At 35.6% G+C, this 72,089-nt stretch overlaps 1 protein-coding gene across 1 annotated transcript; it reads left to right on the forward strand.

Moving 5' to 3' along the window:
- The first annotated feature begins 12,668 nt into the window (after positions 1 to 12,668).
- LOC123566687 (ubiquitin-conjugating enzyme E2 Q2-like) lies at positions 12,669 to 55,876 on the forward strand. The gene is made up of 12 exons (XM_045360995.2): positions 12,669 to 12,941; positions 15,284 to 15,388; positions 16,864 to 16,965; positions 17,735 to 17,814; positions 19,079 to 19,175; positions 20,555 to 20,639; positions 22,880 to 22,940; positions 23,566 to 23,656; positions 25,900 to 26,007; positions 27,078 to 27,173; positions 40,125 to 40,191; positions 42,194 to 55,876. Exons 1-12 carry the CDS (start codon positions 12,780 to 12,782, stop codon positions 42,223 to 42,225), a joined length of 1,086 nt encoding a protein of 361 aa, XP_045216930.2. The 5' UTR covers positions 12,669 to 12,779; the 3' UTR covers positions 42,226 to 55,876.
- The last annotated feature ends 16,213 nt before the right edge of the window (positions 55,877 to 72,089 follow it).

The raw sequence follows: 72,089 nt of genomic DNA on the forward strand, positions 1-72,089 counted from the left end.
CACTATATAAATCTGGTATAATAATAATAATAATAATAATAATAGTGTGTCTAATGCGGATTATATCTGCAGAATTTAATGTTAATTGATTTTGCCATTAATTCATATCATTATACAACAGAAATATGTACAATTTTACAAAGTCAGCAAATATCCAATATTCTTCCTGCTATTATGTATATTTGACGTGTATTTTCATCAAAGTACAAGATATGATAAGACCTAAAAATGGGCCCCACTAAATATGTATATGAAATATTACCATTTCAAAGGTGACTACCTAAATATTTTCAGAATTCGCTAAGACATAGTGGCCAGACGTCGGTAATGAAACAAATAAATTGATAACTACATCTATCTAAGACTTACGCTGAAAAGATATTTGGCAGCTTAAAATTGGAGTATATTCTTGAAACGAGTTTTTAATTTTTATTCTAGGACAGAATGATCGCGCAAAAAACAAGGGATATTACTCTTTCATGTGAGGACTGCCGAAAATTATTCTAAGAAATAAGACTGTTTTTGTTTTATTCATCTACAAAGGCCTATTCTCGAACTATTATGTCTGTTTCTTTTGAATTTGTATCAAGAAAATTTCTCAAACTTAAATCCGAAACTTTCATTTCATATGCGTTACAATAGCAAATTAGAATCAGTTTTGCTTATTATTATTTGTTATTATTCGTTGTACCTACTTGATGAAAAAATAACTTTTGAAAACATCGTTGCTTCTATGAATTGTAGACGTAGCAAAATTTCCTATGCTGCGCTGGAACGAAAATGCGATATTACGAAAAAAAAAAACGGCCGGTCCCTTGGCTTTTCGTAGGACCGCAATTGTACTGTATCTCCTTACATATTTAATGCGCGGTATGTACTTCTTGTTGTATAACATTCATAGAAAACAATTTTTTTTCTTGGATATTTATAAAGAAACACGAGGAGACAGGACTTTGTCTTACAACTTTCCGTTTCTTATCTTTTCGATGTTTTTTATTTAAATACGTCATGAAATATTTGCGTTAAGTGGTTAAAACGACGGTGGTCAGATTAGTTGATTAAATAATATACGAGTTGAATATTATAAAATCCTTACCACGTACATGCAGAAACGCCGCAAGAAGCCGAATTCGATTGGTATAACTAATGGAAGCAGATCTATATATGTTCATTCAACTTAATTTCTTGGATTAAATCAAAAACGTTTCCTTTGACACGAAGCAATAATATAGATATGAAAATTACGTAATATACATGGGAGTATGTTATATCATAATGAAAGGAGCGACATGAAAGGCCAAAAATCCTATAAATAGAATTAAAGATGAGTTGCCAGATTGTAGCGACGGAAAACAATTTTTAGGAGAACTGTTTAAGAGTTGCTGTTTTGACAAAAGGAAACGTACACATGGAGCAGGTACTTACATATTGGCTTACTTCAGAATGCAATGCAGATACCACAATATTATATGAATATAAAACCAACTTATTTCATAATTTCCTTTTCAATAATTGTTGTACGTCCAAAAGGTCCGCATATTGGCATAAATATCAATATCAAATTTAGCAAAATACAACAACAACACACAATTATGCAATACCAAGAGTTGTGTTGAAAACTGTCGTAATTCATATTCAATGAAGGAGTAACAACAGGTTTCCTTCAACCCTCCCTCGGGATACAAGCATTCGATGAACTATCCTGTTAATATAAAATACAAAAAATAGCGTTTCGTATTTTATATGCAAGAAACATGTGTATGCCTAATCCATTTAAGTCACTATCTTTTCCTAATTTGTACTTTTCCTAATTGGAGATGGTTATAGAATTTCATTTTCTCAGCAATTTAATCTGTAGCTATCGAATGGTTTTCCGATTAGTAGTATATTGAAAATAATTTGAAAATACTATGGAAACAAAGTCGCGTCGCTCATAAACATATGTTTTGGTTTCCCTGTCCTGACTGTCTTATAAAATCATGACTGATAAAATTTAGGTAACTTCCTGTTTGCGTTGATGTTATTACCATAAAGTCTATATCGTCCTTTTCTGGCAACACGCAAAGTAGTTGAGCAGTCTTTAGTAAAACTTTCACACAAAATAGCTGTAAAAACTAAAATACACTGGCTGTGGACGTCAGCCAACCGCAGTTGATGCCGGCCACCGTTTTTCGGAAAAGAATTTACAGAATCAAATGTTGGAGATAAATGTGCCACCACTATTGACAACCATTACAATATATATTATATTCTTCTTGTCACTTAAGTTGTAAAAACTGGTTTTCATTCTTCATATGGAATAAAAAGCTGTTTACATTTTTATAATGGTATCACTTGGAGACGATAATATATTTTATGTTTTCTAAATAGACTGTATGGATTTGTTAAATGATTTAGTTGTTCTTTCCACATTACAGTATTCAAATGGAAAAATGTCTAAAATGTAGAATAACATGAGCGCATGAAAAAAGTATATTAAAAGTTTTAGGTTAGAAACCACCAATTGTTTTCCCATAGACTTACATTGTAACATTATGGCGTGTAGGGCTTTCCATACATCGAAACATATATATCTAATTACAAGTTTTTCAAGAACTATCTTAGTTCTACCAAAATATCGGACGAAAAACATATGAATAGTGATACTTTATTTAAGTAATTTTCGTGTGAATGAGATGACCCCCTGTTTACATCATTGACATGGCGGGAGAAATTCGTTTGATAAAACTTTTTTTCATTTTTTCAATACACATAAAATGTAGCGAATTTTGTCAAAATGTATAATAAAATACTGTAAATGCAGTGAAAAAATATCAATTTTGACAAAATAATCACTTCCTGGGTTTGTTTACATAACTGACCAATCAGAACGCACATACGTTACCTTATTCCAAGGTATACATTTACCTCGTTCCCAGTAAGTTCCCTGTACTTTTTTGAATTGGTGGTCTCTGACCTTTATATCAACACTCTTTTGTATTTTATATGAACTTTTCAAAGGGATGGGCAGTGTTGCATTTTCCATTACTGCTCATGAACAGACTCAATCAAACCGAGTCTGCAATTTTCACTGTTTGCCTTGTTCTCAGTGCTTCCGAGGGATCTACTTTTCAGATTTTATTAACTTCACAAAAGTGGGTGTTAAGTGCTGTTTGGCGGCCGTAAAATGTCGCCCCGACTTCACGTCAGTGTTGTTATATTTTCTGGTCCTTCGGGATCATTGATTTCAACTCATTTCAATTTAAAGATTGGATACTTCTTAAGCCGGTGCTAGGGGGCGTGGACAGTGTTGCATTTTCCATTATTGTTCATGAACAGACTTCAATCAAAAGATAAGAGGTAAAGGTAGTTTTCTCGTTAAAATGTCCATTCAAGGCAATATTTTCAATTTACTCAGGTTAAAAATCGTCATTGAACTTAAAAATAACAGTAGATGCGTTTATTATAAGACTATAAGCTTCGCATTGAAACATGCATTTCTTCTTCTTTTGTCCCGCAAAATCTTCGCTACTGAACTCATGCATGTTTCTCAAGACAAATCCATTAGAGCGCGAGACTGCAATGGTGAACTTTGTATGTACACATACATTGAAAATGGACAGTCTAGACACATTATATTTGATATTCAAATGACCATGACCATGTTATATCCATCAATAACAAATGATTTGCTAATTTTGCAGAGTGAATTAAGACTGCTGTCTATTATTGTAGAGTGTATGATACATTTTGTTAGCTTAATGTGTTAAGGAGACAACTGCATTTGATGAAATAAGTACTTATCTGTTTCATGAATCACACCGACAGTATCTTTATAAAAAGAGACTCATTATGGATCTAGACCGCTTAGACATGTTGTAAATATGTTAGAGAATCATTTAGGGAAATATTTCTTCCAAATATTCTTTAAAAATTGGTCTTATGTTGAGAGGAGAAAGTAAGATTTTCAAAGATGCGGAGTATAAGAAATGCAGCAATGTAAGAAAATCTAGACCATGCTTTTTACAAAGAAAAATGGTTTTAAGAACTTAATGAAATCTGTTAAAAGATCCGTTGGAAGCAAAGAATGCAACCGAGAAAGAATAATAGCAGACTCGGTTAGATTGATTCTGTTCATGAGAGGTAATGGAATGTGTAACACATCTCACGCCCTCTAGCACCGGCTTAAGCGGAACTCTATTACATATATGTTGCATGGACTCCATGATCCCAAAGTAAAGATTAAGCAATGATATATCACTGCAAAATATTTTAAGTTATGATAAGATGGGTTTTAAAACTGTTTATTTTAACTATTCTACACATGTTTCCGACAAATGGAAGCAATTTGAAAAACTCAAGAAACATTTCAGAATTTGTGAAGAATCAGTAAAGAAATTTCAAAATCAGATTAATAGTTAAGGGGGTGGGGGGGGCTGCACATATTTTTTTCTACTTTACGTTTGGCGGCCATTTTCATGCGAATTGGCATTCTCTCTTGAGACGTATTGACTCGTTCAAATGCATTTGCCTTCAACTTATTCCATGATTATGCAGAAATGACAGCATCGATTGTAGATTTTTAAAAGCCGCCTTTGATAGTTTTTTTGCGGATAGGATTTCGGTGAAAATTACTTAAGACTGGCATCAATGGTAACCTTTATTCAGATGGATTTCAAGTGTGTATCCATACTATAAAGAATTGCGTATCTGTCAATGACAATGTTCCCTATTTTCCAAAATCTCTGAGCATGCTGAGAGTTCATGTAAGAAGAAAATGTTATCCAATTTTTCGTTTAGACATATGTCCTGTTTAACAAAATTATAACCTTGATCTTTAATTCTCTCCAAAATATGAAATTATAAAACACAATTATTTCACAGAATAAAATCTGTAAAAAGACCTTTTGGAAGCATAGTAAGAAACCATGCAAAATAATAATATCAGACAGGTAATAAAAAAAGTGCAACATCCTACACATCCCCTAACACCGGCTTAAGCGAAATTCTGTTACACAGATATTGAAAGAACTCTATGATATGAAATTACCGGAGAATATTATAACACTGAATCAAAAGATTGTATCATTTACAAAGGTGTCATTAATTCAATGTTACAACAGATCCAGCTTTTTTCCCTTCACATTCTAACATTAACTGAAAAGTTTTAATGTATGTACTGAAACTGATGTTCTTGAAACACTTACCTTTAATGTCTAAATTTTCCCAACGTGAGCTGTATTATAAAAATGTATGCGACTGAAGCTTCGCTGTACATGTTCATGAATGGTGTATTATGGGACACAATAGAACAGACAGACTGTGTTACACATTTCATAATAATTGTTATAGTTAAAATATAAATATATGTATTTATGTTAACAACATGACTGTCTCCATTTACGTAATAAGCTAAGATGATGTCTAGGATTGACTCTTTATTGTATAAACATTCGTTCAGTCATACTGTTACATTGTGTGACCTGACTTAAACAGAAGTCTTTGTTATTGCTGGTGGTGGTGGTGATGTTGTTACTGCTGTTGCTGTTGTTCTTATTGTGATTAACAAGGAAATTTCAAATGGAACTGCTCAAATCTGAATGACGTACACCTTCTCTGAAATGATATTTTGATTTAGATATAAATGACATTTCTTCAGTGTCCGTTGCGTGAATACAATAAATGAGACTTTACAAAATACATCACTCCCCAATGGTTTCCTGATTCCGAATATTCAAATCCTGAATTACGCTTATTCTATTTTTATTCTCTTGATGATAGAGTAACAAGTCCTCTCTCATACAATAACAAGGCGTTATACACGGTTATTGATGGGGAAATAATTTTACAGTAATATGAGACCGGCATGCAATATTTGGATATGTTTTTGTTTGTTTTGGCAATTTAAGGGACTGTTTCCAAACTGATTTTTCCTAACTGATTTTTATCTATTTTGGTTTTTTCGTCTTTTTGCTTCTTTTTCTTTTCGTTACAGTATGTTTAATATATTGTGCTTTATCTTTTGATCATAGTAGAAAACATTTTAATGTGTCCTCTTCTATCTTATATTAATACGACAAAGGTTAACCTTCATCATGCTGGATACAATTTATTCTTCCTTTGCGACCAGTGCAGATCATGATCAGTCTGCACACCCGTGCAGTCTGATCATGATCTGCACTGTTCGCTATTCAGTCAGTATCGTTTTGGTAGACACCCCTTTTAACAGCTAATGGTACTGTTCAAATTGAAAGATGGACAAGTTCAGAAAATTAGCAGGATGAAGGTTTATGTTTGTCGTTTAAATGTTAAAAATGATCCATTTGAGCATTTGATAATGTTCGATATCAGAAATAATCTGCTTTATCCATTTGTAGGTTATTCAAAAGCCATACTTGTAATATATAAATTTTAATATAATCCTGCAGAACTTTTACCGCATGTAACTCAGTATTTTTAAAGATGTCCAACTCTACCCCCCTGATTCATAGGTAAATTCACTTTGAACAGCAAAAAATCGCTTATAAAATGAAAATTTTCCACTTTTGTACAATACATCCATAATAAGTCTTGAAAGAAGTAAAAACTTACTAGAAAAAAAGGAAAATATGGAAGAAAAATTTGGTCCCAGTGGGGCTGGAACCTACGCCCCCCTGAAAATTACAGTCAATGTAGGTTTATGGTAGGAATTGAATACTCTTCAAAAAGGAGGTACTCTATTACGGGTCAAACGCCTATCTTTTTCTCTTGCTTTCAGAAAAAAAATCATTTACAGTCCTTTTTCCCCAGCAGAGCTTGATATTCTTGTTTACTTGTAAATGGTAGGAGCTGGGAATTTTTAAAACTGAAATAGTTTAAAGAATTTCAAAGAATATACTATTTACACAAACGTATTGTTTCCAAAAACAGAGCGTTTCGCTGTTTAAAAAAAGGGAAAATTCGGTGACTTCATTTATCGCCAGTTTGTGTTTTTGTATAATTGTAAAATGTTAAAACTACTTAAAGGTCCAATACTAAGGAAAGTGAACATTTTAATTTCTTTTAAAAAGCACAGAAACTATTTCATTTTATTGGAAAATGAAAGTTGGTATGTAGAAATTCGAAATAAATCGCAGTATATGTACAATTATTTTTCTATGAAGTATGAAGAAAGTTAAAAAGACCTGGGGGTCATTCTGTCGATTCATTGAAATTTCAACACAATACACATACATTTCTTTGAGTTCCAAAGATCTTCTGTAAATTTTGACCTGCCAATCTTCATTATTTAGTGTCTTGCAGAAGTCTATGCACTGGCTATGAAAAAAGTTGCCAACTCGCTTTCCCTTAGTAATGGACCTTTAAGCAATACACTTATATCAGTGATACAAAATCCTCAGTTTCTTCAAAGGAAATGTACAAAAGCGGTACAAAAAGTTGTTTCAAATTTCACCAGGAGATTTGATTTACTCATTTATTATACTACTATATCTTAGCTTTCTACCATAAACATTTATAATACCATCCCAGAAATCTTTTAATTAGATCATTTATAGTGTTAATTTTAGTTGTCCTGTAACGACACTCGGCAATTTCTGCGTGGTTACGCGTTTTCGTTAGGCAGGATGTAAATATATGGCAACAAACGAAGACTTTCCGTAAAAGCCGGAAAATAACGAAACCGCGTACGGAGTATATGTAAATTGCCGATTGTCATAACGGGTCCCTACTATAAACGTTGTGGAAAACCGTAAAACTATTCGCTCCATAAAAAAAATTGTTTTAGTAATTTTTTGTTCGATTGCGTAATATATGTTCACCTATATCAAATATATTATGCAATGTGTATTACATCATGATTTTATTTTATTTTATTTTATTTTATTCTTTTTTTTATTTATTTATTTATTTATTTATTTTTTGTTAGATTGCGTAACATATATCTCACGAATATTATTTTGCTTGATCGCATTTTATGCTTTACAGATCTACTTATTATTTTTGTTTGATTACGTAATAATATCTGGTTCTGTTGTTGTTTCATTTAATTTTCAGTGACATCTCTGATTATTTTTAGATTTTTGTGCATTATCCTCTCATATTTCGCTGACGCTTACAATTTTACTGAAAATCTTGATTACGAGCAATTTTCAGTAGTATTCATCAAGCTGAAATTAAATCGTTTCAAACACAAATTTTAATGGTTAAATGATTTGTATCAATTGAATCACTATCAAGTTATGTGCCAATATATTGGTCTGCTTTTGCAAGTCTTTTATCAAACTCCTACGCAGTGATCTCCCATGAGAGCGTAGCGGCAAGGGAGATCACTGCGTAGGAGTTTTCGTCTTTTATAGTTCAAGTAAAGGGAAGAAACTCATTCTATTTCACCCTCAGGCCTGCAGGAGTTAACGTCTAACTGTTCTATCATTTGGTCGATTTGCTTGTAAATTATACATATTGATTAACACACCTCTGCATAATTTGTGGTGAGTGGACAGTGTCATCAAACAGCGCGTGCTGAAACGTCAGCCCATTCTCTCATTTAAAACAGCCAAATAGTTGGTCAAGGATGTAGATAATAATCTTTGTTGAAATGATGTATCTCAAACAGTGATTTAATTGCTCTTCAAAAAAATAATTGTTCGTCGTTCAGATGCGCATTATCATACCACGAGTGCCGTCCTCGTGATAATTCCTCGACATCTGAACTCCCAACGATGATTTCATTCAATGACAAAATTAATCTCTGTTTGGGATATATTATTTCTTAAATGTAGAATTTAAATTTTGATAGTGTTCATTATTCTATAGCATATCATATCTAGATCGTAAAACATTGGATATTTTCATACACTTGCGTACCATAAAGACCAAGGTGATCAGGTTATTTGCCCCTCTCAAAACGTTGTTCTCGAACATCACTGGGATTCCTTGGATAATTTCATTAATTCACATGTTGATTCAATCCCCATATTTCGTTAAAATATTTATCTTGAGACAATTACTGCCAATGTTGAAAACCCTTTTCATAACTTTACTAAAATTATGTTTAAAAAGTATGTATGTAGAGCTACATCCATAATTAAATGATATGCAGTAAAAGATAATAGGTAAGGGTAGATTACTCGAAAGCACAGAGCACTAAAAACACAGCCCCCGAGCCACGCATTTGCATAGTAGGCCCACAAGAAAAAGAAGCTGTAATGGAAAAATATTCCAGACGGGTTGCTTCAAACATCCAACAAGAACATATTAATTTATGCTAAATATAGATGGAGGGGAAGGAAATGGTAAGGGGCAAAATTGGGCCGGAGGGAAAGCGGGAAGGTACCCGAAGGAGAACTTGAACAAGGACGAATATACAAAGGGAATGCCACGTTCCATAATAACAGTCACACTACAACGTAAACCACAATCAGTTGTTAAGAAAATCTAGTGTTGCTTAGTAATAGTACACATTTATATTGTGTTTAGCCATACATATATTAAGGGTGTACTATTTTAAACGTAAAGCATATAGTATTGTTAACCAGAGAAATATCAAATACTATAGCTCTTTGTGTTAACACACATAAACATGTTAATTCTATGTTTATATCTATTATCTATCTATTTGCTGTTGACGTCAAACCCCTTGCGGAAACGTAGATGTTTTGCTCGTCAATATCAAGAAGAGAAAGAATATAGTGAAAAAAAAATTTAGAGTGGAAGAAACTAAAAATAAATTTGATGGTATAAAAAGGTTAAAGGTCCAATACTAAGGAAAGTGAACATTTTAATTTCTTGTAAAAAGCACAGAAACTATTTCATTTTATTGGAAAATGAAAGTTGGTATGTAGAAATTCGAAATAAATCGCAGTATATGTACAATTATTTTTCTATGAAGTATGAAGGAAGTTAAAAAGACCTGGGGGTCATTCTGTCGATTCATTGAAATTTCAACATAATACACATACATTTCTTTGAGTTCCAAAGACCTTCTGTAAATTTTGACCTGCCAATCTTCATTATTTAGTGTCTTGCAGAAGTCTATGCACTGGCTATGAAAAAAGTTGCCAACTCACTTTCCCTTAGTAATGGACCTTTAAAACTTGAGTTTGCAGGATAACTAGGGCCAGACATGTTCTAGGCTGCAAACTGCAGCACTGAACTGCTCTGGGATAGGGAGGTGGGCAACACTAGGGGGGGTGTGGGGGTCCAATGGTACACTGTTCTCTGAAAATAAGAAAACTTGTAATAGTCAGTGGGTGCAGTAATTAACCTATAACTTAGGGAATGGCCATAGCGGACACAGCGGGTCATTGGGGTCAGGTAATCTACGATTGGGATAGCAATCAGATCATGATGAATCTTATAGAAGAGTGATAACCTAGCTAGAATCTATACGTCTTAAATCCAGCTGACGAAGGTTTAGGGAGTGTAGCATACCTGTTACACTGGATGTACGGCCGTAGTATAACATATATGTAGACAGTTTTCGTTAATAACACATTTTTCTTTCACTTTCATTTTTCTAAATTTCCTTTTATTCATGCTAACAATCTTTGTGGCTTGACGAGCGCAAATGTCTACTCCTCTGTTAAGGGTTAGACAATATTGGATATTAGATCATAGATAGCACCTGCCTGGTCTATATACTTCAGCGGTTGGCTGATGTACCCTTTATTTAATGTATTTTCTTTTTATTCTTAACCATCTTTATTCTGGCCATAGATTTCTCATTTAACAAAATGGCTTGCAGCGGAGGTTAAGACATAGTTGTTTCAGACTGATCACTGCCAAATAGAATGTAAACCTCCGCTGGTCTATCACAAGTAGTCCAAATATAAATAGTGCTAATTTTTTTTCCTTTCCTAAAGCCTTTTCTCGGCTTACTTTTACCCTACCGCGTTTCAGTATGTATCACTTTGCCTTCTGTTGAAATCGGCATGTTCCTTCAACTTCAACTTCAATGGGGGTACTCGACAACATTCACTACGTAGACATCGACGCCGAGGAAAGGTGACTGTACAACGGTGTAGAGCGAAGTGTTCCGACAATTATTTTAAAACTATGCAAAAGTCCGCAGCTTCAACTGTTCCTTCATACTGATGTTGCGCACTACACCATAAAATAGTCTAATGACCAACATGTATATACACTATATAATAATGCCGTGATGCTTTAAACACTGGATGGCACGAGCGAGACGAGTTGGATGGAGGATTTGAACGCATCCAGACTCGTAGAAGTGACACAGGATTCCGGAATCATGTTCCATATGATAACAGTTCTTGGAAAGAATGAATTTTGATATATATTGATCCTTGATTGATAATGGATAAATTTCATGCTGTGACTCCTTCTAGTAGATCGAAAAGTAGCAGTTGTAGGATGGTAGTTCACTGGTACAGCAATTAAACAGTTAACAACTTTATACATAAGTATGACATCAGCACAAGCTCTGCGTTGTTGAAGGCTTGGCCATTCTAATTTCTTAACCATTTCACTAACGCTGGTCGGATTGTAATGATTGTATGGTTTGTTCATCATCCATCTCGCGGCATTTCTTTGAATCTGTTCAATTTGTTTTACTTGAGTTTTTTGGGGAAGGGTTCCAAATAGGTGACGCATATTCTGACTTTGGCCGAACTAAACTTTTATATGCATTTTCTTTTACTTTTGGTGGACAGTATCTTAGATTCCTTTTCAAAAAACCAAGAACACTTGATGCCTTTTTCATGATGGTGTCAATATGATCTTATATTTCAGAGTGTTACTAAGTTCAACTCCTAAATATGGGTGATGGCCTACAGTTTCCAAAGTATCACCTTTCATTTTGTATTCAAATTTCCTTTTACGAGCAGAAGATGAGAATTGCATAATTGCACATTTTTGACGTTAAAATCCATTTGCCAAATGGTTCCACAGTTTTCAAGTTTAGAGAGATCCTCTTGTAGAGATAAATTATCTGACAAGTTTTCTATAGATCGATACAAAACACAGTCATCGGCAAAAAGACGAATATTTGAAGTGATGTTGTCAGCTATGTCATTAATATATATCAGAAAGAGCATAGGTCCAAGAACTGTGCCTTGTGGCACTCCAGATGTTACCAGTGCTATGTCTGAACTTGCGCCGTCTACGACTACTTGTTGTTTTCTTTCAGTTAGAAAAGAATTTATCCAGTTTCTAGTATTTCCTGTAATACCATAGTATTCAAGTTTGTGAGACAAACGACGATGAGAAACCTTGTCGAATGCTTTAGAAAGGTCCAATATTGCCATGTCCACCTGATTTCCGGAATTTAGAGATTTGGCGATGTCATCTGTAGTCATTAAAAGTTGTGATTCACATGATCTTTTGGAGCGGAAGCCATGTTGGTTTACATGATCGCATGCTAGGTAAAAATGGCGCCGTAAGAATTTAATGTCTCGAAAAGAGAAATTAAAAGAAGCTAAAAGTAGTAAATTCAGCAGGTTGTGTTAATAGAACTGTAGTTTCTTATATAAAAGTTAACACCCCCTTTTCCTTTTGTTTTTCTAAAGTAGCGATCTAGTTCTTTATGGGAATATAAGTCTAGGCTAGAAAATGTCGAAAACCCGTGATGAAGTAAGGGGATTTTATATGAAATAAAGAACAGCTTGATTTAGTGGTGTTCAGCCAGAAAGTAGTAGTCCTTAACCATACAAACTTTACTTCCTGTTGAGCATGCGCAGTTGAGAAAAAGTAGCCATAATGGAAGAATCATAACATGAAAATTTCACAAAAATTAAAACTTTGCAATTTGTACATAAACCTTAACTTAAATGACACACTCATGAGTTGAAACTAATCAAATGGCGTGCCTTCAAGCCCTTAAACAGGACATTAAAATCCTAGAACAAATATTTACTCGTGAAAACGAAAGGTTTAGGATCTTGTCATCGTCTGTTGATGAACTTAGTTGTCAATTTGTCGGCGTAGATGGTGAAAACTATAATATTCATGCAAATATAACGGTTAGAATCATTGTATTTCTTTCAGACTTTAAATCCTTTTATTTTTCTCTACTTCTGTGAAGTTATTTTGATTAATGAAAAATGCAGGAACCGATTATAAGGAAGTTTCCTCACAAATTTTAGTTCAGTAGATAGTCCATAACGTCAAGGAACTGGGAAAACATGGACAATAGTAGGGTCTACCCGGTCAACAGTTAAGGTTGACATGGACAAGTATTCATGAATGATAACTGTTATTATCATTTAATCCTAATTTTATTGTTTGTGATCCCCGCCCGCCTGTATTTCAGTAAAAAAAGACAGCCCGGTTTACCAGGGCATTCAGTAGACCCGAGGTCCCGGGTTTTGACCCACGAAAAACCGAGAAAACTCGTATTTGACCCGCTCATTATATGCCTCGTGCGTCGGTTTGACTCGCGGAAATTTTTTTGATGCGTCTAAGTTCGAAAGTCCTGCCTCTTGTCAATCAAAATCCCAGAGAATTTCAATACTGTTTGCTGGCAGGAGCGGAAGTATAGCAGGAAGCGGAGCGTTGTATGTTAATTAGCTGCTGATAGATGTCAATCACGCCACGCGCCGACTGACACGTGATCATCTCGTGGTTTGTATTTAGCACAATGCCGTGTCATTATCAACGGTGTCTATTGATAAATGTGTAAAAGTTAATTGATAAACAATGCAGCCTTACAGTATTGTGTTTGTACCACTTTTTAATTAGCGGTATACAGCTTATGTTGTATTGTAATATGTGTTGCCAACTTAAAATAACTACAAATTGGATAATTAAAATCATTATTTTGTGTCCTCGATATGATTACGTAAGCCGGTCAACCATTACGGTCTATAGCAATTTTATTATCATTGCCGGCTTTGTTTGGTCCAAAACAAATTATATGCTGTAAATAAGTAGAAATTATAAGTACTGAATAGGTATGGTGAAAAAAAAACACTTGAAACAGGTATTTTATCAAGAATTTAAAATGTTAAATTTCGTTTTACATATTTGTCACCCGTTTTCGCGACCGTAATTTTCAGACATTTCCATCATTTCTTACAAGATTTTTCTAGTACAATCTAAATAAAAAGCCGATACAAAGTCTGCATGTAAGAAAAATATGAACACTGTTGCAAAAGCAGCTCTTATTTTGAAGCATTCAGTATAGGTTGACCCCTGAAATGTTGATATTGACTCTTGAAAATCTGATTTTGACCCTTGAAAATTTAGACTGAAGAGTCAATGACTGTTGAGTTTCAAAACTTATGTTACTCTGTACAGAGGGTCAGACCCCTCTTACAGGGACTCAGACAGCCAACAGTTGACATTTTCAAGAATATGAAAAAAGGGACATTTCACTATAAATCATTCAACCATTCATTATGTTTATTGGATGATGTTTACATGGAATTAAAGGAAGCAGTGTTCTAAATGATGTTATTGACTTATTGCAAAAATTCCCAATTTGAGTAAAAATCCCGCTAAAATTCCCAATTTGGGTTAAAAACACCATCATTTTTCCCAATTCAACCGGTACCGGACCTTTTCCCAAAATGGCAAAAAAAATCACTGCAGTGGGGTTAAAAATATATATATAGGCAGTGGCTAGAGTGATTCTGATATTATTTATTAAATGCTTTATGATGATAGTAACAATAAATATAATTATTTGTTATTATATTAAAGACAGGGTGCTGCTGAGGCCCCGATATCGCAAGAATCTCGCGTAAAAAATACGATTGTCGCACTAAAACTTCTCTAAAAGTGTCAGTTGTCGCGTTAAGAAAATTTGGGGACGAGTCACAAATGTGTGTGTTTGACTACCAGAACTGAGCATGAATTGTTTATATTCTTCCGCATCCAAATAGAACAGTTTCCTGCAATAACGTCACTTTAACTGTCAGCAAAGAAACAATGAACAATTTTAAGCTATGTTTCTGTATCCACTCACTGTCTGCAGGTGAAATTGAAAGCGAGTCTGTTGACTGCCTTTTTGTCTCCAAAGCTGAAAATTCATCACAAAATCAAACCACAAAGGGTGCAGAAAATTCGGATGAAACCAAAAAGAAAAGTGACTCCAAATTACAGGAGTGTTGATTTAAAGAGTACCAATGGTTGGACTACAATAAAGACTTCAATTGTAGTAATGTTACTGATATATTTCAATGACATATGGTCAAAAGTTGTTGTCCCCAAGAATAAGTCCCCACACTTGTCATACCAAGAGGACATTTGTCCCCACCATTTTGGATCCTTGGCAGAACACTGTAACATTATAAAGCAATGTGTGAAACATCATAATTTCAGCAGATGAATAATTATTACAAAAATACTCTTTTATTTTCAGGAGACATACCCACAGTCTGCTCCGATTTGGTTCTGTGATGAAGATGATGTGGTTATTACTGCAGCAATAGAGAAACTCACAAACGTGTCTGCAGATAAAAATAATGTAAGTTTTGTATAAAGATAGTGCTTAGTTTGCAGAGGATCATTAACCTTTACCCTGCTAAATTTCTATAATGGTCTGTTCCATCATTCAATTTGGGCAGTACCACTTATCATTCAAAGGGGTGTTTACTGAAAATTTACTGACTGAATAGCGAACAGTGCAGACCATGATCAGACTGCACGGATGTGCAGGCTGATCTTGGTCTACACTGGTCGCAAAGGCAGACCCACTAGCCGCCAGCAGGCTAAAGGTTAACTAGTTCCTATGTAAAAGAAAGGGTTTCTTGAAGTTTTGAGCAAATTTCACTTAAAATACAGCAGTTTCATTAAGGGCAGGGGTATAAAGGTCTGAATGGCAGGTCGGGTTCCCTGTGTCCATTTCTACTTTGCATTTTAAACCTACTACTAAATAATTAGTGAAACTCCTGCATGCGTGATTTGAACCCTCTACTTTCAATCAGCAGTCAGTCTTTTTGACACGAACGAGATCTAGTCTAAAACAGGTTCTTTACAATGCATGTGAAAATCTAGCATACTAGTGATACCACAGTTCGAAATATACTTTAATAGTCATTAGTGAATCTATAAACATTGTTAAAAATAAGATTACAGACTGTGGACAAATGAACGTTACAAGTTAGATAAGAATTTATAAACGTCGGGAAGTAAATCATAAGAATCAGAAATCAAAAGCGGGTTAAAGAAGCCAGTACCAGCTGGCTTTTATCAACCCTGAAGCTATGGTATTTGATGTTTGAGAGTTTGGGAATAATGAAGAAAGCACAGATTACATGGGCTTTCCAGAAAAAAAAGCAATGGGGGTTTTAACTTCTTATTTTATTCTTCAGTATGGGATACTCTGACATAATGTTCAGTTGCAACAAACAAGAAAAATTCCTGTTCATTATCCTGTTAACTAGTAATCCACAATTTTAATTTTAATATCCCATAGTCATTTTGGGCAAAACTGAGAAATTTTGTAGCCATGAAATTAAATGATTTGAGCAGCGCCATGAGAAAGCCAACATAGTGCGTTTGTGACCAGCATGGATCCAGACCAGCCTGCGTATCCACGCAGTCTGGTCAGGATCCATGCTGTTCGCTTTCAAATCCTAATGCAATTAGAGAAATTGTTAGCGAACAGCATGGATCCTGACCAGACTGCCCTGATGTGCGCAGGCAGGTCTGGATCCGTGCTACTCGCAAAGCCACTATGTTGGTTTTCTCATGGTGCGGCTCAAATGATTTCACATTTATATGATATATATTTTACATAAAATTGTGTGTAAGTCAGCTTTAAACTAAAAACAATTCAAGTTTTCACCCAGAATGTGAACTTGAATGTAGAAGAGCAAAAGTTAATTGTTGAGTACTAATGACATCAGAGTTTCATTTGTTCTGGAAATTGATTGGTTGATTTGGCTTCATTCTTACACATTTTTGTTTCCTTATACAAAATCTGTATAATTATTTCAGATTCTGCAACAAGTAAGAATAATACTGGTAGAGCTTTGTAATTTATCCAATGTGGAAACTCCTGATGAGCTGGTCACCTTAGATGCCAAATTAGATGAGAGGGTATGCTATACATGTATACTTTTTTTTTCATGGAGTTTGAAAAAAGTTCAACAGTTTACTTATGTTAGCTCAGCTTAGTGACTGGGTACTCTAGAATGTACATGTGATAATTTACAATGAAAATCAATTAGCCGTTGCTACAATGACAGATGAAGTTTGCATTGAAAAGGCAACACAGAGAAATGGAGTTTGCATGAAAAAGGTGGCACTTATGTACGAAAGTATTTAAAAGTATTCATGAACTTCTTAGGTATGTCTTTAGGCTCTTGAATGTGTATTTTTAGCTGAACTATGGGAAGAACAAGAAATGCTCAAAAATCAGGGTCACTTGGATTAGATTTTGTTGAAGTGTTAGTTAATTTTTTATGGCATGCTGCTCAGTTTGACATAACTGACAATGTTTCTCCATGCTGGTATCCCTCATAACCTCACGTTTAACTCTTTAAATGGATCATATATCATATTTTGTTTTACTATCCGTCCTCCCACCCCCCACTTTCAGTTTTGAAAAAAAGATTACATCTCTCACACAATACTTAAAAGTTAGTATGGATTCTTGGTAGCCCTGATCCCCCACACTCCAAACACATTTTAATTTTTTTTTCTGTCACACTAATATCTGATACGGATTCTCAGAATCCCTCATTATCCCCCGCTAACATTCCTTCCCCACTCCCCTGATCAAAAGATTTTAAGATGATGAATCACTGATGATGCAACATTATAGTCAGATGCTTGCATAATGCACATATGCAAACTTAATTTTCAGGGCATGCTGTCCGTTGACCAGAGTTCAGAGAGTGAAGATGAAGACGAGCTTCATTACGATATGGAAGAGGATGCTCAAAAGTATGTCAAGCAGTTTTGTAGTATTAAGAATTTTATTTGAGCTGCACCATGAGAAACCAACATAGTGGCTTTGCGACCAGCATGGATCCAGACCAGCCTGGTCAGGATCCATGCAGTTCGCTAACAGTTTCTCTAATTGCAATAGACTTTGAAAGCGAACAGCATGGATCCTGACCAGACTGCGTGGATACGCAGGCTGGTCTGGATCCATGCTGGTCGCAAACCGTATTGGACACGTTTCATCTATCAGGGGGCATCAAGCGTTTATTGAACACAGCGCCTTGTTGTTAACCAGCTAGAAGGCTTCCTCATATTAATGAGTATTACACACCAACTGAGTTATTGAACCCAGTTCAACCCGCAGTGGTGAGGGGCAAGTAACTGGAAGTAAATGACTTTACCACAGAGGCCTTTGTGTTTGTATATGGTTTGGTTGATGGGTTGTGGGTGGGGCTGGCAAAATGTGGACATTCGTGAGTAAATGCCACATTGGTGGCAATACAGGTATTAATGGGTAGAATTTTGGTAAATACTGGTAATTGTTGCTGTACACTTTTAAAAAATCAACCTTTTGTCAATATATAAGTGACCATTTTACTTGTATGTGAAAATGAAGTTCTCTCAAAGTGTATTGAAAATCAAGGGCTCGACATATCAACTCATGCGCTCGTAATTTATACGAGTAGAAATCAGCTCCATATGAGTGGAAGTTGCTATAGTACTCCTCCAGCCAAGTAAATTACAGGACAAGTGCTAGTACAAATTGTAGCCAGACTAGTGAACATTCTAGACAGCTCATTCTGCAGGACAAGTGATTTCTTGTAAACTGAAAGACAAAAACACCTACCAGGACTTTTAAGTATCAAATAATCTCAACACATTTTGAATGGTGTGAAAAAAATTTCTGCTTGGGATATTACAAATTTGTATTTTGTAATTCCTCGGTGTCAGAAAAATGCCCTTTTTCAGCAGTATTTTAGTTATGCAATATTGGTCAGTTAACTGAATCAGTGTTCCTGGTTTCTGTTGCTAGTACTGGCTTGTTCTCTACAAGTTCTATACGTGACTTAGAGGTGAAAGCTGAACTCTTTCATAGCATCACAAACACCTAGAGAGAAGGGTCTAAGTTGATATTCTCTTTATCTTTAGTTGTTTGACTCTTCCTACTTAGCTAACAGAAAAAAAAGCTTCTTGAAAATTGAAATGAATGAAAGCACGTTCTGAACCCTAAACAATGAAACTAAATGAGCATGTATACTTTCAGCGATCAGAAAGCCAAAGAGGAAGTGGATGGTATAGACACAGAGAACCTCGCCGTTCTGGAGAGACTGAAACAGAGTCAACGAGATGAATATCTAAAGGTAGTTAGTTAACAGGTCCTCACATAGTTTCAGAAACTCACTCTGCTCTTATGGGTAAAATATTTTATTTAAAGCTTTTTTTTTTTAAATTGATAAAACCACAAGTCTGTCAATTTGACAGAGATGATGACTGGTGTAGAGATAGATAAAGGTGGTAGTCATTTCTTTGAATTGAGTCATTTGTGGTCCAATTTAACAAATTAAGTTACCCATTTGTGTAATCAGATGTTGAAATTAACACATTTATACTTCTACGAAAAAAAGACCACCCAGAACCATGAAATCTCATATCCACAAATTTAAACGAGGTCACAGGCATGACGTTTCCATTTTCTGTTGCATGCTCTCTTTGAAAAGGTCAGACCACTCCACTTAGCAAACATCTGATATATGATATAATGACCATATTTTTCTTCCTTGTCAGTTTTTCTGAGAAAAGATTTTCAGTATATTATTGGAAATACAGTTAACCTGTATTAATTAGCCAGCTTAGGGATTTATAAAATGTGGCTGCATAAGGCAGGTCCAGAAAGAAAATGGAAAGAATTGCCATGATGGAACATTTTTTGACTGGCTACTTACAGCATGTGGCTGCTTCATACAGGTGACCGTTACGGGACGAGATATGAATTGTATATTGATAAATAAAAAGAAATATCTTATCACAAATTTCGTCTTTTACCTAGCAGCACTGAGAAATTTGTACTTTTATACCAGTATAAAGTGGGAAAATGTGCACTTTGCTATAACATATGTGCATACATGTATTAAGTCATTTATTTTTGCAATATATCTACTTGAGAGAAGGCACTTGAAAAGTTGTGAAGTTATGAATGAATCATTTACAAGAAGCCACAAACTCTGCGGAAATAAGGTCTGTCTGATGAAACTGAGTGAGCAAAACACTTAGACAGATTCAAAGAGGTGTCCCAAGTGGTTCTGGGGAGACAGCTTGTATTTGAACTTGTATGTGAAAAGAATTGAAACCACTACATTACAGTTGCATGATCGTAAGAGGTGGCTTATAGAGTCTGAATACATGGTTTTGCTGAATCATTGTGATTTGGGCAGGTATAAATGTTTTGATTCCATAGGAGATGTTAAACCAAGATTTTTAGTCCTGTTGGTGCAATTTAAACTATATCGTGTTTGTGTGCCATTAAACTCATATCATATTAATCGGGCAGTCATGTGATTACTTACCTTGCAAGGCAAATGTTAAAAACATAACAATGTGCCTGAAGACATTCCGCTTCAGTCATATTCAGATAATATCTTGTCAAGTCTGTGGCAAAAGTTGGTCTGGAGTTTTCCTTTGAAAGCATGTAACATTTTGACCAAACTTTTTATAGCGTTGTATTTTGCTCTTGGTATTTCAGGGTTCAGTGTCTGGCTCTGTACAAGCTACAGACAGACTGATGAAAGAGCTGAGAGAGATTTACAGGTCCGAGAGTTTTAAAAACGGTATGCATGTATTTAGTTTAAACCTATTTTATACATTGATTCTAGGGAAAATTCTATAAGCTTATGTTGAACAGGCTTAACGACGGCTTCCTGGATTTCTGAGCAGTTCTTTGTGCCTTGATGTGGGATTAATTGGGACTGCGGTCAGATTTATCTCTCACAGGGATTCGAACACAGGACCTTGGATTTGGGAGTCATATGCTCTTTCCAAGCACCCTTTTGCCACACAAGTATATAATAGTAGTATATATCAGACTGAAGGAAAATGTAAAAACACTTGACCTTGAATGTATCATAAGCATGAAATGTAACCATTACATTGCCTCAATATATTCCTGCTTATTTTAATTCCAGTGGTCTAAAATTTAAAATAAATTACATTTTTAGGCTGTTTACCTTGGTGCCTTTTGACTTAACAAAATAAAGTCATTTTGTGGTGTTTCTTTAATGCATGTTTAAGCTCAGGTCATGTTGAAACTTCAGATAGTTACGACTGATAAACTATGAATAAGATTTGTCTCCCTTCCTTTAATGAAAAGATTTCCATTTGAAAAAGTGTTGTCTTTGTATTTGAATTTGAACTTTTCATGGTCATCTTAGGTTTATAAAGTTTTAATATGACCCAAATTGTGTCATTGTAACTCTAAGACTCCTCCAAAACACAATGTACTGGTCTAGTCAATCAAGAGATTTGTAAAATATCATGTTTGTGCACTTTTATTTGTCATTTTGATCATTATGACATTGTATGAAGTTGAATAAAGGGTACATTTCTCCAGTACCATATTTGAGTTAATAAATAAAGGCTGTATGCCTCCAGTACCATATTTGAGTTAATAAATAAAGGCTGTATGCCTCCAGTTCGATATTTGAGTTAATAAATAAAGGCCACATGCCACCAGTACCATATTTGAGTTCTGTGAGTCTCAGAGTAAATATTGATATAAGTAGAGGATTCCTTGGCCAAGTGGTTGAGGCTGCTGACTCTCCCTGCCCCCACCCCCCTCATAGCTGTGGAATCAAGCCTTGCTTATATCATCACATGACAAAGCCACTCGGTTGTGTTGTGGAATGTCAATGGTACCTAGGTGCCAGTCTGTGCTTAAAATGATATCTAGAGGGACACACGGGTCCTCCACAGTTAAACGTATGGCATGAACTGGGTTACTGTGAGTGTGACTTAAAACCAAAATGAAAGGAAAAAAGCTATCAGTCCATTGTTTACTAGATAATTGTCTACATGGATTAATAGATAGCTGTATTAATTTTCAGTGCATATTTCATTTTTCACACAGATTATAAGCATGGATATGCAATGTGTCATGTGCAAAAACCATTTCACTAGGTCAAAGGCCAAGGTCACAGTCCTTGGTTCAACTTAGCCAATTTTCACTACATAAGTGGTCTTCGTGTCTGGGCCATAACTTTGACATGCATGGTCTGATTTCAAAATAATTTGACACAACTGATAAGCATGGATAGACGATATGTCATGCACAAAAACCATTTCACTAGCTCAGAGGTCAAGGTCACAGTCCTTGGTTGAACTTAGCCAATTTTCAATACATAAGTGGTCTTCGTGTCTGAGCCATAACTTTGACATGCATGGTCTGATTTCAAAATAATGTGACACAAATGATAAGCATGGATAGACAATGTGTCATGCGCAAAAACCATTTCACTAGCTCAAAGGTCAAGGTCACAGTCCTTGGTTGAACTTAGCCAATTTTCACTACATATACAGATTACTAAATTTTCTGGTTTTCCTACAATATTTTTTTTTGTAAATAAATAGGGCCAAGGGTCCTTCTTTTAGTTTGTGAGCAGTACCATGCCTGTGACCTTTCTCATGAAGCAGTGGCATCCGTGTCTGTGACACATTTCTAGTTTAAAATTTCCTAAACACATTGCATTGAAATTTCCAGTGAACGGTTCATGTGAAGTCTCTGCTAAAAAATGAGATCTAAAAATCAGGTTATGCGGTATAATGTGTTCTTGTTAGAATTCTTTTACATTGAAAAAGTTTCCATTATGCCTGCATTGAATCAGTTGTGTTATTTCAGTTAGTGATCAATATGTATGTGACTCATTGGAGCAAAAAAAAAATTACATGATTAATGTCGGATATGTGATAACTTGTTTAGTTTGTGCTGAGACTCATCATGTTATTACGCAATAATCGGCATTTTCTTTAATATGTCATGAAGAATTTTCACACATTTCTTTTCTCATTATTTCAGGAGTATTTACAGTTGAGCTAGTCAATGACAGTTTATATGAATGGCATATACGGTTAAAAAAGTAAGTATAAGAGGTTAAAAAAAACTACCATTCGTTAGATTTGGGGATTTTTTAGCCAGCCAGTGATTTTTTCAATGCAAGTTCCACGTGATTTTATGGTTAAAAAAGTATAAGAGGTAAAAAAAAGCTACAATGAGAACATTTGGTAAATTTGTGGATTTTTTGGTCAGCAAGTGATGTTTTCAATGCAAGTTTCAGTAGATTTTTGAGATTTTGTAAATATATGATGCATGGTTTTATCAGTGGTTTTAACATTGGTTAGTTTCTTTTAGAGCTAACATTGCTCAGAAATTAATCTGCTAATCTAGCAGTTATTTCAAGGGTGTTTTAGAAACATTTAACATTTACCTTGCTAAATTTCTAAACTGGACTGGTCCATCATTCAATTTGAGCGATACCACTTATTATTCAAAGGGGTGTGCTAGCTGATCTTGGTCTGCACTGGTCGCAGAGGCAGAACCAATTGCTGCCAGCAGGCTAAAGAGTAAAACTAGGGTCTCTTAATATTCCGGGCAACATCGCAAAACTCACGCCTTAGACAGATTGGCTGCACAACAGTTCTATAGCTGTTCCCCCCCTAACGGAGCAGAATCATAGTTAGTTGATGAAATTTTCTTGATTTCAGGGTAGATCCTGATAGTCCACTGTACCAGGACATGGAGACGTACAAGGAGAAGGAGAACAGAGACCATATATTGCTGAGCTGTTCTTTTAAAGTAAGTCAAGGAAGGAGAGCAGTGGTCTAGTGGCTAGAGACTAGAGAGTGGTTTAAATAAGCTTGAAGCTGTCATCACAGTTGAGTTAGGATAGATTTATGTGAACTAAAATAAGTCAATGAATGCAAGTGTTAAAATGATTAAGATGGTTCTGAAATGGTATACTCCTCTGTAGCTGAATGTGTCTGGCCTTAAATCACTTGTAACACAACTGCATGTTTGAAACACCACAAAGCCTGTTGAATTCTTTCTCTAGCTGGTTGTTAGAAGGCAGTGGGTTTACTAAAGTGCAGCATAGTTTTAAGGATGAAACCTTACAGTTTTTCAAAACCTCTAATTGTTTACTACAGTTTGTAATAGTTGTGGATATTTTGCAAATATTTGTGACATTATTATATGTACTCAAAGCTTTGAGATGTCTAGGTAGGTCAGATTTTGATAGATTTGTTACTGTTACAGTATTCCTTAATGCCAATTTGTTATCAGCTAAAATAAAGCAGAGAATACCTGAATTTACATTTTGTTTATTAAAAATGATGTACCACCTGTACAAAATGTAACTTTATAAAATGAAAACAACAAAGAGTTTGCATCTTCACTTTGAAATATTAACATTCATCACCTTCACTTCATAGGTATCACACTTCTAAATAGCGCTATTAATAATTTACTTCTGATCTATAAATTTTGTAACTTTCTGTTTGTGACAAAGCAAATGTAAATGGTCATAAAATCTAAGATAACCTCTAAGAGACCTCACATGAAGTTATCTAATATTCCAGCTGAATAGCATTGATTTAACCATGGGCTGGAATACCTTATCATTGATAGATCTTACATACATGTATATAATCCAAATGGTCAGTCTGAGTGGTGACAGGTTAAATCAGGACTGCTCTTGACCATTGATAATTTATCTGTGATGTTCATGAATGGAACTATTTTAAGTAGTGTATGAACATCATTTTGATATGATTAAAAGATAATATAAAGATTAATATATATGGTTATCAGAAGTACACATAATTTCGGTAGTAGGTAAAACTCACTTTTAACCTGGACTACATGAAGTTATACTTACCCTTATGTTGGCGTCCACATCCAGAAATTTGGTTGAAGTTCTGTTACTTTTTCAAAAAATCTCTGCTGTTACTGAATGGATTGCTTAAAACTTCAAACTTGGCTATTCCTTTTCAACATTCACATCATTGATAAGGTTCTGATACACTCAATCTCTGTTGTTACCTTGTACTCTGTGGATTTGATTGCGTTGACCTCCCAGGACAAGTTACGTAACTGTAGCTTTTATTTCTCAGGATATGCCCCTTTAGAAACTTAGAATCTCAGGTTTAAGTTTTGCATGTAAGCAGGTTTCTCAAAAACTGCTGGGTCAGTTGCCTTCAAGTTTGCACATATCTTCGACATCATGTGTTCACCTCATAGCAAAAAATCAAGCACATGACCCTGATTTTCTATTGACCATATATATATAGTTTTGTCTGAAGTTTTGAAAAAGGTTTAATAAAATGCAACTTTGTAGAAATTGTTTTATTCAAATATGCAAAATTGCATTAATCATAAAAACTTTATGCTAGAAAGTTCAATGGGGTATACTGGGTACACCAGTTACCCTGAGTCTTATATTCAGTGGACTCTATTTATAACAAAATGATTTTATGAAAGGATAAATTTTATTCTGTTTAATCAATTTATATTTTAGCTTTAGACATTTGGCAAACAAATCGTCAAAACACCAGGTAAAAGTTCCACTATTGTCATTCAAAGAACAGAGGTGGGGAATTTTAGCATTTTATGGCATATACCTATTACAGTGAATTTCAACTGCCAGTCTTGTTAAATTGATCTAAGACAAAGAAAGCAGTTCTATTTTACAATGGGCCAAACTGAATATGAAACAGATATGGCAGAAATAAGCAACTTCATTGAAAATTTGCGGAGAAAAATAGCAGATATTAAACATAACAACCAGTCATTTAGTTAAATTCCTTAATTTCTTGTGAAATAAAAAGAAATACACTCCAATTTTCAAAAATAGTTTCGCTAAAAATCTAAGCACATTGAGCATAAATAATGAAGGAGAAGATGTAAAGCAATTTTCATGTTAAGTGTCAAAACAGGACATTCACAGTAATATGTATATCCCGGTAATTGGTATACCCAGTATATGACACTGTTATTTGTCATGTTTTATTTGTGTATGAAAATATTCTGTTTTATTTCAGGAAAACTTTCCATTTGAGCCCCCATTCATCCGAGTGATAATGCCTGTGTTAAAAGGAGGATATGTTTTAGGGGGTGGTGCTATATGTATGGAATTGTTAACGAAACAGGTCAGTGAAAATGCTCTTATATTCATTGTTGTTATGCTTGTAAATATCCTTTAGCCTGCTGGTGGTAAATGATTTTGCCTTCGCGACCAGTGCTGGCTAAGAGCAGCCTGCATGGAAGTGCAGGTTGATCATGGTCTGCACTGTTCACTATTCTGTCAGTCAGTTTTCAGTGAACTACCTTTTGAATAATTAGTGGTACTGCCTAAATTTAATAGTAGACCTAGTCCAGTTTAGAAATTTAGCAGAGCAAAGGTACTTTTTTTAAAAAGATTTCACAAATATTTCCTTTCGTAACCATCTATAGAGTTTCCACTTACCTTGAAAAGTCTGGGGGAAATTTTTTTTTTTTTTCAAAGTCAGTGAATTGTCAGGGAAATCTTGATACTGGTCTGTGAAAAATGAAATTTTAGAAAAGTCAGGGGAAAATGAAATTCTGGGTTGATGTTTAAAATGTTCAGTGGCAATGGCAGTCTTCAAGCAGTATTTATAAGTATTTCCAAACACATTTTGGTGTAATTGTGTATAAACATAATTTAAATGTATTTGAATCAATTTCGTTTTTTATGTTAACTTTGAATTTCGGAAGAATGAAAGGCTTTGCAACCCTTAAAAGGGTGGATTGGATGGCTGTAAGGGAGGAGGAGGCCCTGATCTACCAAAACTGTTTAAACAAGCAGTGTAACTCGATTAGCAATCTAGGGCCATCATGGCCCTCTTGTTATTGGTTTATCCCCAAGAGTTGCCAATCATTTAAAATGTTCTCATTTCAAAAAAGGAACGGTTGTCATGAAAACATTGAAATCATACATGTATATGGTTCGAAAGAGTTTTTCATGTGAACATCCTTTTATTTTCACTCGGTCCTGCCAAGCAATTTGGTACCTATGAAAAATTGTCTTTTATTTTCACTCGGTCCTGCCAAGCAATTTGGTACCTATGAAAAATTGTCTTTTATTTTCACTCGGTCCTGCCAAGCAATTTGGTACTTTTGAAAAAATGTTTTCGAGAGGTGAATGGAAGTCCTTACTGGTCTCTGACATACTACATCATGGAGTCATTCTTATTTTCAGGGTTGGAGCAGTGCCTACAGCATGGAGTCAGTTATATATCAGATTGCTGCCACGTTGGTAAAAGGCAAGGCTCGCATTCAGTTTGGGGCGTCGAAGGTATCTTGTCTTAATGATATAAAAGATAAGATTTTAATCTAGTTCAAGTAACATTTTATTCCCCGTCGAAGGCGGAGGGATATAGTTTTGGCATTGGCTGTTCGTCTTTTCGTCTGTCCTTCTGTCCGGAGCCATATCTAGGAAGTTGTTGGGAATATTTAGATAAAACTTCATATACATGTTTACCACTATGAGGAAATGCAGCCCTTCAAGTTTCAGAGTTATTACCCTTAGAAGTTTCTAGTGTTAACTATATAGGGTATTATAAATATGGCAATTTCTGCTTTATAACTTGTGATGTATTTGACCTAGTACTATGAAACTTAAATTGAATTTAGATCATCATAATGTGGTAGTGCACCACAATGTTGTCAGGCTACCTTTAGTAACTGCAGAGTTATTGCCATATAATTGTTTAAAAATCCACATATTTGTACATAACAAACTAACCAATTGGTAGAACTTCATTAAACTTTCCCCGCAGTTAGATTATATATAATATATGTTTTTGTCAGTTCAGTGAAAAAAGATCTTTGTTTTCACAAGAGTGAAAAACTGTTGAAATGGATTACACATAAGGCTCCATTGCAATGAAATACATATATTTTGAAATGCATGGCAAACACGTACCTTGCCCTGCTTACTAAGATCTTTGAACTCTAAACTTGGTAATGTTCAAGTCTTAATATTCTGTGAACCCGACCTGACATATCCTTTTTTTGTCAGTAAGAAAATGGTTTTAAAAACATCTGTTAAAAATGAGGAAAAATGTATTTAAACATGGAATTAAGATGTAACCATCATATTATTACTTGTTCCTCTATATATAGATTGTCCAGGGGTATTCTCATCTAAAAGTTATGGGTTCAGAAATATTTCAGTTTGAGATCATAGACTGGTGAATGTAGGGCTTTGGACAGGTTAAGCACTATGTTAATGGTTCTTAAGGCATCTTTACAGCTGTTAGGTCCAAGGTACTTGTAATCTTGTTTAGATGGTGTCAGCCACACTGCAGGGAAGTCATTGTTGTACAAGCCCAGTTGGGGTCATGAGTATGAGACCCACTGTGGTCAGGACCATTAAGGTGTCTGCCACTAAACAGGGAAGACATTGGTTCAAATCCTTTTGGGGTCAGGACTGTGAAGGTGTCGGCCGCTTTACAGGGAAGTCATGAGTTTGAAACGTTTTTGGGTCATGACCTGGAAGGTGTCGGTCGCTTTGCAGGGAAGTCATGAGTTCGAGCCGTTTTTGGGTCAGGACTGTGAAGATGACGGTCACTTAATAGGGAAGTTTTTAGGTTTGAACCCTTTTTGGGTCAGGACTGTGAAGGTGTCAGCTGCTCTGCAGGGAAGACATGAGTTCGAACGCTGTTTTGGGTCAGGACTGTGAAAGTTCTGAGGTTTGAACCCTTTTGGGGTCAGGACTTGGATAGTTTCAGTCACTAAGGGGAAGTCATTAGGTTTGGATCCCAAAACATTTTTCGGTCTCAGCTGAGGTTGAGTTTGAAATTTTAATATCAATTTAACTAAATCTTCAAGGTTAAATTCCAGCTTAGACCGACCATCAATACTGAATAGCCATTTGAAAATAGTTGTTAACTTAATATTTAGTTTTAAACATACTATTTAAATATAACTGACAAATAAAGTTTCGTTATCAAACTCAGCAGAGACTAAAAATGTTTTGTGAACACAGGGCCTGGACTGCATACTGCTACATAAAATCATAATACCCCCTTGAAGCTGACTTTGGACTTGAACTCCTTCGGTCTAGCTAATACAAATTAGCATGAAGTAGCTGAGTTATCAAAGTAGGGGAGAAGCTGTTTAGAGTGTGAAAACATATAAACATAATTTACGGGAATTAAAGATGCTAACAGTGTTGTTTAGCATTGATAAAGGTCAAAGGGGAATCATTGTGCTTTGGAAGTTGAAAAATTATAGTTCAGGAAAGTTAATGGTAAAGTATATGATCAGTATCTGGTACATTAGATAATAAATACATTAAAAAGTTTGGGAGGGTAGTGAGGGGTCCTTAAATTTGCAACAATTTTTTCTTAACTTTCCGAATTGTCGTGGAACTAAGACGTTTTTGTGCTGTAAAATATACAGTTTGTACCAAAATAATATCTCGGATTCCAAAAAAGCAAACAAGTGTTATGCAGGGAGGACTTTGGAAATCTTATTCAAAGGTGTTTCTTGGCAGTTCAATGTTATAGGTAGATTTTGCTGTAAATTTGTACAGATATTGGTTGATTTTCTGGTTGGGAACAAGATTTCAGACAGGACTAGTTTCTGTACATGTAATATAACTGTATGATTTGTTTGTTTGTTTTGGGTTTAACGCTGTTTTTGTGGCCCCCCAATGAGTGGTGGGGGCATATAGATTTGCTCTTGTCCATCCGAAGTTCATGACGCGCCTAGCTCAAAAAGTATTCGATATAAATTGATGAAACCTTGCTTGAATCTTTGTCATGATATGACTTGCGCACCTCCTATTTTTGGTCTGGCTCCGCCCCCTATTTTCAGAGTTATGGCCCCTGAAATAGTAAAAAATGCACATTTTGACCTTGTGACACGCGTAGCTCAAGAAGTATTTGATATAGATTCATGAAACCTTGCATGAGTCTTAAACATGATATGAACTTGCGCACCTCCCATTTTTCATCTGGGTCCGCCCCCTATTTTCAGAGTTATGGCCCCTGAAATAGTAAAAAAATGCACATTTTCACCTTTTGACGCGCCTAGCTCAAAAAGTATTTAATATAAATTTATTAAACCTTGTATGAGTCTTTATCATGATATGAACTTGCACACCTCCTATATTTTGTCTGGGCTCCGCCCCCTATTTTCAGAGTTATGGCCCCTGAAATAGTCAAAAATGCACAATTTCACCTTGTGATGCGCCTAACTCAAAAAGTAATACATATAATTTGTTCAAACCTTGCATGAGTCTTTATCATGATATGAACTTGCGCACGTCCTATTTTTTATCTGGGTCCGCCCCCTATTTTTAGAGTTACGGCCCCTGAAATAGTAAAAAATGCACATTTTCACCTTGTGAAGCACCTAACTCAAAAAGTATTACATATAAATTGATTAAATCTTGCATGAGTCTTAATCATGATATGAACTTTAGCACCTCCTATTTTTTGTCAGCCTCCGCCCCCTATTTTCAGAGTTATGGCCCCTGAAATAGACAAAAAATGAACATTTTCACCTAATTATGTGCCTAGTTCAAAAAGTATTTCATGTAAATTCATGAAACGTTGCTGGAGTCTTTATTATGATGTGACCTTGCGCACTTGGCATTTTTCTTTAAAATCTTAGTGCTTATTACAGGGTTAAGGCCCTTGAAATAGCCAAAATAATAGATTTTTTGTTTGTGATCGATGCTCATAGCTCAAAAAGTATATGGCCTAGAATAATGAATCCTTTTCATAAAATGTTTGTTGAGGCTTTACCGTAACCATTAAGACTGCAAACATTTGAATTATTTCCCCTTATTTGTGACAAATGTACCAGTGGGGGGCACACCCAGTGTCCTACAGACATATTCTAGTTACAGCAGTATTTCAGTAATGTAACGGCAGGCTGTTAACCTAACCAGTGTTCCTGGATTCTGTACTAGTACAAACCTGTTCTCTACAAGTAACTGCCAACTTCCCTTTATGAATGATTTCATACATAATGTCCTAAATCAATTCGTCACGGAGAACATACGCCTCGCCTGGGGATTGAACTCGCGACCCCACGATCCGTAGACCAAGGCTCTACCTACTGAGCTAAGCGAATAAATCAACTGTATGAAGTAATTAAATCTTGATCATTCAGATTTTTGCTTTTCTTATCTACTGGGAAAAATATTTTTCATAAGTATTACGTAAAATTTTGAAATCATGTACTATATTCCACACCATGAGAAAACCAACATAGTGGCTTTGTGACCAGCATGGATCCAGACCAGCCTGCGCAGTCTGGTCAGGATCCATGCTGTTCGCTTTCAAAGCCTATTGAAATTAGAGAAACCATTATTGAACAGCATGGATCCTGACTAGACTGCACGGATGCGCAGGCTGGTCTGGATCCATGCTAGTAGCAAACACACTATGTTGGTTTTCTCATGGTGCAGCTCATATTATATCACCAGTGTTTACAACATATTTTTCCATTAACAGGTATAATCTTGATCATTCTGATGTTCTATTTTCTTACCTAAAGGAAGACTTTTTTTATGCCCCCAAAGGGAGGCATATTAGTTTTCAACTGTCCGTCCATTCGTCACAACGTTAACTTTTTGTATGAAGGCACTTTACTTGTGAACCACTGCACCCAGAACCTTCAAACTTCACATGCTGATAGTACTTATTGAGTACACGACCCCTACTGACTTTGGGGTCACCAGGTCAAGGTCACCAGGTCAAAGGTCAAGGCGCTGCGGGGGCATTTGTCACCATTAGTGACAGCTCTTGTTTCAAAAAATAAGTATTTACGTAAAATGTTGAAATCATGTATCCTCACTGTTTACAAGATATTTTTCCATATCATTTGGGTGTGTAGCAAGCATTGGGATGCGCAATTTGAGGTAACAAGTAGGATTGAGAAAAAATCAGTTTATTATACAAATGTATATACAAATCATCTGAACAAATAAAAAAGAAAAGTTTAAAAGTTTATCCAAAAAGTAAATAGTAATCACAATAAAATTAATATGAAAGTATTAAAATCTTTTTTTTTTTTTTAACTAATAGGTGGCCCGGTAGTGTAGTAGTCCGGGGATCGATTTCTAGTCCAGGCACTGGAAATTTCTGAGATGTTCTTGAGTGTCTCAGGGAGAAACTAAGAGGCAGTACTGGTTCTTTCCATGAAGGACGGCTTCGCGTGTATCAATGCTATACACTGGGCATGTTAAAGAACCAGACTGTCTGTTCCAAAAGACCTGGGCTAAGTTAGCCAGACAGGCCTGCATCTAAAAGGATTTCTCACCTGTCTGTTTTTGGGGCTTTGTCTCACTATTTCCCACTATTTCACTCTAAGTCTGTACTAGTAGAGGATGAATTGACGCCCTGTGTGGCTGCCTTTGGGCTATATGAAGCGCCTTTGAACGCGTTTATCATGAAAAGGACGCTATATAAATCTGGTATAATATATATGATATAATACTAATAATGTGTCTCTGGCATTGAAAGTAACAGCAGAGTTAATTAATTACTTATAATTACGTAGACATCTTGATTATTAATACTGCTGAAAACAAGAATTATGCCGTGTTACCATATATTCGTGCCCCTAAGTGGGTAATTACATGCTACTTCTGTAAAAAATGGACGTAAACTTAACAGATTTCTACTTTCAGCAACAACTGAACTTCAATCTATTGTTGTCTGACAACAAAAAACAGAACAATTTTAAACCGTTTCTAAAAATAAACATAACTGTAATAGCCAACCTTGACAGTCTGGATCGCTGAAACGCTTATCATCAAATTCATGTCCTTTGGTTCCCAGCTTTCTACAACAGTTTATATGATCAGGGAAACCAGTTCTATACTTCACAAAAAAAGTTTCTTCATATCACTGGATTAATGTCACTTTCATGAATTTTTGAAAGGCATTGTAGTAATTAATGCAAATAATTAAAGTACACTACCCAAGTATTTACAGCATTTTAAAGGTAAAGTTTTAAATATGAACTGTAAACATTAACATTTTTTTTTTTCTTACATTTTGGTAAACATATTTACTACTTTGAAATTTGGATGTAGTATGACATTACTGCTGGTCACAGTGTGGGCATAAGAACACACTATGCCTTCTAACCACTGTAACTTTAGTGCAAAAGGCCAGATGTACCCAGTGGCTGCACTTTTCACACATTGCCAAATTTACAATAATTGTAAGATATGGAAGCTTATCTAAGTTGGGCGGTGATAATTTTTGGCATACACAGCACAGATCAGCTTCTGAAACATCCTCTTCCTTGTCTTCAGTGTCTGTCAGGCTCTGACGGGTTGGGGATTTGGTCTTGGCATCCAGGTTTAAGCCACTTGTGGAGGGTTTGGGGCTGTCATGCATTTCCAGGTTAAGTTGTGCATTTTTTGTTGTGCCTTTGCTTTTAGTTGATGGCTTCTGTGTTTCTTTTTCTGCTTTTTCTACTTCATAATCATTTAGTTGTTTGTGGCAGTCATCCTATGTTATAGCGACACCACCTGGTTTTGGCTTCATTAATCTCTTGGCTTTGCATGCACCAGATACTATGACATTTGATTCACAGTCTGAGTTATTTTTCTTTTCAAGTTCTTTCCTTTCAGTTTTAAGTTTAAGGAATTCTTCTACTGCTCCCTTGCCAGACTTAATGGCTTTTACCTTTTCTAAAGGGCTCTCTTCTCTGAAGCCTTCTGCTGGGAAAAGCTTCTCTTTATGGACAGCATCTGCACAGAAAGGGTATATCCCTGTTTTCTTTAAACCAGCCTGTATATTGACTGGAGTGAAGGCCTTCAAATATGCTTTACATGCAATATCACAAATGTCATACTTTGTTATAACTGTTCCCATGTTCTGCCTCATAATCAAAGCACATTCAGAATACTAAAAAGACTTGAATGGCCCAAATATAGAAACATCAAGTGGCTGCAAGAGATGGGAAGTATGGGCTGGCAAGACAAATAATATAATGTAGTGCTCCTTGGCCCATTTTATCAAACTGGATTATATGAGCCATGCCATGAGAAAACCAACATAGTGGCTTTGAGACCAGCATGGATCCAGACCAGCCTGCGCATCCGCGCAGTCTGGTCAGGATCCATGCTGTTCGCTAACGGTTTCTTTAATTGCAATAGGTTATGAAAGCGAACATCATGGATCCTGACCAGACTGCGCGGATGTGCAGGCTGGTCTGGATCCATGCTGGTTGCAAAGCCACTATGTTGGTTTTCTCATGGCACGGCTCATGTATAAGATGCATGCCCATGAAACATAACTAGTACTGGCTAGCTGCTGCCTTCACCATTTGATACATAAGGTAAGAAATGTTCCTCAAGATACTGCCAGAATATATGTGAATTAGACCAGCCGGACTCTGACTGCACTTGCTCCAGCACAGGCTCCCTTCAGCAAATCAAGGTTGAAACGTTTACCCCTGAAAACAAAAAAAAAAGGTGGAAGAGAGTTTCCAATTGCATTCACACAACTAATAAGAGTTGTTGTTGTGGATCTGGGTGAAGTTACTGCCTGGGGTTTGGTGTTAATGCTTGCCAGTGTACTTGATGGTCTATGTTCTGGTTGGAGACCTGTTTCATCTATTTTATAAATCAAATGTGGTTTGTCCTGAAGATTATACGTAGTTATTATATCTTGCAAGTTTTTATAATATGAAGATACAGTTTCAGGGGTTGATGACGTGGCCCTCTGACTGTCAGGCTTCCTTGGATTTACACTGGTTAGTCTATGCTCCCAGCGTTTTAAAAATCCACAAATCCAGTTATAACTGAGAGGCTTATTCTTTGCCCTTTTCCCCATATCATATGCCAGTTCTCCAGCCAACTGCTGCAGCTGAACATTTGAAAAGCCATAACCCAGTTCACCAATTGCCTCCACATGATCAACAGGGGTCTCCTCCTCTTCCTTGCTTAATATAGTCTCACCACCAGGCTGAAAGTTATTTGGATCTATACACCCCTTTACCCTATCCCTTAATGTCTGCACAGGTACTGCAAACTGTTTTGCAGCTCTTTTGACTGGAGTCCCTCTCATTACTGCTTCGTAAGCTTGCAGCATAGGTTCAGGCATGTACTTTCTGTATTTGTCCTTTATTTTCTTTGGCTTATCCTACAAAAAATATTTTTTCATACTTGTTTTTGGTAACTTAGAACAATGAAAAAATTATCAAGAATTAAATTTATCATTTTGGCAATCAATAAGCAACGACATAAAATTTACAGATCTGTAGTGAAGCCTAGCCTTTATTTATCATCGTATGGGGTTAGAACAATCAAATTTTTTTTTAAATCTGAGGGCATGCCACTTTGCCTCATAATTTAATGAAAGAAAATCTCAGAGCAGGTAAGAATTTTCATTAAACAGACTTCAATCCATAATTGGATTTTAATTGGCATTTTGTATAATAAAATGCGTAGCGCAACTTTTCCACGTAAGTGTAACTAAATGATTAATATCACGTGACTTGAGTGTGTCAAGCGTCTCCGTGTTGTTACAATGCAGAAGAATGTAAATTTTACGCAAAACTAAGATTTATGGGCTGTTATTAGACAGAATTAAACAGATTAAAGGATTCAGGTACTAGGATATTGTTGTAATAGAAGTATTTTACCTGTTTCTTGTGCATTTTGATGGTTGAAATGACGAGCAAAAAACTTGTTGCGAAACCTGATAAAAACTCGGACACGCGCAGCGGTCTAGCGAGGCACCATTCCTTCCGTTTGTTTTGGCACAAATTTGATGTTAAGGCACGAATCAATGGTAACTGGCCATAGTTACTAAATTACAGAAAATTACTTACTAAATTAGGAAAATGTTACAATGAATTCATTAAAACTCTCAAGTTAAATAAATGGCCAAAAGTACAGTAAACCTCGCTTATAAGGAACAGCTTGGGACCTCTAAAAATTGTTCCTTATAACCGAGGTTCCTTATATTCGTATAGCGAACTAGTTCCTTGTTACCGAGGTTTGTATAACAAACACAATTTGTATAGCGAACACTATTTGACTGACGTTTGATAAGGGCTATGAGTTAACACTCCGGGCCGACCTTGAATCTTTATGCGAGAAAGTTGCATTTCTAGTACCGGTCCTTTCCTGGAGGGATGATAAGGTAAACTGCCTACATGTTTCTGCATGAATGAAATAGTGTTGAAACGCGGCGTTAAACCTAAAACAAGCCAAAATGTTCATCGGTAAGAATGACCGTAATTTATGTTTATAAGTAGGCTGTTTATGACATACAGTGTATTTCGACTAGACAACTACTTTTGCTGTTGTCCATTTTAGCACCTGCTATAATTTTTATAATTGAAAATTTGGTAAACTGGACTGTTTGCCATTGTTAATCACGTGTAATTAGCACTTTTATTTGGGATAGTATGACCTGACCGTGACTAATTTTCATTCACTATTGTTAACATGAAATACCTAATACATGTAGCTCTCAAACATAATCTTGAGTAAATATAAGTCTACTATCGTCTAGTATTTGGTAATTTGATGATATTATATAATTATGTCTCCCCCAGGAGACATATTGTTTTTGCCCTGTCCGTCCGTCCGTAAGTCACACTTCATTTCCGAGCAATAACTGGAGAACCATTTGACCTAGAACCTTCAAACTTCATAGGGTTGTAGGGCTGCTGGAGTAGATGGCCCCTATTGTTTTTCGGGTCACTCCATCAAAGGTCAAGGTCACAGGGGCCTGAACATTGAAAACCATTTCCGATCAATAACTAGAGAACCGCTTGACCCAGAATGTTGAAACTTCATAGGATGATTGATCATGAAGAGTAGATGACCCCTATTGATTTTGGGGTCACTTCATCAAAGGTCAAGGTCACAGGGGCCTGAACATTGAAAACCATTTCCGATCAATAACTAGAGAACCACTTGACCCAGAATGTTGAAACTTCATAGGATGATTGGTCATGAAGAGTAGATGACCCCTATCGATTTTGGGGTCACTCCGTCAAAGGTCAAGGTCACAGGGGCCTGAAAATTGAAAACCATTTTCAGTCAATAACTAGAGAACCACCTGACCCAGAATGTTGAAACTTCATAGGATGATTGGTCATAAAGAGTAGACGACCCCTATTGTTTTTGGGGTCACTCCGTCAAAGGTCAAGGTCACAGGGGCCTGAACATTGAAAACCATTTCTGATCAATAACTAGAGAACCACTTGACCCAGAATGTTGAAACTTCATAGGATGATTGTACATGCAAAGTAGATGACCCCTATCGATTTTGGGGTCACTCTGTGAAAGGTCAAGGTCACAGGGGCCCGAACATTGAAAACCATTTCCGGTCAGTAACTTGAGAACCACTTGACCCAGAATGATGAAACTTCGTAGGGTAATTGGTAATGCAGAGTAGATAAACCCCAACGATTTTAGGGTCAATCTGTTAAAGGTCAAGGCCACAGGGGCCTGAACATGGAAAACCATTTCCAATCAATAACTTGAGAACCTCTCGACCCAGAATGTTGAAACTTCATAGGATGATTGTTCATGCAGAGTAAATGACCCTTATTGTTTTTGGGGTCACTCCGTTAAAGGTCAAGGTCACAGGGGCCTGAACATTGATAACCAGTTCCGATCAATAACTTGAGAACCACTTGACCCAGAATGTTGAAACTTCATAGGATGATTGAACATGAAGAGTAGATGACCCCTATTGATTTTGGAGTCAGTCTATTAAAGGTCAAGGTCACAGTGGCCTGTTCATGTAAAATCATTTTTTGGAAATAACTTGAGAACCACTTGACCTACAATGTTGAAACTTAATAGGATGATTGGACATGCAGAGTAGATGACCCCTATTTATTTTGTGGTCACTTGATCAAAGGTCAAGGTCACAGGAGCCTGAACAGTGACTTGAGAACCACTAGGCCACTAGTGTTGAAATTTAGCAGGATGACTGGACATGCCAAGTAGATGATCCCTATTGCAGCCAACCATCAGTGTCTCTTTGACTTTCGCTCCTGACCCCTATTGACTTCGTGCCTATAGGACTTTGCATTGGGGGAGACATGCGCTTTTTTACAAAAGCATTTTCTAGTTTTATTTTATTTTTATCGTATCCGTGAAATAACAAACTAAAGATCATTGAAATGAAATAATTTGTGTTTATTCATGTGCATGAATTTTAGCGCGTGAAAGTGACGATGTTACTCTGACGTCATCAGCGATTCTCCTGTTTATTTCCGGTTTTCAATAATTTTTATTCTTTACGTCTGTTCGCTTTAACTGAGGGGGTTTCCGTTGAATTTCATACTTTGGGACTGGAAAAAGTGTTCCTTATAACCGAGTGTTCCTTATAACCGAGTTCCCTATAACCGAGGATTTTTACGTTGAATAAAGAAGGAATTAGAATGGGAAATTGAAAATTGTTCCTTATAACAGAGTGTTCCTTATTTCCGAGTTCCTTATAAGTGATGTTTTAAACTGTATATACAAATATGATTTAAGTATTAAATAGTGAACCCAAAGAGAGTTTTTAGACATTGTCAGTCCAAAAGTTCCAGACAGAGTGTTATGGCAAGGTGAACTCTTCCAGAAAGCATACTGTAAAGCTATGACCTTGTCAGTGTTTATGAAACTCTTTGTCTGTAATCTAGGAAAGTTCTTTCATAACAGGCCAGACCTTGTCAGTGTTTTTTTTTTTAACTGTTTTTCTGTAATGTAAGAAAAGCTCAAAGTTCTTTCATAACAGGCCATAATAGGCCTTATTAAAATAAAATGAATTATGCAATGGTATAAATTTCAAAAAAAAGTTTCTACAGTTTTAAGACAAAGCACTAATTTCTTAAAAGAATGGGAGCAAATAAATGAATAAACTGTACTATGTTAACATGATTTAACCCTTATCATGCTGGACATGATATTGATTCTGCCTTTGTGACCAGTGTAGATCATGATCAGCCTGCACATCTGTGCAGTCTGATCATGATCTGCATTGCTCACTATTCAGTCTGTATCTTTTTTGGTTAAGCACCCCTTTTAACAGCTAATGGTACTGTCCAAATTGAAAGATGGACAAGTTCATTATAGAAATTTAGCAGGGTAAGGGTTAAGAATTTGGCTACATAAATAAGCTTTATGTTAGACTAGTTAAAAGCCCTTAATAGACTAGCAGAAAGCCTATTCTTTCTTCAGCCAGCAAATTCCATATGATACGAAAATACAAATATTTATGACAAAAGTATTAAGAGTTTTTGAAACAAAAAAATTGTAATAATAAAATTGTTTATTATATAACCTCAAGTTGCAAACGTCCATCTGAACAACACATGCATTCCTTTTCCTAGCACAAACAAAATGTCTTGTTTATGATTCCTTATATCCACCACTCCTCCTTCTCCCCCCCCCCCCCCCCCCCCCCCCCCCCCCCCCTCCATTACAATCCAGCCTGTGAAAAAGAAGAATTCCTACTCATAAATAAGTTCAGGATTTTAAAAACCTTTCTCTATTAAACTACTGGCCCATTTTTAAATTAAGTTCACACAATCATATGGTCCTTGTGTGACCCTCTACCACAACTGTTCAAATCATTTTGATTCATCAAAAAACATGGGCATGGTTTTTTATCCATATATGTATATAGTTGAAACTTAAAAGTCATGTATGAAACTGCGGACCTGATTTTAAAATAATTTCACTCAGATGGTCCCTGTGTGATTTTGATTTGTCAAATAACATGGCCGCCAAGGGGTGTGGTCACTTATATGTATGTAGTGGAAACTTAAAAAATCTTCTTGTGTGAAACTGCTGGCCAAATTTTGAAATAATTTTACACAAATAGTCCTTGTTTGACCCACTGACAAGATTGTTCAGATGGTCAAAGTGAAATTAAAATTTTTAGTCCTGTTTGGCACCTTATAACTTTAACTGTGTTGAAGCCCAGTAAAACTCAAATCAAGAAATCAACTGGCATTTTTCAGTGTATTTAAATCAGATCTTTACACTAGTTTCATAATCACAAGAGTATAGCTTCTTTCATGATCCTGTCGGATTTTACTGCTCTTAAATTAAACCCTTGTGTTTTAAGCCCAAGGCCATCCATTAAAATAGTTATACAGAAAATAGGTCTGACTCAATCTCTCCAGAAATCAAAATTGAAAAGTTTTGAACAATAGCATAATAAGTATTAAAAATTCAAATTTTAGAGAAATTGCAATTTGAGTCATTGTTTGCAAGGGGAGTAATCAACACTTTTTTGTATCATTTCAGAGCCAGTACAGTTTAGTAAGAGCTCAACAGTCTTTCAAATCTCTTGTACAAATACACGAAAAAAATGGTAAGTACATTGAAGATTTTTCCTTATGGTGTGTTTGTTTGTTGGTATAACACCATTTTTCAACAGTACTTCATTTATGTAATGGCGGCCAGTAAACCTTACAATTGTTTCTAGATTCTGTATCAAGTTAATCTAACAATTGTTTCTGGACTCTGTATCGAGTTAACCTTACAATTGTTTCTGGATTCTGTACCAAGTTAACCTAACAGTTGTTTCTGGATTCTGTACCAAGTTAACCTAACAGTAGTTTCTGGATTCTGTAGCAAGTTAATCTAACAACTGTTTCTGAAACATGTACCAAATTTATTTCTGGATTCTATACCAAGTTAACCTAATGATTGTTTCTAGATTCTGTACCAAGTTAACATAACAATTGTTTCTGTATTCTGTACCAAGTTAACATAACAATTGTTTCTGGATTCTGTACCAAGTTAATCTAACAGTTGTTTCTGGATTCTGTACCAATTTAGCCTAACAGTTGTTTCTGGATTCTGCACCAAGTTAACTTTACAATTGTTTCTGGGTTCTGTAGCAAGATAATCTAACAACTGTTTCTGAATAGGATTCTGTACCAAATTAACCTAATAATTGTTTCTAGATTCTGTACCAAGTTAATCTAACAATTGTTACTGGATTTCTATACCAAGTTAACCTAACAGTTGTTTCTGGATTCTGCACCAAGTTAACTTAACAATTGTTTCTGGATTCTGTACAAAGTTAACCTAACAATGGTTTCTGGATTCAGTACCAAGTTAACATAACAATTGTTTCTGGATTCTGTTCAAAATTAACCTAACAATTGATTCTGGATTCTGTTCAAAATTAACCTAACAATTGTTTCTGAATTCTGTTCAAAATTAATCTAACAATTGTTTCTGTATTCTGCTCAAAATTAACCTAACAGTTGTTTCTGGATTCTGTACCAAGTTAATCTAGCAATTGTTTCTGGATTATGTACCAAGTTAGCCTAACAGTTGTTTCTGGATTATGCACTAAGTTAACCTAACAATTGTTTCTGGGTTCTGTAGCAAGTTAATCTAACAACTGTTTCTAATCAGGATTCTGTACCAAGTTACTGGATTTCTGTACCAAGTTAACCTAACAGTTGTTTCTGGATTCTACACCAAGTTAACCTAACAATTGTTTCTGGATTCTGCATATAGTTAAACTAACAATTGTTTCTGGATTCTGTTCAAAATTAACCTAACAATTTTTTCTGGATTCTGTTCAAAATTAACCTAACAATTGTTTCTGGATACTGTACCATTACTGACTGTTTCTCTTTCTCGTCTTATTAATGAGAAGTGAAGGACACCTTGGGTAACTAAAAAAAACATTGTTCAAACTCGAGAGGCCACATTTACTTTTTGATCTTTTTAAAACTCTTATCAGATTGTCTCTTTGAAATCAAAGTCAAGTTCAAAACTTAGTTGCCTGAGATCTTATCCTAGGTAATTTTGTTAATACTATAGAGGCCACATTTTCTACTTGACTTTCATTCAACTTTATCAGAATGTCTGTCTCTACAAAAACTAGGTCATGTTTGAAACTGGATTATCTAAGTCAAAAGCTAAGTCACTTGGCAAGTCAGAGAAAGACATTGTTAACACTCAAAAGGCCACATTTTCTACCTGATCTTCATGAAACTTAGTGGGAATGTTTGTCTGTTTAAAATCTTGGATAAATTGTAACTGTGTCACTTGGGGAAAAATCTAGGTCTTCAATGAAATCATAGAAAAATCTAGTCAGTCTACATAAATCATGATCAGAATGTTTCCAAAAAAATCTTGGTCATTTGAAATCACATAACCAGATAAGATTTGTAAAAAAAAAAAATTGTATAAAATCAAATTATAAGCTTATTCAAAATGAAAGAAATACATAAAATCAGAATATACATGTTCTTATCCAAAATCATAAACTTTTACAGCAAAAAAAACAAAAAAACAGCGTGTAGTTACAAGATCGTTGACAAGGAATTTCTATTGTATTTTCTTTTCAGGTTGGTTTACACCACCGAAGGAAGATGGATAGCACTGTGCAATTTTCTCTTGTTTAAGTGTTAGTATGGATGTTTGTGTGAGTTTGGAAATTGCAGTTTTTAACTGGAAAAAATGCAAACTGCCAACTATCTGTGCAAACGAATGCAAAAACTTTACATTTCTGGTTCCTGCAAATTCCCTGTGTTACTTGTTCATGAAATGAGTTACGTTAGGATATACTTGTTTCCCATGTAGGAGAACAATGTTCATCTTTATATTACTGCATTAAGAAAGTGTTTACAACTCTTTATTAACAAGTCATGTTTATTTCTAAATAATACATGCTAAAGATGAAATCATAGCGTTTTTTAGCCATTATTTTTTGTGCCAAAATTTGGCTCTATTCTGCTTAAAAAAAAGAAAATCCGCTATCTTTGACAAACAAAATTTCCCCTCAAAAAAAAAATTCTGGTAGTAGATCTACATTGTTATGTGAACAATACTATTTTAAACACGACAATATGCTTGTAATCCTTTTTTTTCCAGTATGACATATTTATGAAAGATTGTTTTTTATTAAGACGCAATTTTCCCCCTGTTTTAGTTACTTTGGTACGATTGTCCCCTCGTAATTGGCCCTGCTAACTCTCCTTAAAAACTGAAAAAACACTGCGTGAAATCGACCTACTTGCAGCAGTGAAGAAAAAGTGCTACCACATTTGACTTACTAATATGTATAAGACAAAAAGAGTGTTCTTTAATTTTCATTTGAACACTGAATTGGTTATAAGGAAAAATATCACAAGGGTCATGTCATGTTTTAATTGATTAAAAGTACACTTTAGCTATATATCATTTGAGGGTATCTTGTGTCATTTTAATTGTATGGGCAAAAATGTTATAGAAAAATGCTGGTGAATGTTACATGCCAATGAAATATGAAAAACAAAAATTATTTAGAAATCTTTTTAATCCCCCGCCACAAGTGGTGGGGGGTTATAGGAATGGTCTCCGTCCGTCCTTCTGTCTGTCCGTAACACTTCCGTGTCCGCTCCATATTTCCTAAACCCCTTGAAGGATTTTCATGAAACTTGGGTCAAATGATCACCTCATCATGACGATGTGCAGAACCCATGAGTCAGCCTTGTCGGCTCAAGGTCAAGGTCACAAGTCAAGGTCAAAGGTTTGAGCCTTCCATTTTGTGTCCACTCTATATCTCCTAAACCCCTTGAAGGAATTTTATAAAACTTAGGTCAAATGATCACCTCATCAAGACAATGTGCAGAACCCATAAGTCAGCCATGCGGGCTCAAGGTCAAGGTCACAACTTTGGGTGAAAGTTTTGAGCCTTCTATTTTGTGTCCGCTCTATATCTCCTAAACTCTTTGAAGGATTTTCATCAAACTTGGGTCAGATGATAACCTCATCAAGGCAATGTGCAGAACTTCTGAGTCAGCCATGCCGACTTAAGGTCAAGGTCACAACTCAAGGTCAAAGGTTTTAGCCTTCCATTTCGTGTCCTCTATCTCCTAAACCCCTTGAAGGAAATTTTATAAAACTTGGGTCAAATGATCACCTCATCAAAACGATGTGCAGAACTTAAGAGTCAGCCATGCCGGCTCAAGGTCAAGGTCACAACTTAGGGTCAAAGATTTGAGCCTTCCATTTTGTGTTCCCTCTGTATCTCCTAAACCCCTTGAAGGATTTTCATCAAACTTGGGTCAAATGATCACCTCATCAAGAACTCATGAGTCAGCCATGTCAGCTCCAGGTCAAGGTCACAACTCAAGGTCAAAGGTTAGAGCTCTGTATCTCCTAAACCCCTTTAAGGATTTTCATGAAACTTGGGTCAAATGATCACCTCATCAAGACATTGTGCAGAATTCATGAGTCAGCCATGTCAGTTCAAGGTCAAGGTCACAGCTAAAGGTCAAGGGTTTACCCTTTCACTATCCATAGCAGTGGCGGGGGATTTAGCTGTCTTTCAGACTGCCTTGTTTCATGTTTATGTTGTTTTTGTAGTCATTAAGCCGTTCTGAAAGTTATAAATTGATCAAGCAAGAAATATAGTCAAAATTGGTATTTTTCAAAATTTATAGCCCAATGCAGTGTATGGTTTAAGCCCCCTTGGTTCATGTGACAAGACACCTGACAGTGATGGAACAGGCATCGTTGGTCTTCCTTAACCTGCTAAACTTCTAAAATGGACTGGTCCATCATTCAATTTGGACAGTATCATTTTTTATTCAAAGGGGTGTTCACTGAAACTGTATATACAGTGCAGACCATGATCAGCCTGCATGTATGTGCAAGGCTGTTCTTGGTCTGCACTGGTCGCATAGGCAAAATCACTTGCCGCCAGCAAAGGTTAAAAGTTCTGAAGTCTTCATGTGACCTGTTTCTTGTTTGACCTAAAAGACCATATACATGTATGGCACTAGTAATGTTTTTAATCAGTTATTAGTTTGGGGTATGTCGTCAGGCGGGCGGGCGTCAAACTTGGTTTCCGCACAGTAACTTTAGTTTGGAAAAGCTATGTCACCAAACTTGGCCTGTAGATAGATGGTAAGGAGACGAAGGTTGGGATTGCATTTGGGGTCATTTGGGTCAAGGTCAAGATTGCTGTTGCTAAAAATAGAAAAATTGGTTTCCGTACAATAAATTTAGTTTGCACTGATGTATTGAAATAAAACTTGGCCTATAGGTTATGACCGTTTTTTAGCTCCATTTTTCGAAAAATAGTGGGGCTATTCTACTCGCCCTGGTGTCGGCGTGACCTTCCTTGGTTAAATTTTTTGGCAACCTTTGTTTTTCTGTCATATCTTTGTTACTATTGCTTAAATCTTACTGTAACTTCACATAAACATTGTCCAGTATACAAACAAAGTATGTTTAGGGACTGAGCCCATTATACCCAAGGTCAAGGTCACCAAGGTGTTATACTTAGATTTTTTTAAGGTTAAAGTTTTTCGGCAACCTTTGTTTTTTTGTCATATCTTTGTTTCTATTGCTTATATTTTACTGTAACTTTACATAAACATTGTCCAGCATACAAACAAAGTATGTACAGGGGCTCGGCCCATTATAGCCAAGGTCAAGGTCACCAAGGTGTTACACTTGGGTTATTTTTAAGGTTTTTTTTTTTTTTGGCAACCTTTGTTTTTCTGTCATACCTTTGTTACTATTGCTTATATCTTACTGTAAGTTCACATAAACATTGTCCAGCATACAAACAAAGTATGTGCAGGGGCTGGGTCAAGGTCACAAAGTTGTTATACTTGGAATTATTTTCATGTTAAATTTTTTTGAAAGCTTCGTTTATTAGACATATCTTTGGTACATTAAAAGATAATGACTTGAAATTAAAAATATTTCTTTATAATCATCATCTGCATGTGTGGTTACAAACCCCATAACTCTAATTGTATTTTTGACCATGTGTTTCTGGGTCTATCTGTGTTTGAAAAGAATTGGAACCACTGCCTTACCCTTGCATGATCGTAAGAGGCTACTAATAGGGTTAACACTTGATTTTGCTTTATCTCTGTGATTCCAGCAGGTAAGCAAATTTTGATTCCATACCTAAAGTTTTTATTTCGATGTAAATGAGATGTGAAACCAAAATTTGTAGTCCTGTTTGGCGCCATATAACCTATACTGTGTTGGTGTGCCGTAAAACCCAAATAAATAAATAAAAAAAAATTTTTTACCAAATTATGCACCTTTTATACTTAAATTTGTTAACAAACTTCGTTTTCTGGACATTACTTTGGTACTATATAAAATAATGACTTGAAACTCAAAATATATCTTAATCATCATCATCTGCATGTGTGGTAACAATCCCAATAACTCTAATTTGTGTTCTTGACAGAATTATGCCCCTTGGTGTATCTTCCTTTTAAAGTAGAGGTATCTTATTGAAACATATATTCATTTTACTGTCAAATCCCTGAATAGTGGAGCACGCTGTCTTACAGACAGCTCTTGTTTAAAGAACCTGTTGGCGTGATGCAATTGAAAACCTAGTTTTTATGGAATTTCCTTGTTTCTTGTTTCTAATTCAAGCAAAAAGTACATCTGGTATTGCAAAATAGTAAGTTAAACACAGAACAGAACTTGTTATAGGACACGTTCTCCAAGGAAAATCCTCTACGTTTTAAGATCAAGGTTTTTTAGTCCTGTGCCATGTCCTCTTGATATGCTTAGAAGTACATACAGTGACCTGTATTGAATCACTGCTGCAGAACATGTTAACCTGTTTTTACACCAATCACAGTAAGCTGGCTGTAGTATTGAGACACCTGTATGAAATTTGTTAATAATAATGTTACATATACATTTGTCTGGTTACTAGTACTCGTATTACTAAACTGTTTTAAAGACTGGATTGCATGTTTACAGTGTTGTTAAAGATGTTTGATGTTGGTAGAGTCATGGAAGGGCTTAGTTGTACCTGTTATGAAAGGTGTAGGGATTCTTTGACTGTAATGGCTGAGTTTTACTTGCCTTTAAATAATTTGTGTTGAATAATCAAATAACTTGTGTTGAATAAATATAAGGTAGGGATCCTGTTCTATGAACCCTGACAGGTAATTTTCACTTGGGTTAAGGATCCTGTTGTTTTTATGAACTATAACAGCTAATTTCTAATTAACCATACCCTGATTGTCCCAATTTTGAAAATGGATAATAGTTAGTTTATCAAAAGAAGTGACTGAGTTATGTCGTTATGTTATTCCACACAGGATTTATTTAAAAAAATTCTGGTCCAAAATTACATCAAGGCATGATACTACTTCTTTCGAGCAAACACCTCTAGGAAAGCTTATAGAGGCTGTTGTAAAGAGGTTGCTGCTCAGTAGATTTTTGTCAAGGTGGTTTATCAGTAATAATAGTACACCTTTTCTGGCCAAATTACACGCTCTAGGCTGTTTCAGCATTCCCCGGCAGTTACTATTGGTCATATGAACACTTGGCTTTCCATTACAACCTGTCAAAGTAAAAGCTGAAAAAGTAAAAAAAATCGCGTATGGAAAATATGAAATCAAACGGATATTACCAGTCGTAATTTTGAATTATGGGACTGCTGCCGTAAATGAGACAGGAAATACCTGCCTTTGTAAGAGAGGTTATTGCTCTCTGAAGGTTTTGGTCAGAAAGGTCATACAGCATTTAACCTTTAGCCTGCTGTCGGCAAGTGATTCTGTACATCCGTGCAGGCTGATCATGGTCTGCACTGTTCGTTATTAAGTCAGTAAATTTCAGTGAACACCTCTTCAATTAATAAATGGTACTGCCCAAATTGATTAGTGGACCAGTCCATATTAGAAATTTAGCAGAGTAAACAAATTCTGTTACTTAGGTATAATGTAGCAAGCGTAATGCATTGTTAGTAGTTTGGATGAGAAAATCTTCATGAAATGCACTGCCTTAAATATGTCATATAAACCAAGCATTTATTATTGTGACCTAGTTATGTGTTGTGCATTTTACAATACTGGTGTGATACAGAGTAGATAAGATCTCATACATGCAGGTGAAGATATTGTCATACAATTCAGTAAGTTTCTGAGAATGCTAAAGTTAATTCGAATTTAGACATACAGTCACGTTTATGTAGGCTGTAATACACGAGTCATTTACATGCATATACATGGAAAGTTTAAGCTGACTCTTTTATCTGTTTTTACAGAACAACATTTCTGGAGTGAACAGTACTGGGAAGACTCAAATATATTTGTTTTTAAAGAGATTGTTGCTTTGGGGCGATTGTTGCTTTGGGGCGGTTTGTTTAGCAAAAGTACTGGAAATAAAATATGTTGTCGTCTTTCAGTGAGGTGGTTATGAGGATTTATCAACATAGAAAAAGTGATAATGACCAAGGGCATAGCTCAAGATTGTTATCACTTTTTCCAGGTTGATGAATCAACCTTGAAAGGTAACAACTGTTTCATTAAACTGAATAACTTGAAGGTAAATTCAGTTCAGAGAAATCAAATACAGACATTTGCAGTAGTTGGCCATTTTCCCCAGTAAATTGTTTAAATTGTTACATTGTTCTGATGTCAAACTGTACTGACGTCACAGACGGATATCAAATGCTTGGAGGTCAAATGTGTTTCCTCCGCCTACGAGTCGGTACGACTTCTCAACATTAATATGTGACTGTGTTTAGACTAGTGGAAAAGACTATAGATTTAATACTTACCTTGCTAAATTTCTATAATAAACTTTTCAGTTTCATTTATGATTTGATTTTAACCAAAAAAACATTTATTGCTGGAAGGGGTGTTCACTGAAAATTTACTAAATGAATAGCGAACAGTGCAGACCAAGATGAACTTGCACAGATGTGCAGGCTTATCTTGGTTTGCACTGGTCGCAAAGGCAGAGTCACTTGCTGCCAGCAGGCTGAAGGTTAAACATTAACTTCACTATTGTAATTGTTTATTTGCAGAGATGTGTAGTTCTGGAGAGATTAATTTTGAATACAATATCTTTAACACGATTGAAAAGGAATTTAATGTATAATTTTTGCTTAACAGGAATTATTGTAGATCTATAACACAGTAATAATAGATGATTTCATAGCAGAATTTTATTAGTTGATAAATACTTTTCATTGATAAATGCTGTTAAGTGACTTATTAGGAGAAATCACAAAATCCAATCTTTAAGTACAAAATAAAATATTCATTTATTTTATCTTCAACCATTGCAGAGTGGTTAGGTTCGCTGACTTAGAATCACTTGCCGGTTTGAGCCCTGCTTGGGTCAGCATGTGAGGAACCCTTCCAGCCTGCTTACAATAGGTCGTTGGTACTTGAAATCATTTCTGTTGCGGCAATGCCCTTTCAAAGCAAAGGGTTTGTTTATTAAGGTCCTAACTTATTTTTGTAGATTTTTCAGTAAAACATGATTATAAATCCAACTTCTGATGAATAAATTTAAACAAATAATGTTGCATTTGATGGTATTCAATTACAAATTTTTTTAAAAAATTTTTTTGGTTTGGTTTTGAAGCATTTATAAGTGAGAGGGCATTAATCAGAGAATGCTCAGAAACTGTCTATTTTCACAATCCTTTTTTATAGGTGTACCTTATTGATTAAGAGGGGCAATTTAACTGGGGGCATTAAGAGCATGTTTGAATTGGTCATCAAAGAAAAGTTGTGTACATGATCACGTCATGGACCATTTATTCAGGATTTGTCAGTGCCATGATTAATCAGCTCGTCACTATCATCTTCCACCATGAAATGTCTTGAAGTCACTGCATTGGCCCGATTTGTGACATTGGTACAGTGATTGGTCAATGTTTGTCAGTGCCAAAAATATGCATTTGAGATGTTGCAAAATGTGATAATGTTAAAATGCAGAATGTATATACACAGGAGAACATCTTTGTCAGTTCACATTGGTTAAGTGGAATTTTCCTTGTCTGAACATCTTTGGGTGTATTCCTTTTAATTTTGAACTCGTCTAGCATTTAGTAACACTAATCTAATACTCCTTTCGGTCTCGTAGGTTATGAATAGAGCACCAAAAATGTAAAAGTTAAATCGGAGACCAGTCTCAAATGAGCAGCATCTCTGTGGTCAATTCAGTGCACAAATTTGAAACTGACCAAAAGGCAAGCTTCATCTTTAGACAGGTCTCGCAACTGACTTTTATAAACTTTGAGCCAGATAACTTGTTTTTTTTTCTTCTTTAGTAATGATACTCTGTAATATCCATATGATTATTTATATATATAGAGAGATTTCGGCATTCTTCGGAGGTAAATTTAGCTGAACGCATACACAGCTTTCCTTAAAAAAAATTAAGAATATAGAAATCACACACGATGGATACATAATTGGCCAATTACCAGGTGTACTACCTTAAGGTCCAGAATGTGTTAGAACTTCTGAATCTGTTTCATGTGTCCGTTTATTTGTTAAAGTTATGTTCACATGTTATAATCATTTCAGGACATCTCCATGTTATTCAGTTATTTGTTTGACAATTTCATTTATTTTAATAATCAGTATTTTCTGTTACTATTCTGTTGTAATTTTTGTTACTGTCTTTTTTCCCCCTTTACAGATGTGTTCATACAAGTGAAATAGTATTGTTTATGTAGCCACACCATTTACCTGTACCCTGCTAAATTTCTTTAATGAACTGGTCCATCTTCCAGTTTGGACAGTACCATTTAATTTAACTGTTAAAAGGGGTGCGTACCAAAAAAGATACTGACTGAATAGCGAACAGTGCAGATCATGATCAGACTGCATGAATGTGCAGGCTGATCATGATCTGCACTGGTCGCAAAGGCAGAATCAATCATGTCCAGCATGATAAGGGTTAAAGTGAGCCTTTCACACATTTTGGAACAATTAAAATGATTTCAAAGTAACCTTAGTATAAACATATTTAATTGTCAGTTTTTATGTCCCGAAGAAAGAAATGAAGTGGTCACATTATGTTAGGTCATCTGTCGGTCCTAGACAGTTTGTCTCGATTGTAAATTTTAAACAACTGAAGAGTTGAATAAACACTGAATATGGTGAATACATGTTGTCTGAATGTCCCAGTTAAAGACCTGCTGCAGCCCTACCTTTTAACCTTAAATTGTCACCGAAAAAGCATGAAAATCCTGACTATGAACAGTGATGCCTGTCAGAATAGTCTGTTTTATATAAAATTCTATATAAAATACCCTTGGTTTTGCATGCTAAAATGTGGCGCATGGGCGTTAACTGTTACCTTTAGTAATCCTAGGTTGCATACACACAATAGAATTTGAATAGCAGCGGAGCAGGTCTTTAAGGGTAGACCTCTTTGGGGACATAAGTCACTTCCTTCTAGCATCTCTTGTTAAGGTATTCCCGAATTGCACAAACGTTAAAGTCTCCCTTCTTGAACAAATAGTGTTCTTCATCGTACATTTGTATTCATTTCCTTTGTTATATGTGCATTCTATGTTAAACTGTAGAAAACGTTCATTCTGCCCACAAATGATTAGCTTTAAAGAGGCTTGCCTGTAGAGTTACACTATATTTTCTTACACTTTCGGGAGTTTGTCTACATATTTTGTAGACTACCCCGAGTTTTAATAATATATCAGTACAGCCAAGAAATCAGTCGCCTATATTTTACCTTTTATTAGCAATTAGCTACAAATGGAAGTGTTGTATAAATTAAGAAAAAAAATGACGTAATTCTAGAGGTGTGCCCCTTTTGAACTGACTGTAATGTTTTCGAAACAGTAATTCTTTTCATGATAAATTTATGTCGTTTTTCTGCTGAATATCTCTTAAAAAGTATTAAATCGTATATGTGACTTGTATAAACATGAAAACATTTGTATTTTGATTTTTTTTTCTGCGTTAGTAAAACGTATTACCAAGGAAAAGTATGACGTAATCGATACAAACAAATTTATTTGTACTATTCACACTTTTTGTTTGACCATGTAAATTTTACTTTTACTTGAGAAACCTGCTTTATCCAGTTTAGTGTTTTAGTTAAAACTTTGGCCTTAGACTGGGGCTCGGACATTCTGAATCATTTTCATCAAGTTTGTATATTATGCAGTCATTAGAAATGTCAAACTATCATGATTTTGGTAACCGGATGACATGGTTAAATATATAATTAATATAATCTAAAATAAAATCTTTACCTTTAAACATGTTAAGTAAAATATCACCATAGGATGAAATAAGCCAGTGTATTTGGGGATAAACTTCACCATATTTCTGCAACTTTTCTGTATTTTCTGAAGTTTTATTGTTGGTATTTAAGGATATTCAGTAAGATGTCAGAAATCAGCAAGTAATTACTCACTATGAAGTGTTACCTAGTATTCAATCCACCTTTACTGTAACAAGGTTTTCCCCTGTTTTTTCTTAGTTAGACAGTGCTTTTGATACATTAATTTAAAAAAAAAATCTTAAGGGATGGGGGATGTTATTGAAATTTTTTTACATTTTCAAAATATTTTGATTAATTTTTAATTTTTCATTGTAAAAAAAAAACAATTTTGATGGGGTTTTTTCCTGTAAATGTCAGTAATTTTTTTATCAAAATTTTCAAAAATTTACATGTCTTTATTTGTGAATGAATGATTTTTAGCCCACCTGTCACATAGCGACAAGGTGAGCTTTTGTGATCACCCTTCGTCCGTCATCTGTCTGTCCGTCCATCAACAATTTCTTGTCTGCACGATAGAGGTTTCATTTATGACTTTATTTTAACCAAACTTACACACAACTTGTATCACAATAAGGTCTTGGTTCTTTTCTTGAACTGGCCAGATCCCATTATAGGTTCCAGAGTTATGGCCCCTGAAAGGGCCAAAATTAGCTATTTTGACCTTGTCTGCACAATAGCAGCTTTATTTATGATTTGATTTTTACCAAACTTGCACACAACTTGTATCACCATAAGATCTTTGTTCCTTTCTTAAACTGGCCAGATTCCTTTTGGGTTCCAGAGTTATGGCCTCTAAAAGGGCCAGAATTAGCTATTTTGACCTTGTCTGCATAATAGCAGCTTCATATTTGATTTTAACCAAACTTCCACACAACTCATATCACTATAACATCTCGGTTCCTTTCTTGAACTGGCCAGATTCCTTATGAGTTCCAGAGTTATGGCCCATGAAAGGGCAAAAATTAGCTATTTTGACCTTTTCTGCACAATAGCAGCTTTATTTATGATTTGATTTTTACCAAACTTGCACACAACTTGTATCACCATAAGATCTTGGTTACTTTCTTGAACTGGCCAGATTCCTTTATAGGTTCCAAAGTTATGGCCCCTAAAAGGGCCAGAATTAGCTATTTTGACCTTGTCTGCACAATAGCAGCTTCATTTTTGATTTGATTTTAACCAAACTTGCACACAACTCGTATCACCATAACATCTCGGTTCCTTTCTTGAACTGGCCAGATCCCCTTATGGGTTCCAGAGTTATGGCCCATGAAAGGGCAAAAATTAGCTATTTTGACCTTTTCTGCACAATAGCAGCTTTATTTATGATTTGATTTTTACTAAACTTGCACACAACTTGTATCACCATAAGATCTTGGTTACTTTCTTGAACTGGCCATATTCCTCTATTGGTTCCAGAGTTATGGCCCCTGAAAGGGCCAGAATTAGGTATTTTGACATTGTCTACACAATAGCAGCTTCATTTATGATTTTATTTTAACCAAACTTGCACACAACTTGTATCACCATAAGATCTTGGTGCTTTTCTTGAACTAGCCAGATTCCTTTATGGGCTCCAGAGTTATGGCCCCTGAAAGGGCCAGAATTAGCTATTTTGACCTTGTTTGCACAATAGCAGTTTCATTTATGATTTGATTTTAACCAAACTAGCACACAACTTGTATCACCATACGATCTTGGTTCCTTTCTTGAACTGGCCAGGTTCCATGATAGGTTCCAGAGTTATGGCCCCTGAAAGGGCCAAAAGTAGCTATTTTGACCTTGTCTGCACAAAAGCAGCTTCATTTTTGATTTGATTTTAACCAAACTTGCACACAACTTGTATCACCACAAGATCTTGGTTCTTTTCTTGAACTGGCCAGATTCCTTAATTGGTTCCAGAGTTATGGCCCATTAAAGGTCCAAATTTATTCATTTATGGTTTGATTTGATACAAACTTCCAGAATATCTTCAACAACGATAAATCTAGGATGCCATGACGAATCTGTCAGATCCAGTCGTAGGTTCCAGAGTTATTTTATATCTGATTACCTCCCGTGATTGTAATCAAAATGGAATTATATCAGTAAGTACTCATAGGACTTATTTGAAATTTCATTATTGTCATTAGCTGGACTGAGACAATCAGGGTAGGTAACTATGGACTGATTTTATGTCAAATTACCTCCCTTTGTTTCAAATTAAAATGGGTGTATCTCGGTAACCAATGAAGATACTGATTTGAAATGTCATTTATGCCATCAGATGGACTTGGACAATCAGGGTAGATAACTTTTGACTGAATTTATGACAATTACCTCCCTTTGTTTTATGTAAATGAATATAGGTCAGGACCCTTAGGTCAAAACGGACTGTTACAAGAAAATACTTATCCTGATGATATTTAATGTCTATGCCTATGTGATCTATGTCAAAACTTGATCTTATCATTAAGAGCAATGGTACTCAGGTGAGCGATATAGGGCCATCTTGTTTTTTAACTTGCAAGATATGAATGGTTAGTAAAGATATTTTAAATTTTCGAAAAGATCCTACAACACTATCCTCGTAGACTGTTAGAATGATGTGTAGTTCATATCTAGATCTTTCAAAATAAAGCCATTTATTATGAAAAACCCTCTTACACTTTAGGTGGATCCAGCAATATTGTGTAAAGAAAATATCTGTCTTTCAGAGAGGTGTACAACCTTAACTCTTACCCAACTAAATTTCTATAATGAACCTGGCCTTCTTTCAATTTTGACTGTACCATTAACTGTTAAAAGGGATGCATACAAAAAAAAAAGATACTGACTGAATAGCGAACAGTGCAGATCATGATCAGACTGCACAGATGTGCAGGCTAATCATGATCTATACTTTTCGCAAAGGCAGAATCAGTCATGTCCAGCTTGATAAGGGTTAAGTGGTACATAAAGCTACTTAATCTGCTTAATAAACTAGAAAAAAAAGAGATCTGAAAATGTTAGCCAGCAGTAATGTACAATATGCTGGTTGATAAGCCATGTTTTTAAATGTGTATCTGTGTTATGCAAGGAAAAACCATGTTTTTTCCCAGTTAAACATATTTTTTAGAATATCTGTTTATCACTCCCACACAGTATGTCAAGGAAATTTAAGAAATACGACAAGTTTTCATCTTGTATCATAATCAAATCTTTTAGACCATATTAGGCTAGTTTTTGTTATCGGAATAGTATTGATAAATAGCGGTTTATTAAGCTGTGACTCCTGAAGAAGAAAATATATATATTCGTTGTCTACCAGGACCTGCTCTAGATTAATTTCCGACTATAATTTTGGTTTCTAGTAGAGGAAAATATGGCACTTAAGTACTGCTATTGATTACCAGTCAAAAAACCCATGTTTTCGTTTATGAAATAAAATACTTAGCCACACAAAATCATACTTTCTTGTTGAGATAGATAATATATAATTACTAAATTTGGAAATAAAATGCAGTATACATGTACACTATGTACCATTGTATGTAAGCAAATATATCGTGTGAAAAACTTTTTGTGATATGCAAGAAATTTATCAGATTATTCTATTACAGATTATTGCAATTCTTAAGGATTTTCTTTATAGTTTTATTTAGAGGTTTTGGTTTATGTAATAACGAACACCTGTTCTTTTTTTCTGTACATTTCAAATTACCGGTTTGAAATAAACTGAAAATTTGGATGTAGTGAATCCTGTTTTCTGAAAATGAAAAATTGCCTTTCATATGTACATACTTTTGAGTTGCCAGCCGTTATTCACTTTCTGGAATTAAGCTTTCTGTTTTGTTCTGAAAGTTAAACATGTCGTTTTTGAAATAATTTGTTCAAGTCAGCCATAATTGTTTCTCATGAAATCATTGCATAAAACAGGTCTACTTTATTGTCATTCGTTTTCCAATTTTTCAGTATATTATTTGTGTCATGTATATCTTGATTGATCATTTATTATGCATTAAATATGAAAACTAAAATAGTGTGTTGGACTTTACATGGCATTTTTAATCGATTCATTGTCCATCCGTACATTGTGAATGTACCATTTTTTAGCTCACCTGTCACAAAGTGACAAGGTGAGCTTTTGTGATCGCGCGGTGTCCGTCGTCCGTCGTCCGTCCGTGCGTGCGTCCGTCCGTAAACTTTTGCTTGTGACCACTCTAGAGGTCACATTTTTCATGGGATCTTTATGAAAGTTGGTCAGAATGTTCATCTTGATGATATCTAGGTCAAGTTCAAGACTGGTTCTCGTGCCATCAAAAACTAGGTCAGTAGGTCTAAAAATAGAAAAACCTTGTGACCTCTCTAGAGGCCATATATTTCACAAGATCTTCATGAAAATTGGTCAGAATGTTCACCTTGATGATATCTAGGTCAAGTTCGAAACTGGGTCACGTGCCTTCAAAAACTAGGTCAGTAGGTCTAAAAATAGAAAAACCTTGTGACCTCTCTAGAGGCCATATATTTCACAAGATCTTCATGAAAATTGGTCAGAACGTTCACCTTGATGATATCTAGGTCAAGTTTGAAACTGGGTCACGTGCCTTCAAAAACTAGGTCAGTAGGTCAAATAATAGAAAAACCTTGTGACCTCTCTAAAGGCCATATTTTTCATGGGATCTGTATGAAAGTTGGTCCGAGTGTTCATCTTGATGATATCTAGGTCAGGTTTGAAACTGGGTCACGTGCGGTCAAAAACTAGGTCAGTAGGTCTAAAAATAGGAAAACCTTGTGACCTCTCTAGAGGCCATATATTTCATGAGATCTTCATGAAAATTGGTCAGAATGTTCATCTTGATGATATCTAGGCCAAGTTCGAAACTGGAACAAGTGCCGTCAAAAACTAGGTCACTAGGTCAAATAATAGAAAAACCTTGTGACCTCTCTAGAGGCCATATTTTTCATGGGATCTGTATGAAAGTTGGTCTGAATGTTCATCTTGATGATATCTAGGTCAAGTTTGAAAGTGGGTCACGTGCCTTCAAAAACTAGGTCATAAGATCAAATAATAGAAAAACCTTGTGACCTCTCTAAAGGCCATATTTTTCATGGGATCTGTATGAAAATTGGTCTGAATGTTCATCTTGATGATATCTAGGTCAAGTTCGAAACTGGGTCAACTGCGGTCAAAAACTAGGTCAGTAGGTCTAAAAATAGAAAAACCTTGTGACCTCTCTAGAGGCCATACTTGTGAATGGATCTTCATGAAAATTGGTCAGAATGTTCACCTTGATGATATCTAGGTCAAGATTGAAACTGGGTCACGTGCCTTAAAAAACTAGGTCAGTAGGTCAAATAATAAAAAAAAACCTTGTGACCTCTCTAGAGGCCATACTTTTCATGGGATCTGTATGAAAGTTGGTCTGAATGTTCATCTTGATGATATCTAGGTCAGGTTTGAAACTGGGTCACGTGCGGTAAAAAACTAGGTCAGTAGGTCTAAAATTAGAAAAATCTTTTGACCTCTCTAGAGGCCATATTTTTCAATGGATCTTCATGAAAATTGATCTGAATGTTCACCTTGATGATATCTAGATCAGTTGCGAAACCGGATCACGTGCGGTCAAAAACTAGGCCAGTAGGTATAAAAATAGAAAAACCTTGTGACCTCTCTAGAGGCCATATTTTTCATGAGATCTTCATGAAAATTAGTGAGAATGTTCACCTTGATGATATCTAGGTAAAGTTGAAAACAGGGTCACGTACCTTCGAAAACTAGGTCAATAGGTCAAATAATAGAAAAACCTTGTTACCTCTCTAGAGACCATATTTTTCAATGGATCTTCATGAAAATTGGTCAGAATTTTTATCTTGATAATACCTAGGTCAAGTTCAAAACTAGGTCACTATGTCAAATAATAGAAAAAACGACGTCATACTCAAAACTGGGTCATGTGGGAAGAGGTGAGCGATTCAGGACCATCATGGTCCTCTTGTTTGTATTACATCATCTGCCAAATTGCCAGGTTACTTCCATTCAAACTTCATAATTCTGGTATGAGGTTTTCCAAAAATAGTTAAATTGAAGTGAGTTCATGCAGAAATCTGGTTGCTATGGTAACCAAGAAGAATTTCCTTTGAAACCAGAGAAGAGAGTTTAAAACCACAGGCAATGCTGTAGTGTGTGTTTTTTTCCCCACAAAAATGTAGTTAATATGTTAGTCAAGTGAAAAAAAAATATCGACAACAAAAATCATGCATATGCAATGAGAAGGTGAACTACTGGAAGTTACTCGACCGTAAGAGGCGACTAATAGGGTCTTGATACTTGGTTTTGCTGTAACTCTGTGATTCCAGCAGGTATGCAAATTTTGATTCCATACCTCATGTTTTTAATTCGATGTAAATGAGTTGTGAAACCAAAATTTGTAGTCCTGTTTGGCGCCATATAACCTATACTGTGTTGGTGCGCCGTAAAACCCAAATAAATAAATAAATAAAAACTCGACGTACTTTAAGAAAGTGCCAAAATCGAAGTTAATACACTTGCAGCTTCTACATGCATGATCGCATTTTCGAAACATTTATACTAGACCGACCCCATACATTACTTCGACATACACAGAATAAGTCTCTATATACGAAATATTACGGTTAGCGGGCCTGTTCCTTGTTTTATCGCACTTCGTTTTGGCAAGCTGAAATCGCTGGGGATAACTTCACAGTCGAGTTGGGGAAATTGTTGAATCATGAAAGTTCGACAAGTATACCGGACAGACGGAGGTGGCAGAGACCAGCAGTAAATGCCAAGCGGAAAGAAGAGGGAGGGGTAAATACAGTAATTTGTCTGACAAAAAGATACGCCTTAAAAATATTCAATAAACATTTAGTGCAGGCAATTATTCGAGTAGATTTCCTGGAAGCATAGAGCACAGTAAACACGGCAAGAGATACACATGGCAGTGGGCCCTCTACAAATAGAGACTAGTGGATAGAATAGGGGACTGGTTGCTTCAAACATCAATCAGCAAGTTCATTTAATTATATAAAAGATAAAAAATAGGAAGGGGTAAAGAGAGAGATGGGGTGATGTTAGAGGATGAGGTAAAAAGAACGAGGATGAATGTCCAATAGGGAAAGCCAGGTTCCAGAAACGCAAGCTTCCTAAACCACATTAGTACGTGCACGCTAAACAACCCACACACGATAGAGAAAGCAGAACAGCAGACGAAACGAACAGCCAGGAACGGCTAGTCTAGTAGGAAACAACAGTTGGGAGCTCATACCGGTATCTGGTGGGCATATAACATCATTCATTATAAAAGGGGAGGGAGATGCGCAAAAGCGGGGTAAGTGTGTTAAAGGAACTTATACCACCAACATACTTGACAATATACATCATTTGTAGTACGTGACAGACAAAAGGCATGTTGAAAGTAGGGACACCACATTGGAACGGCCATTGACTTATATAAAAGAAAACCAGTCTATAAACACGATTGGGGAATGACAGTCTCGCACTTGCCTTATTTTCACCAAGTTAGACAAAACAGAGTAAATAAAAGTAGGCCTATATATAATAATTAAATAACGATAAAATATAAAAAAAATTATAAAAGAAAAGCTCTAGGCTTAGAGACCAAATACCAGAATGCGTCAAGTTACACCTACAGACACGGTCAATTCTAGGCGAGTTCAACCTGCTGAAGAATAAATATCAACATCTGAGGGTTTTACCGACATCATCTTTAACCAAGAACGGCACTTCCCTGCCGGCTAAATCTCGTGGATTCGCTACTGTATATATGCCTTTACAATCACAATAACTTCATTTAGGAATGTCTCAGCAAGAAATTGAATCATGGCCATTTCCAGACATTCTTTTATATTATCTAGTGGGAAAACGTTCCTTAATGACAGGAAATGGCAGCAATACGGGCAAATTCATGTAAATGGATTTGATTGTGTGTAAAATATTTTCCTCGAAACCTGGCAAAATGGTCACGCTATATTAGAGCCTGTTTTGCAGCAGCCGTTTTAGCCGAAATGTGGAATGTTTAAGACAGAAGTTTCTAAATTCAAAAAAAAATTATTTTGCCGTCCGTACTATATTATCCGCACCCCCCCCCCCCCCCACACACACACACACCCACCCCTACCCCCTCATTTCATTGTGTCCAATGTCGTATTACTGGTTCCCAATATCAGAGCTATTAGAAACATTTTTAGTTTTCAGATAGTGCATAATCTTTGAAAATTGATATATTAAAACATTTTTTAGAGTACATGTATATAATTATCAGACAACGGATGGCTGCGCATAATACCCCGAGATAACTCTCCAAATACAATATTTTATAAATCAACTTAACATCTATACGTACTATGAAACCATTCACATGAATTGCAAAACTTCATAAAAAAGAATTACGCATTATTAAAATGGATCTAACCCTATGTAATGGATCTTTTTGTACTTTAAAATAAATCTCTGTTTGAATAGCCTAAACAAAACATGAGAAATGTCATAAAACTTTCCTTAAAGACGATTGACCATCTCTTACAATTTTAGTTAAGAAATAATAAATACGAGTTCGGATGCATAACAATGAAATCACGAGTGCGTAACACGAGTGATTTTATCATTCGCATCCGAACGACTGCCCATATTTTAGTAACTGATAAAATTATTGGAACATATTTATTATTTCGATTCTAACCACGCAAATTTGCGCTACATTTTAGCTCGATACGTCATTCGGTCATATGCTGTTATAAACACCTCCCCACGCTTGGAAAGCCTTGAATAACGGAACTGTCCGATATTCAGTAAATTTTAATTAAAGTATTAGGTAAAGTTACTGCTGTGAAAATGTTATTTTCAATAACACCTAAGTTGTGATATAAAAGAAATCAGAAGTAAATACTTTATTCAAAGTTTATTTTGTCTATGCAGTTTCTAAAAGTAGTACACTTATGACGATATTGCAATATACACACCGGAACATTGCGGCATATAAACTACGTAAACACTGGAGTCTGGAAGATTGGAGAAATTGTAGAATTGAACTTGAAACGTATGATCGGTACTGTCTAGACCGGCTGAAACATTTTCTTACGGTAAAAATATAAACAAATAGATTTAGAATCTATCTCTTAGATATTGTTTGTTTCAGAACATTTTATGTACTTTTTATAACTACTACTTAGCACTGAAAAAGTCGAGTATTTAGTCGGCATATAACGGAAGGCTTCAAGCAGAGTTGAATTTCACAGTCGTGTTACAATTTTAGGGTGGAATGGAACAGCTATATTTTATCGTAGATTCATGTATAGGCGCTATATGTTTATATAGCAATTGCTGCGGATCGTGTTAAAATTTATATTCAAGACACACTATTTTTAAAAAAAATCCTTGTGTTTTTTTTAGTTATTTACCAAAAAACCATCGTTCATGGTTTAGAAGATTATGCTCGAACATATTCCACCAGTCTTTCAAACAGTTCAATAAATAGTTTTTTTCTGCAACCACAAGTGCCAAAAAAATCATTAAGACTGGTATATTTTTCTTTTTTCAATACGCTGCAATTCAGTTTCCATAGCGTTCAATATTTACCATTTTAATTTTAGAATCATAACACCATGAAAAGGGTTATTTTTCGCGCTTTTTATTTCGTTATCTTTTTATCAGTAGAAATAGATGTCAACTTGATTTCTGCTCATATAGTACATTTACAATGTACGTCTAAATCTCACCAACCCACCCACACGCACGCACGCACGCACACACACACACACTACCCGCCCCTTCCCCCACCCCCGTCCCCACCACACGCATGCGCACACACGCACACACACCACCACCACCACACACGCAAAAAAATTTCACCGCATTTGCCTATACTAGTCATTATTATTAGCCAAAAATATTAATCAAAGCGACAATATTGTTTTTGGTGCGTATGCACACAGGAAATATGTCAGTATTAATTTTGATTTTCTGGACACCTTTAAAAGCTTAAATTGGCGAGTTCTCTACGTAGTTAATTTTGAAACCATTCATGCGTAAAAAGAAGGTAAGATATACACAAATAGCATCAAGAAGGGTGCTGTTATGTCTGTTCGATTTGGTCATTCCATTTTTTTTTCTAATAACCACCATCTGCAATATCATCCGCAATATCATCCACAATATTATCCACAATATCTATGTATTTCTGTACAATGTTCAATTCTTCCCATTCGTGGGTTCTCAGACATTGTAAGTTCCACGAAAGTTATCATTTTTATCTACATTTGAAATGATGTACACATTTTCTTTCGATTGCTCCTTACAATTATACTTTGTGGCAAGTTGTATCACAGGAGTCTGAAATTCTATCAATAAGACCATAGAAGTCTATATTTATAAAAAAAAAAATACCCCCCTATATATAAAAAAAACACCAGGAATGAAACGTCAAAAACCAGGGGTCGCCTGAAAATACGAACGGAACGCAGTGTGACCGCAATAAAGCGAGTGTGCTAAAGAAAGAACACAAAAATACACCTACCACACTCGACGGTCTTTGGATTCAACACACTTAACGGCAGTAATCAGACATTTTCTGCAGTTTTTGACACATTTTCAGCTGTCGCCGAAGCCATTCGCTGACGTCACAACAATAACAACAATTACTGCGCCGGGGTAAATATTTACGGTAGTAATTCCCGTATTGTCGTACCTTGACCGTTATAGGTGATCATAACGCACAAAGTCATGGCGCAATCGGAAGCACTTTCGCTAGCGATAAAGGGTCAGTTTCGTGATGACTGGTTCCTGTGGCACTGGTAAAACTTATACATTGAGGTATGCATACAGTCTTTTATCTAATGATATTCATTAGAACTGTTATATTATTAAATCAGTTGTGCGTATTCATTCGAGAGTAAGTACTCGTATCCGGTATCAGTATCAGTAATTCTGAGTAAATATTTGTACATAGTGTTTATGGTGCCTACTTTTTAATTTTGTCTTTTGTCAATTTCTGTGATATACAGGCTCCATTAACATAGATCCCCTCTCTAAATTCCAGTTTGTTTATTTCTGTCCATTGTTTTCTCCTTAGGGCACGTTTTATCTGTATTTCTGATAATAACAGACATGCTTTTCACGAAATTGCACTCCGTACATCATTGAAGGTTCCATGTGCGCCGCGGTATGAATACAATCTGCTGATATCTCAAAATTACATTCTGGTACTTGTAACATGTTTAAATGTTGAGTTCTGCTGGACCCTGGCTACAGGACTTGCACTTGCACTATATATATCGTCCATAAACAGACACAAACCCACCGAGCCTGCAACATTTTCGTTTATGTCGTGTTTGGCGACTTGTAGTTTTCCACTTTTTAATTTCTGATAATAACAGATGCCGCTGTATTTGTGATAATAACAGACCCGCTTTTCATGAAATTGCACTCCGTACATCATTGAAAGTTCCATGTGCACCGCCGTATGAATACATCTGCTGATGTCTCAAAATTACAATCTGGTACTTGTAACATGTGTAAATGTTGAGTTCTGCTCGACCCGGGCTATAGGACTGAACGGTTGCTTGCACTTTCACTATCGTCCATGAACAGGCTCTATTACACCGAGTCTGCAACATTTTCGTTTATGTCGTGTTGGGCGACCTGTGGTTTTCCACTTTTAATTTCTGATAATAACAGACGCCGCTGTATTTGTGATAATAACAGACCCACTTTTCATGTAATTGTTCTGTACATCATTGAAGGTTCCATGTGCACCGTCGTATGAATACATCTGCTGATTTCTAGTACTTGTAACATGTGTAAATGTTGAGTTCTGCTCGACCCGGGCTACAGGGCTTGCACTTCCACTACCGTCCATGAACAGACTCAATCACACAGAGCCCGCAACATTTTCAAAACAAAATTCACTATGAAAAGTCTATATGTTTTCTATCCAGAGCATTATATTCGAATGCCACGTCGTTTCTCACTCTTGTTTCTCTGTGGATTCAATGGACATGGTTTATAGGCAGTGTATAACGCCGTGCTTGTACCAGAGTTAGCTTTATTGCTGATACTGTGTTGACCTAATATTATTGCTGTCTTTGACGGACCATATTGCGATAATGTGGGATTCGTATTTAAGCCATTCCTAATACCTCGTTGTTGACAAAAGAAGTTCTCGATAAGGTCCGAATTCAAATAACCAGGATTTATGGAATTCCCACCTTTAACATGAATATGACAAAGAGATAAAAATCCTGATAAAGAGGAATTCAGGTCATCTCTGGTTTCTTCTGTCATCAGGTTTTTTTTCACAATATAAGATTTGGAAAGTTTTATTTCTGTTTCCCAAGAATTAAAAAAGTCTAAAACTGTTTCCAAAGTTTTCAATCTCTCATCTGATACACTTGATATGGGTCTGTTATTATCACAAAATATATTTGTTATTTCAGCGGTTTTTTCCAGCAAAGACAGAGATGAAGAAAGTCTCTCCGGGTCTTGGAGCGTACTCTGATAACTTTTCATGAGGAACAGCATGTCTTTGTCCAGCACTTGAATCGCTAAATGATTTCTCATTTTCAAAGCTGGAGTCAAAACCATGTGTTCCTCGGTAAGCTTTCTATGAATGGAGAACCCACTCTGGAAATTAAACTTGAAACATTCTTGCCAATGCTCCCAGAGAACTGGAATACCGTTTAAAACAAGGTATCTTCCAGCCTTTGAACTGTTATCAGAAGAGCTAGACTCCAGGTTATTTCTGATCTTTTTAAGCAGATGCATTACATCTTGAATGGCGCATATGGAGTGTTCATGAAAGAAAACATCAGGAAAAATGAACTTGTTTTCTCTCGGAGATGGCATGAGCATATTAAGGAAAGCCCTATTTGTGGATGCACCATCAAGCATTACATAGTCAACGACAAAGCCAAATTCATCAAGTTTGTCGACACATTCCCAAAAGGTTGAATACAATTCATGGGCAGTTGCTGTAGATGATCCAAAATATACTACAGGCCACCTGTAAATAGTAATAATGATTTAGACTATACCCAAGAAGTTCAATTAAAGGAGCCTGAAATATTATCCATAAGTCATATAGACCTGCCAATAACACAACTATGGACAAACGATTTATATAGGGAATCGAATGATATTTTGTGTCATTATACCTTAATTTTATTTTCGTTACAAAACGTTCGTATCACAAAATGTAATTTTAGATATTTTTACATTTTCTTTAAACATACTGCAGTCTTTCTGTTTCTATATTTTTAAATTTTTAAATAAAACTGGTGATTACAAAATATCTTATTTTGTGGGGTACATGTATACTAAAACTAATTTCCTGCATGCCGGACAGGATTTTTCCGGTGCTAAAAAACACGTGCTATAATCTATGAATGGATGCGTAAATTCATACGCTACTCTAACAAAAAAAAAGCGCCATAATAAAGAAAAACGAAGTATATTTTCTACAAATTGAAGAACAAGGCATGCAAGAAATAGAATCAGTCACTAGCAGCGGTGTTTTTTTATATATAGGGGGGTATTTTTTTAATAAATATAGACTTCTATGGTCTTATTGATAGAATTTCAGACTCCTGTGGTTGTATTACCAGACTGAACCCGCCCGCTTAGCTCAGTAGGTAGAGCGTCGGTCTACGGATCGCGGGGTCGCGAGTTCGATCCTGGGGCGGGGCGTATGTTCTCCGTGACTATTTGATAAACGACATTGTGTCTGAAATCATTAGTCCTCCACCTCTGATTCATGTGGGGAAGTTGGCAGTTACTTGCGGAGAACAGGTTTGTACTGGTACAGAATCCAGGAACACTGGTTAGGTTAACTGCCCGCCGTTACATGACTGAAATACTGTTGAAAAATGGCGTAAAACCCAAAACAAACAAACAATATTACCGGACTGATGCACCAACCAATGCATAATGATTCTGCAAATGTTTTTACACGAAAAAAATATGCGTTATCCTAAAGATATACGTGTTCATGGATGTCAACGGAACTTCCGGGCCCAACTTTATGCTGCAAGGTCTTTTAAGTTGAATATAAGCTTTAATGCTAGTAGTTATTTTTGTTATGACTAAAGAGAAGTGTCAGTTCAGAAGACGACCGAAAGGTATTGGTACATCTTGTTTTAGGCTCTTTTATGCATTTTTTTCTAAACAGTAAAAGATTATGCCAGTAACACTAGGGGAAAACGTAATTTAAGACGACGACGTTTATTTGTTGGATAATTTTCATGTCTAATATTCCTGCAACGAACATGCGAAGTACACTTAATATGCGTAGATGTGCTGTATTTCATTATGAATAAATATAGTTAGATATAAAACATAATGAATATATTAATAATAATACATTTCATTGTTTTCAAAAAATCGTATACACACTAAAAATCTCGCTTTACTACGGCTACGCCAGTGCAACATAATAAAAAGTAGTGTACATGTACTGAAACTATATAAACAAGACGGGTTATTTTAGCTTCTGATAGATGGAATTGTTGCGTACAAAGGTAGGTTGAATTACAGTATAAAAAATACAATTCGAATACAGCACTTTCTTTTCGTAATAATAAGATATTAATATAAGTCTCTGCTGTGCCTTCTTGCCATAATTACCCGTCTTTAGGGTCATTATAAAACTAAGGCGTGTTATTATGTTTGGAAGGCACACACCAGCGGTTTATTGACCTTTTAATCGCATACTAGTACAGTAGTACTTACTCTCAATTTTATCTAGAACGAGCGGACATTCCTGTTGGTTAGAGACCGCCAATTGTTTTCCCATAGACTTCCATTTTAACATTATGGCGTGTACGGCTTTCCATAAGTCGAAACGTACATGTATATCTAAAGCAATTATCTTAGTTCCAATAAAATGGTCGTTTTCGACGGGGTTTTTTTTGTTGTTTGTTTTTGTTACTATTAATAGATATGTATATAATATACAACATTTTACATCGATAAGAATTAAAAATTTCACAAAACCATGTAACCTGTTGGCACATTATTACAGAATTGTCTTTAAATATGTCTTATGCCAAGCATTCCCGTGTCTTTTATGACAGTGCTGATAAAACCTATAATCTTTCACGCCTATATAGTACAATTGCTTAAAAAGGTAAGGACTGCCTACCCAGAGGTTTATTTCATATGAAAGTTATAATCTAGACTTTCATAACGCTAAAGCGGATCATTATTGCATGTATTGAAAAAGCTTTTGCCAGCTTAAAATTTCAGAAAATGGCTGACCGTGGAGGCAGCCATTTTAGTGTTTATAACGTCATTTACACACTGCTGAATTAATCATTTGACAAATACCATTTTAAAAGTTTAACCTTTAGCCTGCTGTCGGCAAATGTTTCTGCCTTTGCGATCAATGCAGACCAAAATCAGCCTGCACAGAATGGCCACAAGAGCTAAAAAAGAAAGACATTGTCCGGCTTTCACAGGTCAAACTGCTGGCCAGATTTCGACGAAACCACACAGGAGTGTTCAGTACCAAGCCTAGTTTGCATATCTCTGGCACGTTCTGCTTCGATGCACAAAATGGCTACCAGAGCTAAAGATAGAAAAATCTTGTCTGACTGAAACTTAAAATAGTTGTTCCACATCATCACCCACATCATATGACACAAGGTCCATAACTCTAGCAGCAATTTTTCATGAATTATGTCCCTTTTTACTTAGAATTTAAGGTTAATTTTGATGCATTTACACTGTACCTCTGTTATTACTTAAACTTAAAATAGTTGTTCCACAGCGCTGCACAAAATGGCCGCCAGAGCTAAAATTAGAAAAATCTTGTCTGGCTTTCACAGGTCAAACTGCTGGACATATTTCCTCTTCCATCCTTAGAATACATAGGTGGCGGGGAAGTTTGTTGTTGTGACAAAAACAACTTCTAGTTACTTAATACTTTTGACACAGACTCGAGCTATTGTCCAATATCTTCATCCACATTTGAGCCATTAAACATTCCAGTGACAGCTGCAGCGTCCTAAGATGTGCCCAGTTTCACTATCCAACTTCGAAATAGTCGAGCACGATGTCTCCTGTGACAGCCTCTTATTTCTGAAACCTGCGCCAAGTTAACTTCTATTGTTTCTAGCAGACCTGGGGTAATTAAAAATGTAATTGTAATTAATTGCAATTAAATTACATTTCCCAAGTAATTGAATGTAATTTGTAATTGGGTCATTTATCAATTACATGTAATTGTAATTTAATTAATTACAGAACAGTTCTAGGGTGTAATTGACAATTACATTTCAATTACTTTCCAATTACATGGCACATGCTAATCAAGTTTGTTGAACAAATGGTATATATAATTTGTTCAACAAACTGGATTATTATTTTATGTTTATTACCAGTGACACTTCACTTTAACATGCTAATATGCATTTCATAGCTATGAAAAATAACAATAGAATATTATGGTAGGTGTTAACCCCTTGGACATAGCTCCTTTGTTCTGATATTTGTTTCATTAGAACCATCTGGTTATCTTTGATGAATGTTGTCACTATGTTTTTGGAGAAAATGATCAAATTAGGATTTGAAATTGTTATTTGCATAATTATTATTTAGATTTTTATCGGAGCAAAAATTGAAATGCTTAGCATTTAGTTCAATCATTTTTTATCTGTGATAAAATTTGTTGTATTAAATGATATAAACAACATAGCATTTCACAATTCTAACAAGATAAAAAATTTAATTATTATTGTAGACATTATGAGTATTCTAGTTTTAGTGACATAGTTATTCTAGGATGACTCATGAATGTTTTACAACTTATTTTCAATGTGGTCCTTTGGATAACTTGTAGTGTCAAGGATAAAAACTTAAAATATATGTTTAAAATGTAAATTATTAAATACTGAACTAGACTAGTTAAATTTGAAACATATTGCAGAACCATGATCCTATAAACTTCAGAGAAATTCAGACCTCAGAGAAATACCTGACTTTACATGCATCTTCTCTAACCGAATTCTGCTAGACGATGTATTAACTATTAATTAGGGCTGACTGTAGCTCCTTTTGCAATAATATTAAAGACAGAGTAATGTTCTCCTGCAAACACAGATTGAGCTTAAATTCAATTTTGAAATAACTGAAATAGTTTACATGTGGATTATCATGTTTGTGTAGTACAAAGTAAAGAACTTTGCTACAGTGTTCGTGTAAGAAGCACCACATTTGGTATTGTAATTGAATGTAATTAATTACAATTTCCAATGTAATTGTAATTTAATTAATTACATTGCTATTTTTCATGTAATGGTAATTGTAATTTAATTGGACATTTCTCAATGTAATTGTAATTTAATTAATTACATTTTAAAGTAATTGACCCCAGGTCTGGTTTCTAGATTCTGTACCAAGTTAACCTAAGAACCATTACTGACTCATGCTCTGCAAGAAGCTGACAATTTCACCCCATTAATCAAAAGTGAAGGAAGACTTTAGATGCATATGTCTTCTGTCAAAATGTTACGTAAAACATACACCTTGCCGCTGGTTTGAATTTTCAAACTCTCAGTTCATCATCTTGCTGGTCTAGAGCCAGTAATGCTTTCTGTGAAAATCAAGTCATCTTGATTACTTTGATGAATATTTTTGGCTCACCTGAGCACAGAGTGCTCAAGGTGAGCTATTGTGATCACACTGTGTCTGTTGTGCATTATCAACAGCTTGACTGTTAACCTTTACCCTACTAATTTTTTAAAATGAACTGGTCCATCATTCAATTTGGGCAATACCATTTATTATTCGAAGGGGTGTTCACTGGAAATTTACTGACTGAATAGCGAACAGTGCAGACCATGATCAGCCTGCACGGATGTGTAGGCTGATCTTGGTCTGCACTGGTCGCAAAGGCAGAAATATTCGCCGCCGGCAGTCTAAAGTTTATGCTCTACAGGTCACAGTTTTTGCCCAATGTCATTGAAACTTGGTCAGAATGTTACCCTTGATAAAATCGTGCAGGAGTTTGTTACTGGGTCATCTTGGTTCTTAAACGAGGTCACTAGGTCAGTTAATAGGAAGATATTGATAACACTCAAGAGGCCACATTTTATACCTCAGTATTATGAAACTATTCAGAATGGTTATCTTTATTACATCTAGGTCAGTAATATATGGGTAACCAGGGGTCAAGAATTAACACACCAGAGACAGCAACTCTGTTTTATCATCTTAAATAATTCTTAAAATTCTTAAGTTTAAAATTAAATGTCCGGAAGCCAAGAACTAGGTCAATAGAAAGATACTGTTAACATTCAAAAGGCCACATTTTCTACCTGATCTTCATGAAACTTATTAGGAATGCTTGTCTGCTTGAAATCTTTGAAAGGCCTTGACACTAACTTTTTTCAGTGGTGTCACAGAGAGCCCTTAGCCGTAGAATTTGGTGTCCCTCACCAATACAAGGGATCCCTCCAGTTTGAAAGGATGAATCTGTAATCAACCAAAACTGCTAAATCTTAAATCATATTTATTTTTTTTTTGTTTCGAATTAAATTCAGCAACAGTCTATATCAGTATATGCTAAAATCATATGACAACTCATATAGGTCGTTGCTGAATTTAGATCGAAGCAAGAAAAAGAAATAAATAAGATTTAAGATTTAGCAGTTTTTGTGAGATGAAAGCAACATCGGTTTCATATTTTTTGGTCGAATATTCTGTTAGAATTAAGAAACCTTTGAATATAACTCGGTATTTAATGTGGCTATTACATTGTCATTGTTGAAAATAGGTATCCTGGAGGAACAACTAGCTTTGAATAATGGTTGTCCCTCGCTAGAATTTTGGGTCCTCGGGATCCCGGGACACTGTTAGTGTCGAGGCCTGTTGGATAAATTGTAACTATGTTACTTGGGAAAAAACTATTACTAGGTCTTTCGATGAAATCATAGAAAATCTAGGTCAATCTACATAAAACATGATTAGAATGTTTCAATAAAAATCTTGGTCAGATTGGATTCTAAGTCGTCTGGGGTAGGAACTAGGTCAGGTGAGCAATACACGTCCTTCATTGTCCTCCTATTACCAACTTGCATAACCAGGTCAGATTTGTAAAAATTTTACTTGTATAAAATCAAATTATAAGCTTATTCAAAATGAAAGAAATACATAAAATCAGAATATATGTTCTTATCCCAAATTCGACCTACTTGCAGCAGTGAAGAAAAAGTGCTACCATATTGGACTTACTAATACGTATAAGACATTAGCATAGCAAAAGAGTGTTCTTTAATTTTCATTTGAACACTGAATCGGTTATAAGGAATAATATCACAAGAGTCATGTCATGTTTTAATTGATTAAAAGTACACTTTAGCTATATATCATTTGGGGGTATCTTGTGTTATTTTAATTGTATAGGCAAGAATTGTTATAGTTTATGTTGCTTTTGTGGTCACTAAGTCTTTTTGAAAGCTATAAGTTGATCAAGCAAGACATATAGTCAAAATTGGTATTTTTCAAAAATTATAGCCCAATGCAATGTAGGTTTCAAGCCCCACTAGGTTCATGTGACAAGACAGGCAGTTACCCTTGTGTGACAATGATGGAACAGGCATCATTGGTCTTCCTGCACCATTAACCTTTACCCGGCTAAATTTCTAAAATTGACTTGTGCATCATTCAATTTGGGCAGTACCATTTATTATTCAAAGGGGTGTTCACTGAAAATCTGCTGACTGTATATCGAACAGAGCAGACTATGATCAGCCTGCACGGATGTGCAAGGCTGATCTTGATCTGTACTGACCGCAAAGGCAAAATCACTTGCCGCCAGCAGCCTAAAGGTTATAAGTTCTGAAGTCTTCATATGACCTGATACTTGTGTGACGTAAAAGACATATATGGCACTAGTAATGGTTTTTCTAATTCAAGCTAAAACTACATATGATATTACAAAATAGAGAGGTTCAACACGGAACAGAACTTGTTATTGGACATGTTCTCTGTGGATAAAGCTCTAGGTTTTAAGGTCGATGTATTTTAGTCCTGTGCCGTGTCCTCTTGATATGCTTAGAACTACTTACAGTGACCTGTATTGAATCACTGCTGCAGAAATGTTAACATGTTTTTACACCAGTCACAGTAAGCTGGCTGTAATATTGAGACACGTGTATGAAATTTGTTAATAATAATGTTACATGTACATTTGTCTGATTACTAGTACTCGTATTACT

Source organism: Mercenaria mercenaria, chromosome 8, assembly GCF_021730395.1.
Source record: "Mercenaria mercenaria strain notata chromosome 8, MADL_Memer_1, whole genome shotgun sequence".
Classification (NCBI taxonomy): Eukaryota; Metazoa; Mollusca; class Bivalvia; order Venerida; family Veneridae; genus Mercenaria; species Mercenaria mercenaria.

What these genes read in the sequence shown, in the direction of transcription:
- LOC123566687 (XM_045360995.2), top strand. Translation starts at nt 12,780, where the DNA reads ATGGCGTGCCTTCAAGCCCTTAAACAGGACATTAAAATCCTAGAACAA. An exon ending in ATATTCATGCAAATATAACG is followed by an intron (nt 12,942 to 15,283) that starts GTTAGAATCATT and finishes TTTTATTTTCAG; the next exon opens with GAGACATACCCACAGTCTGC. An exon ending in ACAAATACACGAAAAAAATG is followed by an intron (nt 40,192 to 42,193) that starts GTAAGTACATTG and finishes TTTTCTTTTCAG; the next exon opens with GTTGGTTTACACCACCGAAG.